The 72,089-nt window shown below is 41.6% G+C and overlaps 1 protein-coding gene across 3 annotated transcripts; it reads left to right on the top strand.

The window, feature by feature from the left end:
• Positions 1-13,632: 13,632 nt before the first annotated feature.
• CD47 (CD47 molecule) lies at positions 13,633-71,018 on the top strand. 3 transcript variants are annotated; one of them, XM_043892602.1, is made up of 11 exons: positions 13,633-13,821; positions 26,342-26,689; positions 37,872-37,961; positions 56,646-56,753; positions 59,715-59,807; positions 60,517-60,609; positions 61,813-61,905; positions 66,556-66,587; positions 68,189-68,213; positions 68,809-68,841; positions 70,770-71,018. In XM_043892602.1, the coding sequence occupies exons 1-11, from the start codon at positions 13,776-13,778 to the stop codon at positions 70,772-70,774; spliced, it is 966 nt and encodes a 321-aa protein (XP_043748537.1). In that variant the 5' UTR covers positions 13,633-13,775; the 3' UTR covers positions 70,775-71,018. The 3 variants fall into 3 exon arrangements, with proteins under 3 accessions (XP_043748537.1, XP_043748538.1, XP_043748539.1); XM_043892603.1 differs by lacking the exon at positions 68,809-68,841; XM_043892604.1 differs by lacking the exons at positions 68,189-68,213; positions 68,809-68,841.
• The last annotated feature ends 1,071 nt before the right edge of the window (positions 71,019-72,089 follow it).

The following is a 72,089-nucleotide window of genomic DNA, read 5'->3' as shown; positions in this document are numbered from 1 at the left end:
GATCTAACTTCACTGCTTCAGCCTGGCCCAATCCACCTCCATCTCTCCTGTGCATCACTGCAACAACACGAGGATCAGTAGGGGCCAAATCTGGCCTGCCACCTGTCCTTGTAAATAGAGTTTTATGGAAACACAGCCACCCTCACTGGTTTCCCTTCTGCTGCGGCGGCATCACCGAGGAGTCACTACAGATACTTGTGACCTGCTAAGGATACCTGCCATCTCTAGGCTTTCCCGGGGGCTCAGTGGTAAAGAATCTGCCTACAGGGCAGCAGACGGGTTCGATCCCTGGGTCGGGAAGATTCCCTGGAGGAGGGCATGGCAACCCACTCCAGTATTCTTGCCTGGAGAATCCTATGGGCAGAGGACCCTGGTGGGCTACAGTCCATGGGGTCACAGCGTCAGACCCAACTGAAGCGATTGAGCAGAGCACGCGGCGTCTTGAGCTGACCCCAGCCATAGCCTATTAAACTGAAGGTTGGATAACGACACCGCCCCTCAAAACTCTCTCACTCAGAGTAAAGTTTGAGTCTTTCAAGGTCCTGTGTGAACTGGACCCCACCCCACCCCCGCCCATGATCTTCTGGCCTTATCCCTGCTATTCTCCCCTATGCTCACTGTTGTCTGACCACCCGCCCACCCCCTGCCCTTCCTCAAATAAGCCAGACAGATTCCTGATGCAGGATTTTGCATTTTTTTACTCTCCCCTCTGCTGGAAATGACCTCCTCATGGACACGTGTGGGGCTTCCTTACTCCTCGCCCACTTTTTACTCAAGTGCCACCTGCAGTGAGCCGTCTCTGACCATCTTATTTAGCATGGCAGTTCTTCCCCAGCCCCTCACTGCCTTCTTCTTCTCCAGAGCTCCGATCAACATTTAACCTACCACGCTTCCCTTAGGCAGTGTGTCTGTTGTCTCTCCCCACACCCCAGACCCCTTCTCACTAAGATGCAAGCTCTTTAAGGCCTCAGTTCTGTCCCATCCGCTGTTCCCATACACTCACAGTGTCTAGGCGTGTACTAGACATTCAATAAATATTTGTGAATAGCTAAATAAATCCTGGGAAATAGTGATGTTACAGCAAAATGTGAAATGTACCAGTGTCTCAGCAAGGGTTTCTACAAACATACCTATCTGGGGAAGAATCTCTAGGAGTAGCTGGCTGCAATGACCCGTGGTCTCCGGGGACCACCTTGTTCCCCACGCTCCCTTTTTTCATCTTGTTTCTTACCATGTAACTAATGTCCTCATGCAACTCCTTGAGCCTATGGCTATGGTTTCTGTAGTATTTTCATTCTCACTCCGTCTTCCTTGGTGGCTCAGATAGTAAAGAATCTGCCTGCAATTCAGGAAACCAGGGTTCAATCCCTGGGTTGGGAAGAGCCCCTAGAGAAGTGAATGGCAACCCACTCCAGTATTCTTACCTGGAGAATCCCATGGACAGAGGAGCCTGGCAGGCTATATAGTCCATGGGGTCGCAGAGTTGGACCTGACTGACAGGCTTTCACTTTCACTGTAGTCTTTTCCACCTATTGTTATTAAAACGTATCTCTCTGGGTTCTATTACTGAAAGACTCTGGCCTGTTCTTTTCTAAGCTGATAAACTCATTAAAGACCAAATATTAATGAATAATAATGTCTCTACCACCTAGAAAATAATTTGCATTTAAACAGCTTTCAGTGCCTGAATCCAAAGACGCCAGTGATGTGGGAATTCCCAGCAGGCAAAAGGCCTGGGCCATCTGGGGTCGTCACGGAGAGGGCTCTAGAGCAAAATCAAATCCCAGCCCGTGGGCAGCTGTCCACTTACCTCTGGGTGAATCCAGCTGTGTATATCCCCACCAGAGTATGTGTGTGTGTGTGTGTGTGTGTGCGCGCGCGCGCACGCACGGATAGGCAGGGCATCAATTAGATGCACTGAGAATATCTTAACTTGCATGGAAACGAGCCTGTCACTTGTGATATATACCCGCACTTACACATATTACTATCGATTCCTTCCCTTCGTGCTTTGATAGCTTTTCATCTAGCTTACAGTTCCACTGGCACAAAGCCACTTCTTGGGGAGGGAAAAGAAGCTGGATGAGCATAGACTTAACTCCCCAAAGAGGGGAGATGGGGAAAGGCGAACTGACTTTTGGAGCACAAACCACAGGCATGTTCAGTTGGCCTTCTGGGGCCACGGCTTCTGGAGCGAATCTACCACGCTCCAAAACAGAGTGCGGGTTCTGAGAGTGGAAGGAGGAAGAGCATGAGAAATGCAATCTTTTCACCAAAAAGTCACAAAAAATAAAATTCCTAGTGCACAAGATTTCAGGCTATGCAAGGAAACCAGTGGAGGGGTGTCTCTGGCATTCCAGTACTGCCAACAAAATTAAGAGAGCTATCCAAACAACTGGAGAGGAACATATCCATTAGCAAACCTGACCGATTCATTTGTCCAGAGCCCTTCTCTTGCCTCCAGAGGCATGCCCCCTGGACAGAGATGTCACTTACCCCTTAGTGATAGAGAAGGTTAAGACACGCCCTGCACCTTAGTTTACCAGAACCTGACCCAGGTGGCCTAGCAGCGTAGCTGTTGAACAGGAAGACCTCATTCTCTTCTGAATTACGATTAGAGTATGATTTTTTTCTCTCCGACTTTACACGCTGGCCTGTGAGTACCTCTGAATTTGTCATCTGGTGTAACGGGTACTGATGTGTCCTTCCTCCAGGGAATCCCCCGGTTTTATTCACTTTGTTTTCTAGACAAAGAAGCACAACAGAAATTTTAACCATATGGAAATTTTCTGCATTTTTATTGAAACGGCATCTTGTATGTGGAGACTCATAAGAGATTAGCACAGATTTCAGGTCCTAAGTACCCTGATGGACACCCAGGAAAGGCCATTGGTAAACTACAACAAAACCAGTTTCTAAATTCACTCAATATAGCACTAGAGAGGTTCTCAAGCTACTTGGAATACACATCTGTCTCTCTCGTGAAGGGGCAGAGGATGAGCTCCTTCACCATGAGATATCAGAGAAAGCCTCCTCCCAAGGTGAGAGACACTTCTCTTGTGGCTGCTGTGATTCTGTCTCCAGGGCACCGCCTTAGCCCAGCTGCACTTGTGACCTAATGTCCGGAGGCCGGGAAATAACCTGGGGCATTTTGAATTTGCTGTAGGCAACCTGCATTAGTGCAGAGGGATTCTCCACGGTACTACATGTGGGCCTTCCCACCAAGTCAAAGGGGAACAGAGGAGCTGGTGATGTTTTCACCAAGATGGATGACCTCCTAGGCAGGCCACCTGACTTCTGAGATCCAGCCCTAGCTGGTGGCTCTCAGATTCTCACATGCACCGGCGCCTCCTTGAGGACACCCTAAAACACAGATTCCTAGGCCTCACACCAGAGTTTCTGGGGTAAGGTCCAAGAATTTGCATTTCAACCAGTTCTCAAGTGCTGCGGCAGCTGCTGATCCAGATACCAAGCTTGGAGAACCGTCCTTGTAAGCACAGTGTTTTGATAACTTTTTCTTTTTCTCCTGCTGTTGGGGTTCATGGAGCCTGTGACTGGGGGAAAGCGATAGAAATTTCAGCTGCAGCAGCAGGGGGCATGTGGTGCCTTCAAGTCCAGGCTGCCATTCAAGGCACACATATAAGTGAGAGTAAAAGCACATGGAATGAGTCAGCCTTTCTCATGATCCCAAATACACACGTCTGTCTCGTCTGGCAGTCTGATCCTAGTTCATCCACGTCACTTTTAAAGCTCATCTGATGATAGCTTGGGTCTCTGATCCATGCCCATAGCAATTAGGCCAGTATTAGAGAAAAACAGGCTGGCATAAAAGTAGAACTCCTGTAGCATCAGTGAGCAAACTTCACCAGGCACAAGAGTCTTGAGTCCTTTTGTGTCCTGGTCGTCGTGGGGCAGGGAGGGGCACACTGGGGGGTCTTGGTTTTGGTGGAGAACAAAGGTTCCTCAGCAGACAGTCCCAGCTGCGGCAGGCGGGGAGCGCTGCTGAAACTGGAGGTGAGACTGTCAGCCTGAAATGTGCACAGTCCCTCTGCAGCTAATTTCAAAGAACACCCATGTGCTCTAGCCTTCATTTCTGTCTTTCTAGAAAACTTGCTCCTCTAAGGATACCAAAGGCTGTAAAATCTTTCTCTTGGGACTTCCCTGGTGGGCCAGCAGTGAAGCATGCACCTTGCAATGCAGGTCGTTTCGATCCCTGGTGGGGAACTAAGAACCCACGTGCTGCAGAGCAATGAAGTCTGAGACTACTGAGCTCCAGAGCCTGCGTGCTGCAACTAGAGAGTCCATGAGCCGGAATGAAGACCCTGTGTGCCGCAACTGAGACACAACGCAGCCAAATACATAAATAAATAAGATAGAAAATAAATAAATAAAATATAAGATAAATAAATTAAAAATAAATAAATATAAGATAAATAAAATATAAAATAAATAAAATAAAACCTTTCTCTTTTTACCCCTTGGCCCCCAAAAGAGGAAGGATAAGCAGTAAAATGTTGCCAGTGGACTTGGGACTAACAGGAACAGTGAGCCTGCAAAGTCCTATTGGGTAATGCCGGTATTCAAGGGTGTTCTTTTTTAGGTAAGGCAGGGAATGGGGGAGGCGCATTAGCTGCTGGAAATACCTGCAAAAGGCTTGACGGTGTCATTAAACCCTTCAGATGTGATCCCTCCAGGAGAGATGACACATTTATTTCTATTCGCGCTGAGCTTCCTTTGTAGATCAGCTGGGGCGCCGCTGTGCTGCCTCTTCACTCCGGGGCCCGGGCTGCAGGAGCACCGCTGTCTGGAGGGCTGCTGACTGCCACGGGGGAGGGGAAGAGAGCGCGGCAAATCCCATGCTCAGATCTGACACGCTTTACTGGCTCTGGTGAGTTGAATCGCGCCTGCATGCATGCTCAATCGTTCAGTCCTGTCCCACTCTTTGGGATCCCATGGTATCCCCTCCCAATTCACGTCCCCTCCGCGTACCTCAGAATGTGCCCTTATTCGGAAGGCAGGCCTTTTCACATGTACTCAGTGAAGAATCTGGAGATGACAGCATACTAAATCTCGGTTGGGCCCTGAATCTAACAATTGGTGTCCTCATAAGAAGAGAGGACACAGGCAGAGCAGAAGACCACGTGAGGATGGAGGCGGAGAGTGACGTGTTGCTGCCCATGCCAAGGAATTCCAAGGACAGTCGGGGTCTACCTGAAGCTTTCCTGGCATCTCAGCTGGTAAAGAATCTGCCTGCAATGCAGGAGACTCTGGTTCAATTCCTGGGTCAGGAAGCTCCAATACTCCAGTGTTCTGGCCTGGAGAATCCAGGACTATACAGTCCATGGGGTCACAAAGAGTCGGACACAACTGAGGACTTTCACTTTCACCAGAAGCTAGGAAGAGGCAAGAGATGACTCTTCTCTAGAGCCATCAGAGGGAGCCTGGCTCTGCTGAAGCTTGGCTTCAGACTTCTAGAATATATTCCTCTTGTTTTAAGCCCCCTCTTAATGGTAATTTCTTAGGGCAGCCCTAGGAAAACTAAGACTCTGGGCAAAGTCAGTCTCAGCCAATTTCAGGGGAATGGAGAGGGGTAGTCCTGCTGTGCTGAATAGTCTCTCTCAGACCAACTCTCCACCTTTTCATACTCTGCAGAGCCTGGAAAACATAACTTCAAGAGCTGCCTACGCAGACCTCTCCCCCTGTGGTTGCTGGCTGAGAACTGCCCATGGCAGGAATTCAGAGGATGGGGGTGAAGACTGACTTACTCTGACACCTTTTTCTCTGCCAGGCTGGTAGTGGCTGTGTTCCCCTATCAAAGGCCACCAGCTCTCGCCCAGAAGCCCTCCCTCAGCTTCTCCTTTCTCTTTCTTGTAATCACTTCCTCCTATTGCCCCTCCAGGACGAGGGACCTGGGAGCAATCGCTCTTGCTGGCTGAGAGCCCCTCTTCTCTGCTCGCATCCCCACATCCTTGTAAACAGTCCTTTAACCAGTCTCTTCTAAGTCACTCATTTGCGTGTGCCACCTGTTTCCTGCTGACGCCCAGTGGATACACCTCCCTGGGACCCAGGAGAAGAACCGAAAACGTGCTGGACACAGTGGTGACTACCTCACTAAGCTGAGAAACAGCACTAGCAAGACAATCATGGGAACCACAGTGAGAGGAAGAGATCACACGATTGCTTTGCTCCCACTGTTCCGTTACCCTAGCCGAGGAAGGGGTGCGAGCTCTGAAGCAAGATCCAAGCTCCAATTCTACCATCTCTTACCTGTGGTATAAACCTCTCTGAGCCTCAGTTTCTACACATACACAATGGGTATAACCATGCTTTCCTTATTGGGCTCTGATGAGGATTGAGGGACATAAATAGCAAATGGCTTGACTGTGATAGGCAGAATCATGCCTCCCAAAGATTTCAGCCCCTAATCGCTGGGAGTCGGCGACTACGTTACTTTACATGGCAAAAGAGACTTTGTGGATGTGATTAAGGTTACAGACCTTAAAATAGGGAGCTTATCCTGGATTACCCGAGGGGCCCAATCTAATCACTTGAGCACTTAAAAGAAGAGGAAGGCAGAAGAGTTAGCCATAGAAATGTGGCAGAAGGTGAGAAGGCAGAAGTAAGAAAACAAAAGGATTTTGGGTACCGTTGCTAGTTCCGACATGTTCTGAGACTACCAACTATTCTCAATGACCCCAAAGAGGCCTAGGTGCTAAGGAGCCCCCCTAGAAGGCAGCAGGCAAAGAAATATGGACATCAGTCCTATAGCTACTGAATTCTGCCAACCGTGGGAGTGATGCTGGAAACGGATTCTCCTATAGTGCCTCCAGGAGTGAAAGGAGCCCAGTCGATACCTTGATCTTGGCCTTGTGAGACCAGAAGCCGAGACATCAGCTGAGCCACTGGACTTCTGATCTACAGAACTGTGAGATAATAAATGGGTGTTGTTTTAAGTCCCGACATTTGTGGTAATTTGTTCTGGCAGCAATACAATCTGCCTGCAATGCAAGAGGCTCAGATGTGGGTTCGATCCCTGAGTTGATGAGATCCCCTGGGGGAGGAAAGGGCAACCCACTCCAGTGCTCTTGCCTGGATAACCCCATGGACAGAGAAGCCTGGTGGGTTACCGTCCGTGGGGTCTCCGCAAAGAGTCAGACACAACTGAGCAGGCACGCATCGCCCTCAGTGACAGGAAATGACACACTGGCATGGAGGCATCTGGTACCCAAGGTGACCCCCGTCTGCATGTTCCCTGCCCTCAAAGAGGGGAGGTAGACAAGATACAAGGGGCCTTCCCAGGACCCCAAAAGTCATGAGCTCTTAAAGAAATGAGCCTGCGGCAATTTTGCAGCCTAATGTGGAGGCTGTCTGTATCTAGCACTTACCAGCTGTCATGAGGATGGGCCTCCGACAGGGGCAACCTCCAGCAGCAGCAGCAGGAAGAGCAGGACGCGCTGCGCTTCCTTGTGACCCAAGCAACACAAGCCTGTGCACGTCTGACACCTGCAGGGAAATTCACACCAGAGCAGGCTGCCATCTCTCTGGTAGGATATCTCTTACCGGAAACCCTCAGTCCTACTACCATCCTCCTCCAGGGAGGCAGCTTCTATTTCCAGTATTCACCTCTAACCGAACCACAGGTGAGGAAGAAGATCATGTTCTGCCGCTGGAGCCTTCCTTCCGTTTCCCTCACCAAATCCATCTCCCCAGCCACACATGGATGCTTTTCAGCTGCCTAACCCAAACCCAGAGAACACAGCTCCTCCTTGCTACCCAGCTTTATTCAAAGACCAGGACTCCTGTGTTCTCCTGGTGGCCCAGCGGGTAAAGAATCTGCCTGCAAAACAGGAGATCCAGGTTTGATCCCTGGGCTGAGAAGATCCCCTAGAGAAGGACATGGTAACCCACTCCAGTATTCTTGCCTGGAGAACCCCATGGACAGAGGAGCCTGGTGGGCTATAGTCCAGGGGTCACATGAGTCGGACATGACTTAGCAACTAAACCACCACCTGTGCTTCAATAACTGGGTCAAATTAAAGTAACATCCTAGGACACTGGGCCCTGAGCTAGGTGAGAGAGACAAGGGATCCTCGGCGTTCAATCGTCAACACAGGGTGCAGAAGAGCAAGAGGATTAAGGACTTCCCACTGGGCACAGACCTGTGCCTCTAGCCTAAACTGTAGATAGTTCACCAACTACAGTGCTTTTTCAAGGCTCCAGATCAGCGGTTGGGGATCCTTCTGAAATACTTTTCACTGCCCTTCTAGGAGACCCATCTCACCATAAGAAGACTGTAATCCTAAGGGCTGATACTGATTGTGGGATTACAGTGTACACAGCTCCATGTAACTATAGAGGTGTTAATTTATTAAATTCTCAAGGCAACTTGAAGGGTTCATTTCTATTATTTGTGTCAGTTTATCATCTAACTTTTAAAATGAGGAGAGAAAGATAGGACTCAGAAAGATTATATAACTTGTCCAAGGTTGGCTGGTGGTACATGGCTATAACGCAAACTTAGGCTAATGTGTTTCAGCGTGCTATGGGGCGTTTCTGTACATACATAGCACACTGAGTTCTCCTGGTTGTTTTAACATACACAGAGCCCTTAGGACTCAACCAGGTACTGTGCCAGACCCTGGAGATACAAATAGACCCAGAAACATTTCCCTTTTCCCATTGATAACATGATAGAAGAGGACAGGTATATAGAAAGAAATATATATGGACACATTTTACTGTGTCACGAACGCAACTATGTAATGCCACGATGTTTATTGAGGCATGTGCAAAATATAATAGAAAAGGTCATTAGACCTTCAAAGTGGTAGAGAGACTTAAGAGAAAAGGGAAAAATAAGGTTGAGAAAGGCTACTCAGAGGAGGTAAAGTTCGATCTTAGTCTTGAAGGATGAGTTGGAATTCTTTGGCTTGAAGAGAGAAGGAAAAAAATGTGGGGGAGGGGACAGCATGACTGAGACACAGAAGCCTGAAAATAGAATAGTCCCGGCAAGGAAAAGTCCACTGTTCCGGGTGTAAAGTGCTTGACCGGGGCATGAAAATTAGCTAGGATCACATTGGCCAGAAGTGTTAAAAATACAAGAATCGTCATTGCAAATAGCCCCCCCTCTCAAGTTATATTCAGAAACACTAAGAGAGATAATATTCATCATATACTGCAGCTAACTTGATGACTGATAAGCCCTCAAATGGAGCTTAGTGGTGATAAAAGCCTCTGATGTGCCAGACAAGCATCAGGATTAGCTCGTTAGTGCAGTTCACCGAGCATCCCCTTACCATGGGTACCTTGCCAGACAATCATGGAAAATAGAGTTCCTGGCCCGGAGAGGTTATTGATCATTCTTTCATTCATCATTTTAACGGCCGATTTTTGATCACCTCTTGTGTGCCAGGCAGTGGGGCTAGCAGAGAGCAAGATTCATGGGGCCTCTCCCCTCATTGGGCTTAGGAAGGAGTTACTACTGAACAGAAAGGCAGCAGCACAAACAGGTATTTTTAATACAACAAAGTAACTGATACGCACCAAACAACAGGAAATACACAGAAGGGGCCCTGAACTCACAGCAGGGGGATCCTGGGCTTTGGTCTACTGTGGGATCATGTGATGTAGCTCACTTACATAAAAAGGTGTATCTAGCCCTCCACAAAGTATAGGCCTTGCACGGTTAGGCAGGTACAGTTCTGAGCTAACTCTCCAGAGTATCAAGGATCATGCATGGCACACCAACGTGGGAACAGAAAACAGTTCTAGTTGAATGAAAAACCGTAGTAAGGTTACAACTGTATCAATACAAATTTTTAGATAACATCCTAACAATATGGCCATGTGGTAGGATGTAGGTATAGTTTGGGGAGGAAGATAAAAGTAGATGTACTGTCAAGATAGAAAGTGAAAGAAAGGGGAGCTGACCATGAATTGAGAAGGGAAGCTTGTGAACATTTTCGCTGGCCTTGGAGTCAGACTAACCACCATCCCCTCCCTGAGCAAAGTTCACCTTCCTTATCTGTAAGGGTAGTGATGATGGGAAAGGGTAGCAATTGTTTGGGCTTGTGAGTTTATTTATCTACGAAGGGGAAACTATAACATATTTGATGTTACAGAGTGAAAAGAAAAAGTAGGAAAAAGAGGGAGAGTGAGTTAGACACAAAGGACTGTAGGCAACGTGCTCATCATCCCTCTTTCCCTTTGATTCTTCGTCACTGAAATGAAGATCATAAAATCCATTCCAAGGTTGTTGTGAAGATTTAGGTAGTATACCTGGTGTGTATTACCTCTGTTCAAAACATTCTATGCATTACTCTCTTGCTTTCTATCCAAGAAAACTCCTTATGTAAAGATAAGATGAGCTCAAAATCCCCCCCCAAAAATGCTTGCAAATGTTAAAAGGGAAACACAGCTATGAGGCACTTAGGTACTTGAGAAAGGAGCCCGAGGTTATCTCAAAGAGAAAATCGTCCAACCTAGGTAGGTTGATTTGGATCGTCTCTTCTGGAACAGACCTCCTCATGCCCCACCATCAAACACATCCTGGTCAGATTCCCAAAGCAAGGGTGCTCACCCAGGTGGCCTCTCATTCACCTGACTTAAGCTATTCCATTTTCTTCACAAACTGCCTTAACACATGACATCAGCGGTTCCCACAATCAGGCAGAGCGTCACTGATCTCCACCCCTGAAGGTTGGGGACAGTCCTCCCCGGTCATTCTTCAGCTCTAGGGGGGTTGGTGGACCTCAGGGACAGCTGACAGCCTTATTTAGCCAACCAGCTGCTCTGTGATACACAATGTCCCGAATGCTCAAAGTCTGATGGATGATTCTTTTGTATCCACAGAAGCAGCAGTTGGAGGAGAATCCATCAGTCCCTTTGGTAGCCTCAGGGTGTCAAAGCTGTCATTCACATCATTACCATCATAATTATTAACCATTGTTTTAGTAAGATATCTGCCAGGCAATTGTTTTTTCTTTCTTTCATTCTTTTTTTAATCATTAAAAAACAATCAAATTTCACTGGAGCAACGCTTGCCTCAAGTCACATCAACACGTTTATTAAAACCCCTTCTGTTTGCCTAGTTCAACAGGAAGTCTTGGAGAAGGGAACACTTAATATACCCTCTCTGACTGTAGAAAATGGATAAAGCTGTGGGGAAGAGATTTACACACACACACACACACACACACACACACACACACACACCCCAATCAAAGGGAAAGTTACGCAGTATGTGTAATACAATGCTACAGACGCTCAGAGAGTGGTAATTTTATTTCCTGGATTTTATTACTATGGGGATGCAGTGAAGGAGACACCATGGGAAGAGGATTTGGAGGACTGGAATATTGTGGTGGGAAGTTCCTTTGTTTTCCACCAGGTGAGTGAAAAACAACCACGGGAGCAGTGGATATGGAGAAATGGAATACTTGCTGCCATGCTGGTGCACAACGATGTCACAGTCATCAGCGATGGCACCCATCCAGTGTGAGCAGCTGAGCCCTACGGGAACTGAGGTAGACGAATACTTGCCATCTAGCAGCCAGCAGACTATGGCCACACTCCACTACGAGCCCCGAGGAAAGGAAGCTCGGGAATGAAAACACAGGATGCTGGCCCCAGATAGCTGCTGCTGCTGCTGCTAAGTCGCGTCAGTCGTGTCCGACTCTGTGAGACCCCATAGACGGCAGTCCACCAGGCTCCCCCGTCCCTGGGATTCTCCAGGCAAGAACACTGGAGTGGGTTGCCATTTCCTTCTCCAATGCGTCAAAGTGAAAAGTGAAAGTGAAGTCGCTCAGTCCTGTCCGACTCTTTGCGACCCAGTGGACTGCAGCCCTCTGTCCATGGGATTTCCCAGGCAAGAGTACTGGAGTGGGTGCCATTGCCTCCTCCCCAGATAGCTGAGGCGCCTATAAAAGGAATGATTTCAGTGAGCCCAGACTTGCATCTTCCCATACACAGTTGTTCTGGTTTAGTCACTAAGTTGTGTCTGACTCTTTGCTACCCAACCCCATGGACTGCAGCCCAGCAGGTTCTTCTGTCCATGGAATTTCCCAGGCAAGAATACTGGGAAACGGTTGCCATTTCCTTCTCCAGGGGATCTTCCCCACCCACTGATCAAACCCACAGATCACACCCCAGTGTCCTGCACTGGCAGGAAGATTGTTACCTCTGAACCACCAGGGAAACCCCTTCCATACATAGAAAAGTACTAAATTCCTTAACTTGGGATATCTGGTTTTCTTTAATTAACAATAACCTTCCCATGTTCAGACTACCTGCCCTTTGTTGCCAAGCTTCTGTGTGACCTGGCTCCTCCTCCCTCGCATGCCTGCCGCAGTTCTCCCCAGATTACTTGAGATGTTCCCTCCCTGGGTTACCTTCTAAAAATTTCCGCTGAGTAAAACCTAATGCTCAACATTCAGATTGCATGTACATTTTAAGTTGACAAGATGCACGCCAATACAGTAGTCACCAAGCATGACTTTTCAGCAAGCATTTTCATCATCTAGGGTAAATGTTAAAGAGAGTTCTAAAAGGGAATTTGCTTCACTATAAACGATGTGGTCTGTGTGATTCAGAGAGCTAATCAAAGACCTTGTCCACAGTGTGGCTTGGAGACACACTTTGAACCCATTTTTTAAGCAAGTTAAACTCAAACAGCATAGACAAGGGACCACTGTGAGGTCACTAACCAGGCCCAGTGACTTTGCAGGAAGGGTCATCGAGGATACTTCTGCTAACCGTTGCGACCACCCCTGATGGCTGCTAGGGTTTCAGCATCAAGACCCAGAGACTGAACAACAGCAAAGTGTTCACCACCACGGATGGAAACTTGGGTGATCCCCTTCAAAGGCTGAAAAACATTCCAGAACTAGGCGAGAAAAAGAACGGAGGATCCGAGAGCGGCCGGGGAAATCCAAAGCAGACTGGACGCGCGGTGAAGCCCGGAGGGCCCGGCAGCCCGCGAGCGGCGAGCAGAAGTTCCCCGCGGACACGCGGCCGCCTGCGACCTGCCCCAGGCGTGGTCCCCGCGGGCTCGCTGCCGGCGGCGGGGGAAGTGTCGAGACGCCCCCGCGCGGTGTGCGCTCCCACTGCAGGCGGCGGAGCTTTGGGGGGAAATGGAGCGAGGCGAGAAGCGTGCAGCCGCCGAGGGCCCACCGCGCGGGAGGACGCGGGATGAAGGGAGGCGAGCGATCGCGGGCTCCAGAGGGGAGGGGGCTCCGAGGTGGCGCCTGGGGAGGGGGTTCCTGAAGCGGGAGGCTGGGTGCGAGCGCAGGGGAGGAGCCGCGGAGATGAGATAGGGGGTGCCCAGGGAGGGAAAAGGGGGACGGCAGACGGGGACGGGTGCAGCGAGGTCCCCGGCGAGCGGGAGAACACGCGCTCAGCCTCCAGCGGGGGTCGGGGGGCCGGTGTGTGGACGCTGACGCGAGCCGAGGCGGCCGGGGGCCGCGGGGCGTGACCGCGAAGCCCCGCGCGCGCCACCGCCAGGGAGCAGGCGGGAGCGGGAGCTGGAAGCTGCGCGTCTGTCTGGAGGGCGCGGCGACAGCAGCCACCGAGGCGGGGCGGAGGCGAGGCCGAGTGCGCGTGTGCGGCCCACGCGGGTGTGGGGCGGCGGGAGCGCGCGTGCGCGCGGCCGGGCAGCCCGGGCAGCGGGTCCTGCGTGTGACGGGAGGTGGCGGCGGGTCCTGCCTGTGTCTGCGGCGGCGCCTGCTCCAGACGCCGGCGGCGGCGGCGGCGGCGGCGACCCGGCGGCGGGCGCGGAGATGTGGCCCCTGGTCGTGCTTCTGCTGCTGGGCTCGCTGCGCAGCGGTGAGTGGTCACCAGCTCTCGGTTCTGCAGCGTGGGTCTCGGCGCCCCAGCGGCGCTCGGGCGGCTGTGTGTGGGCTGCGCCCCGGCTGGCCCCGCGGCTCCCCGGAGAGGGTGGCCGGGGCGCGGGACGAGCGGGCCCCTGCACGCCCCGGGTGCGGACGCGGGGGGGCCGGCGGGTCATCGGCACCCCCTTCCTTTCCCTCCTCTTCCTCTTCGCCCTGGGTGATGAGAGCGGGGCACATCTTCGCCTGTTTGCCACCGCCGAGGAAGACTCCAGCCGTGCACCTCGCACAAAAATTAGCTGTGGAGAGACGGGGCGCGATCGGAGGCGAGGGGTGGGCCGCTGGTAGGGTACCCCTCTTTCGTACCCCTGCGTCTCCCCCTGCTTTAAACGTTTTGGGGGTTGAAGCAAGGAGAGTAGGAGGGCCCGAGCCTCTTGTGATGCAAGTACGCATTTTGGCAAAGTCTGCCAGAAGGGGTTTCCTGCGCTTGCCCTCCCACACGAACAGAGGAGTTAAGGGACGTAAAGGACACAATTAAGTTTAATTTCCAACTCAGCGTTTAATCAGAAGATTCTCTGGCTGCCTTTTTTTTTTTTTCAAACCCTAGAAATAAAGCTTACTGGATGGAACTCTACCCCCACGCCCCACCACCATCAGCCACTTCAATACAGTCTAAATTGCGCGTTCAAGTTTTGCTACTTTATTTAGGGGAACCGTTTTAAAAGTAATCCAGATTTCGCTTCAAGTATGCAGATACTAACCTCTAGTCAAAACACATTTGCGGTAGAGTGGGATTTGGTGTCTTTCAACGCCAAAGGCGTTTTGGCCCCTCAAGCTTTTGGAATCCATTTCGCTTTTTTTGAAACGTGTTCTTCGCCTGTAAAAACTGAGGAAGGGATAGGAATTTTCGTGGCTCTGTAGTGCCTGTCTGGAGAAGGCGATGGCACCCCACTCCAGTACTCTTGCCTGGAAAATCCCACGGACGGAGGAGCCTGGTGGGCTGCAGTCCATGGGGTCGCTGAGAGTCGGACACGACTTCACTTTCACTTTCACTTTCCACTTGCATGCATTGGAGAAGGAAATGGCAACCCACTCCAGTGTTCTTGCCTGGAGAAGCCCAGGGACGGGGGAGCCTGGTGGGCTGCCGTCTCTGGGGTCGCACTGAAGCGCCTTAGCAGCAGCAGCATAGTGCCCGTCACACTTCACATCTGTACATTCTGTTGTGAACTTTTTATAAAATTCAGAATTGAGTTAGAGTAGTAGTACCAGGCAGTTGTTACATTTAATTCTGGAATGCTAAATTAATTAGATTTTAAATGGGTTATTAGGCTACCTCTACCATTCGTGAAGGCTTGTGATTTAAGTTTTGTTTTTTTTTTTTTTTACAAAATACGCTTTGTTTACAAAATGCCCTTATGTCCCGACTTTGCTCCTTCCTGCTCTGTGAAACCTCCTGGGATGTTGGAGCTCTTAATAATCAATCTCTATTATCTAAGGGTTGATATTAGGTAAGGTAGTGTTTTCTGTTATCATCCTTAACGCCTTGTTGCCTGTCACCATCATTATAGCTCAGATAATACTGCTTTCAGAAACCTGTTGTATGATCAGAAAGCCTTATACTGAACCCGGTTATGAATTTGTAATAAAATATTGCTAATTCAGACCGATGGTCTCAAAGCTAGTTTGAAGCATTAAAAAATGTGAATCATGCACTGTTTTAAAAACAAGGGTCCTATTTTCAAGTAGATTAGAAAAAACTGCTAGAATAATACTTTTGAGGATAGAAATGGTTAGGCCTCCTTTAGTAATAGGTATGATAACGTATGATTAGCATTCATTTACATGCAATATTAATGTGCTCAAGTCCCTCCCGAGTCTTAGAATTCAGAATTTATGGTCTTTTATTGTACTTAGCTAATAATGATCTAAAAAAAAAAACCAAAACAGAGGTATTATACATTTGAGTTGTTAAGTGTTGAATATAAAACAGGAAGGGATAATGTTTGTCATAAGCTATACTGTATTTTTGTGTTTAATATGTAGTTTTAAAAGAGCACGTAGGAAGAAATGTTACATTTCAGAACACAAGCAATTATAAACCCAAGTATTTGGAAGGCTGAATTTAGATTCTCGAATGAGTAAGAAAGTCATGGATTTGTACGTTTATTTGTACTCTGGTTTGATTTTGCTGTTGGTTTCACTTATAAATGATTGGTAGTCAAAGGCTATTTCCTGGTAGCCACTACAGATTCAGTTGATCTTTATAGTAAGGGAAGTTATCTAAAATGCCCATTCCTTTTAATTACAGGCAAAATACAGTTTTCTGTTTTGGTTTACAAGATGCAGAATGAATTATTACTATTCTCCTTTCCTCCTCCCTCCCCCACATGCCCAATTATACGTTGTTTGAAAGCACATCATCAGTTTCAGTGATATTCACTAACTGGTAAATGAAAGGTTACTCAGATAATGATACTGATAGGAACCGTCTTTTCAGTGGTTGAATGATTTTTCTTTGTTTAAAGTGATTTTTTAAAATCATGGGTACACATGATTTTAAAACATTTTTGTTGTCTAAGTCTAGTAGTAATTTGACTGGCTTAAACAAAACTGTTTTCTTTTCTTCTAACAGATATATTATTTTGAACCACAATTTGCCGTTTTTAAGGAAGTAAATGCTTCCTTAAATGCACTTATTTCCGGGTCCGCCCAGCAGTTGAGAGGCAGGGTGCTACAGCATTGCACTAGATGCCTACTATTAGGACACCTGCTTGTGCTATCGTTGTATTTTGGCATGTGCTTTATGTTTGCCACTGAGTTGTTAATGAAGATTTGAAAGGCCAGGTTCTAAAGATGAGAAATAGGTGGTTCCCCCCAAATTGATAAACATTCTAAATGCAAAATGCATTATTAAAACTTAAGTTTGCATTCCTTAATATTAAATCAACTCTAGCTAGTATAGGTGTCATTTTTTAAAAATACATTCATCTTCTTTTAGAGACATAGTTTTCATGTAACCATTTTACCCCTCTTTTAGGTTATTTTGCTGTCATATGTATTGATACAAGATAAGAATTTCTGTATTTTTGTACCTGTGGCTCAGCCTAATATAACGCACTCCTGGGTTGTGATAAAGCAAATTTCACTCTGTGTGCTAGTGCTGATATTTCTTCTACGATAAAAGAACAAGAATGATGGTGTAGGATCAGTTTTGCTAAACACATTGTAGTACTAAAGTGAAAAAATGTATAGAGCACTCAGGAAATTTGATTGTGGTATACCTAGACTAAGACAGTAGAATCTGGGTTTTCATTCTCTGTGGTTACATGGAACATTCTCTGTGGTTACATGAAACAGGAATTAGAAGCTGCACTCTGCTCTGAATATTTTATTCCATCTCCATGGTGTGTGTGTGTGCTCGCTTGCTCATTTGAGTCCTGCTCTCTGCGACCCCATGGACTGTGGTCTACCAGGCTCCTCCATCCATGGGATTTTTCAGGCAAGGATACTGGAGTGGTTGCTACTTCCTCCTCCAGAGTATCTTCCCGACCCAGGGATTGAACCCTCATCTCGTGTCTTCTGCATTGCAGGCCGATTACTTAACACTGAGCCACCAGAATCTGGTCAATCCCAGGGTTTGAGATTTAAATTAGGATTTAAATTAGGATTCAACTTAATGGCTCAAATGGTAAAGAATCTGACTGCAATGTGGGAGACCTGGGTTCAGTCCCTGGGTTGGGACGATCCCCTGGAGAAGGGAATGGCAACCCACTCCAGTAATTCTTCCCTGGCGAATTACATGGACAGAGGAGCCTAGTGGGCTGCAGTCCATGGGGTTGCAAAGAGGCAAACACTGAGTGACTCATACACACGCACACACACACAAGTTAAACACCAAGCCAGGAGATTGGGTAAGTGCAGGATTTGTCAACATTGCTTATTCTGTTTCAGGGAAGTATGAACCCGTGTCAGGCTTTAAGCATTTTGTAAGGCCTTCTTGGGCATACAGACAAATTTCAGACTGTATGCCTCTTAATAACTTAAAGTGTAGCTTATAAAGAGAAGGGATTTTTTGTTTTTATACCTCAATAGTACTTAATATATTTGAAATGCTTGAAAAGGCTGTAATTGTGGATCTTACTGCCTTTAAGCTGCCCTGGGCCTTATAACTCTAGCTGGACTACTTCTGTTCTTATGGGGACCATTTAAAACCCCAGGGGGAGATCAGTTTGAGTCAGATGTAGACACCTGTGAACACCTGCCTTTTTACCCGACTTTATTTGGTCTCTGTTTAGGAGAGATCTGACTAAATCCTCGCTTTGACCCTAATTTTAACCTGAGTCAGTTTGAGACTCCAATTCTTCATACCAGAGCCCAAGCCTGATGGCAGAAATTAGATGGATTCATTTCTAAGCAGGTGTCTCAACGCATGAGCTTTGCTTCATTTACCTTAGTGTCTGCTGGGGCTTCTTACCCCATTCCTGATCATCCATCCTGAACAAATAATTAAGTTCCTACTCTGCTGCAGAAAATAGTGATGTGTGGTGTGGACTCTTTCAACTTCCCACCCACCATTACTAAACGTGTCTGTAATATCTTAGGCAACATTTGTCTCATTCTCTTCCTTCACCCAGTGTCAGAAGTGCTCCTTGTCACCTTTCCAAGGAAAGACCCCCCGTCTATAGATCTTTCACTTCCACCATCTCAGAGACCTGCCTAATCACCTTAATCCTTCAGGCTTGTACCTTAGATCTTTCCCTCTTCCTGGGTTCCTTCATCTCAGTTTGCAGACATGCTCAAGTCTGACTCCATATTAAAGACAAGCGAGAAGAGCGGCTCCATGCGCTTTCCATCATTGCCTCTTTCTCTTGTGTGTGTTAGTCACTCAGTCATGTCCAACTCTGCAACCCCACGGACTATAGCCCACCAGGCTCCTCTGTCCATGGCATTCTCCAGGCAGGAATACTGGAGTGGGTTGCCATTCCCTTCTCCAGGGGATCGTCTCGATCCAGGGATTGAACCTGGATGTCCCGCATTGCAGGCAGATTCTTTACCATCTGAGCCAGCAGGGAAGCACACAAAAGTGAAAGTGAAAGTTGTTCAGTCATGTCAGACTCTTTGCGACCCCATGATTTAGTCCATGGAGTCCTCCAGGCCAGAATATTGGAGTGGGTAGCCTTTCCCTTCTCCAGGGGTCTTCCCAACCCAGGTCTCCCGCATTGCAGGCAGATTCTTTACCAGCTGAGCCACGAAGGAAGCCTGCTTTCTTATACTGACAAATTTATTCATAGAGAATCACTGCCTCTTCTTTCTCCCCTCCCCTTCACTTCCAAAATTCAGTCTGACTCCAGTCCCTCGTCTGCTGACATTGCTGCAGATAAAGAAGCTAAGGATGAAATTTTAAATCTAGAGGCTTTTTTGTTTAAACTCATCCTGCTTAACATCTATTTTGTCCATAGTTAAGACCCTTCCATTGTGTCTGCAGTGGTGTTCTTTGCTGCCTCTTTTTCTTCACCTCTTTCTCTCGCATCCTTAGTTTGTTCCTCTTTAACTATTTGCTCCATAAATATTGATATTCCCCAGCATTTTATTCTCTGGTACCTGCTCTGTTTGCAGGAACTGTCTGAGTGATCTTGTTTATGCTCACAATTTCAGTTACCAGATATATTCTTGGTAATTCCCAAGTCTTTGTAGCTCAGACCTTTCTCTTTAAATCCACATTGACATATCCTAGGATCTACTGGACACCTCCATTTCAGTGTACCACCGGTACTTTTAATACTCAGCCTATTAAATACTGAAAGAATATTTACTGCTGAATCTCTTAAGTATCTTTACTCTATAGTTAATCCACAATCTAACTAGTTATGCATACTATTTTAGTTAAAAACTAATTCTTCTCACTTCTCCTACTTTACCTCTCACATTTGACTTACATCCATTTGCTTTTTTTGTTCTTTCTCTATTATTTTTGGCCTTCTCTTCACTTGTCATTTCCCTGGATTATTGCAGTCATCTCTTAATGAATCTCCTTTCCCAAAGCTCTTCCTGTCCTCAATTCACCCTTCATACTGCTGTATTATTATTATTTTTTAAATGTAATTAAGTCTGAGTGGTTTGCCATTACTTAGGTTATCAGCTCCAGACTTCCCACAGTGACATTCAAGGAAGCCTTTACAATAAGTTTTAACCATCTTTTCCGGCCACTTTTCCTGGAGCTCTGTCAAATAATCATTGGCCTTTGGGTATTCTTTCTTTATTCCTCTGTACTTGTTATGACCTAAAAAGCCCTTCCTTTTCTAGGACATTACAACTCATCCAGTTTAAACACCACCCAGTAGGAGAAGCATTCTTAGAGATGTCAAGTAATTTTAAAGGCACTGTTCCATCCAATCTGCATCTGACTTGGTTTAGATTTTTCATTAAAATATGTAGCTTCATGATACCATAATTAGGGCTATAGAAGTAAGAAACAGTGGAGGAGTCTCTTGAAATATGGAAGAAGAGTGAATCTTCCCTGATAGGATATTTAGGTTTTCCTTTCATGGGATTCACACTTTAAATTTTTACATTCAGAAGGAATGTATTGAGCCCTGCTGGCTGGACCCTGAATTAGATCCATAAGATATCAAATGAATACATTGTCCTTGTGTTTCTACCTTTTTATCCTAATGGAGAAATCAGTAGAGTGAAACAGTAGTTACAAGATTTGGTACTGAGCAACAGCGCTTGAACGGTGGGGGCGGGGGCAGAAATAGGAGCAGTAAGGAGGGATGAACAGAGTTGGGTAATGAGTAGGGTTGAGGAGCAACGACGGGGGACAGGATTGAACATCTCAGCCGTGCCTTCAGGAAGAGCCAAAGTCAGTGAATTGTGGCTGCCCTTTATTGAACGTTCGCTGTGTAAGTGAAAGGCGCTGCAGTAGGAACTCCATGCTCATTATCTCGTTAAATCTCAACAAAATCCCTATGAGGTGCACATGATCACTGGCCACATCTTATAGGTGAGGAAGCTGAGATACAGAAGTTAAGTAACTTGCCTAAGGTTATGCACCTAGGAAGTGTAAGTCTTGAGCCAAGTGTGTGCGCTACCTGTACCTCCAGTGGAAGGTATGGGCCTCCTGAGGCTGGGTCACAGCTTGTGTGAGTGGGGGACTGCCTGGAAATGAGAGTACTTCTGCATATCCAGGGAATTGCTAGAAGGTCATTACGATTGAAGCTTACTTGGGAAATAAGAGTGTAGGAGGTGAGGACCGACAGGATCCGGAAGGACCTGGTTTGTATTCCATGCTGAAGCTCTTGAATTTAGCCTGAAAGTGGGGGAAGGAGTGCTGTTAAAGTATATTAGGCATAGGAGTGCACATTTGTGTTTGGAACAGTTATTTTGGGAACTGTGCAAAATGCATGACTGGGATGGGGAAACTTTGAGGCTGGAGACAGGGAGCTAGTGAGGGGTTGCAGCAATAGTTCAAGGCAGAAATGATGCATGTCTAGTTAATTCATATAGCAGACCTTGGATTTAGGAACAGTTACATAGGTCGAGCCCACCCAGAACTCGCCTGGCTGAGGAGAGGGCGGAATCTAGCATGATTGTTAGGTCTAGGTCTGGTCGACTGGTAGATAATGAAAAGCACTTTAGGGAGGTGAGAATCTGGGATGAACGTAGGCAGAAGGTAGACAGATTTTTGTTCATGTTGATTCTGAAGTAGCTGTAGTACATCCAAGGGGAAACGCATAGCACATCGTTGGCTTCCCAAGCTCTGCAGCTAAGGTGAAAGGTGGAACCTAGTTAAATAAGATGTGTGGGTAGTTAATACCTGGGGTAAGGGAGAATACTGGAGTAGGGAGGGGTGGGGGTCAGGGTAGGAAGTCCTTAGCAACCTAATGTGTATTGCGAGTCAAGGAATAGGTTTCAGTAAAGCAAGCAATCTGTGATGAGTTGGAGAAAGCACTAGCAGGAAATTCAGAGATACAGAAGCCAGGAGACAAGAAAAGGGCTCCCCACAGACTCAAGAACTGTAGAGAAGTCAAGATGGAGAGTGAGCCACATGCATTCCATGTTCACGGGATGCTTGGCAACTTTGGCAAGAGCCGTTGCAGTGAAGAGGGCAAGGTAGAGGCCAGGTAGCAGGGATGTAGGAGGTAAGAGGTGAAGAAATGCATTCAGATTATCTTTCTAGATGCTAGGAAAGAGAGAGACAAGTACAAGGGATTTTTTTCCCCCCAGTTGGATAATATTCAAATATTAAAAAAAAATTTTTTTAAACCTATTGTAAATGAACTTGGGGGATGTCAGAGGATGGCAAGCAACTATGGGAAGCCCTTGATATTGATAAGTGTGGAGATGGACACAGAAACTAGCTCTCAAGTGAAGGAGTTCATTTCTGAAGAGGAAGCAGTGAGGGGAAGAGAGGTGTGGATAGGTGGGGCAGCAGGAGAATGTCTCGGGGGAAGTGTTGGAAGCTTCTGGTTTCTTATCTGGAGGACTCAGTTTGAAGTAATAGGAAGGGAGGGCTCCTTTGGAGAGTATTGGGTAAGCTCTTACAAAAGGAGAGTATTTTCAGAGTTGTTCTAAAGGAGAGAAATTTTTCATGGAACATGTGAAAAGGTAAGAGTGAAGGCCTAAATAAATGGGCAGAGTCTGTGATAGTCTTCTGTTTTTCCTGTAGTAGCAACAAACATTTTCCTAGATGTCTGAAGACTGATCACTCTCTTGCCCATCCACAGCACGTTGTTCATATAGGAAAGAAAGCACTTGCGACCTTGGGTTATAAAAAGTGTGTGTCAGTCTCCCAGGGCTTCCCTTGTGGCTAAGCTGTTAAAGAATCCGCCTGCAATGCGGGAGACCTGGGTTCCATCCTTGTGCTGGGAAGATCCCCTGGAAAAGGGAACGGCTACCCACTCCAGTATTCGGGCCTGGAGAATTCCATGGTCTGTATAGTCCATGGGGTCTCAAAGGGTCGGACATGACTGAGCGACTGTCACTTTCACTTTCATCAGTCCCCCAGGTGAGAATTTTTAAGATTTTTAAAGAGGATTCCTACATTTTTTCCATTATTGTATCCACACCTCCTGCTAAGTGTTTCAGATCAGGTGAGACGGTTTGAGCTGGTAGTCTGTATTCACAAAAGTTGTAAGGTCCAATATTTTTGGCATTTGATATAAGTTAATTTTTCCATTTCATTTGTTAATTTATCTGGGACTCCGGCATCATGGATGGTTATACTTATCAATTCCTATCTGATTAGACTGCTGTAGGCATTTCTTGATAATTCAGAATTTACTTATTCATGATAATTATCTATGTGATCCTTTATTTGCTCTGTATATTTTAGATCCTTTCTTCACTTTGCTGTTTCATCAGAAGGCAGTAGGCAAAATAGAGAAAAACCAAATCAAATAATTTTACTGCTTAATAGCTGTCTAACAAATGTTGATAGAGGGTGAAGTTGTAGTTAACAGCTGATGAAGCAACATTTTTGGACTGTATTTATTCATTGTTAGTGCAAGGGTTAGTCAAGTTACAGGTGATCCAGGTCAATTTCACTTTGAATTTTGTTGACAGCATTTATTTAACTCAAATTGCTTCCGCTATAAAAATGGCTGTGTTAACATTACAACAAATACTGCCGTGGAATCAACGCTTTTTCTGTATTCTTTAGAAAATTCATTTTCTAAACACAAGTTATAAAGTCACTGAGTGCTTGCTGACCACTTTGTACTCACTTGGAGGCTTCTAAAAAAGTCTGCTGAGGTAACTTAGCTCTTCACTTGTATCTCTTTAATTAAAGGATAATTTTTAGGAGTTTGACTCAAACAAATACGAAATGCTCACGTGTCAAGGTTTTTATTTCACACATTAATTAACAAGCAAACCAACAAGATGGTACAACCATCTTGGTTTTAAAAGAGAACTGGAGGGGACTCCCCTGGTGGTCCAATGGCTAAGACTCTGCGCTCCCCGTGCAGGGGGCCCAGGTTTGATCTCTGGTCGGGAAACTAGATCCCATATGCCACAACTGGGAATTTGCATGCCACAATTAGAGATCCTGCATGCTGTGGCTAAGGACCCAATGCAGCCAAATAAATGTTAATTTAAAAAAAGAGAAAATTGGAAGAATAGACACATGTACATATAGGCAGTCAGGAATGGTGAAATGAATCTGTGGATAGATGCAAAGTTGGTCAGTGTCCTCAGGGCAATAAAATCTTTTTCTGTTTTTTGGCCGTGCTGTGAGGCATGTAGGGTCTCAGTTCTCCAACCAGGGATCAAACCCATACCGACTGCAGTGGAAGCGCTGTCTTAACCGCTGGACTGCCAGGGAAGTCCCTAAAATGTAATTATTTTAAAAATTCCTCTTTTCCAACAGGTCCAAATCAACTGCAGAACAAAGTTTGTTTGTATCTCTATGGCTATGAATCGGTTGCATTACCATCAGTTTTCTACATCTTACAAAACTATAAAAACAGCCTAGTCTTGGCAAGAGGCCCAGGCTGCTATAGAGTTATTCCAAACGGATCTGTCCGATAAGGCCCAGCACCCCGTTGAAAGGACTCCCGGTAATCTTTTAGTCCATTTCAAAATTGTTGACCATAGTTTCTGACACTTTCCTTCCTTTCTAACTCCAGCATCATAACCACCACCCAGTGGAGACTATATTTCTCAGGGGAAGTAATTCATAACTCCAGCGTTTTGAAGAATGCAGTTGGAAGTCCAGGTTTTGCCTGGAGCTTCCTGATATTTAGGTGGCTAGAAATGGAGAGAACTGGGGGAAGGTGAGCTGTGGATGACCACAGGGTTGGTTTAGACTGCAGTTCCCAGAAATGTAACAGTTTAGACCTGCCAGTCAGAGAAGGTTCAGAGCATTCCATTAAGATGCTGGAGTGCCTAGTTTTTATGGTATGACCTTACATATTTATAGCATAGTATAGAGCACTTAGCAGTATGCTCTCTCCATTGATGCCAACCACAATTCTGTGAGGGGCTTCCCAGGTGGCGCTAGTAGTAAAGAACCTGCGTGCCATTGCAGGAGACGCACGAGATGCAGGTTCGATCCCTGAGTCAGGAAGATCCCCTGGAGAAGGGCGTGGCAACCCACTCCAGGATTCTTGCCTGGAGAATCCCATGGACATAGGAGCCTGGCAAGCTACAGTCCATAGGGTCTCAGAGAGTCGGACATGACTGAAGCGACTTAGCATGCACAATTCTGTTCATTTTTTGATCCTCTTACTTATAGAGAGTAAACCAAGGTGTAGAAAGTTAAGCGAATTGCTTAAGCTTGCACCCTGAAAAGTGACAGACAGGGGCAGGATTTGTTCTCAGGCTTCTGAACTTTGTTCAGTTCATATTCCATGCTGCAACCCAGCATTCAATTCAGTGGGCATTTACTGAAGAGTAATTATGTCCCTAGAGTGATAACACCCTGTGACCCTGATAAAGGGTCATCTTAAAGATGAGTGATTAGACCTAAGGTTTTGTTTATATCTGTCAATCCTTTTTTTAAAGGAAACACCAGCTCACTGCTTACATGAAAGAAGTGATAAATGGCTGAAGAATATGGAGGACAACTACAGTTTGTCCACATTTTTGCACATTCCACATGAAAGAGGACCCGTTTCTCAACCTCTTTTATAAGGCAACAACCAGTAGCTTATACTATGGAAAAGAGTTGATTGGATACATGCAACTTAGTAGTAGTATCTGCTCTTGGTTTCAGCTTGCACCTTAGCATTGTTTTCGGTGGTTTATGGTTTCTAGAAGGAGGGGATGCCTGTAATATATATTTGGAAGTTGTTCCTTAGTTTCAGTGAAATGTGGGAGTGGGAAAGTGCCATTCAATTGTGTATAATCCTTTTATGGTACTTGCATACCGAATGTCTGTTGCTGTCTGTACTTTGCAATGGGAAAATAGCTGTAGAGAATTTTTTTTTTTTTTTAATCCTTAGCATTCTAAGGCTTACCATCCTAGTGGAAAGATGTGATGTGATTCATGTGATTTATTTTTTATATTTAAGTACAGTAGAGCTTGCTACCTTTTTTGGAAATGCAACCTAGGGATAGAAATAAACTTCCTATCAGTTTAGCAAGTTCTATTTGGAGAAAGTGTATAGAAGTTGAGACTGAATATATTATTTGGTTTTACTTTCAATTTAAAAATTTTCTCATAGTAAAGACCGTATTTTTCTTTAAATATCAGAAGACACAAGCTTCAGAGTTTCCAAAGCCAGATACTACATCTGCATGTTCTAACTCAGTTGCTGAGTTTATCCCCAGGATGCATGAGAATGTATATTTTGTGTTAGTGGGAATGAATAAAGAAGAGGTACAGTGTCGTCTGTCAGCTGTGCACATTAATATTAAAATAATTTGTTCTTTTCGCTTCACCCATTTTCTCTATAGTTGCTTGCTTGCTTAAGTGAACAATAGAAGCACTTCTCTTTATCTTAAGAATTTGTAACATACCTAAGATCTCATAGTATTCTGTAATGAAATGTAACAATTTTATTTCTCTTTTCCAGGTTCAGCTCAACTAATATTTAATGTAATCAAATCTGTAGAATATACCGTATGCAATCAAACCGTTGTCATCCCATGTTTTGTTAATAATGTGGAGACGAAGAACGTTACTGAATTGTATGTCAGATGGAAATTCAAAGGAGAAAACATTTTCATCTTTGATGGAAGTCAGCGGATGTCCAAGTCCAGCAGTAACTTTTCTAGTGCAAAAATCACACCATCGGAATTACTGCGTGGCATTGCCTCTTTGAAGATGGATAAGAGTGATGCCGTCTCAGGAAACTACACTTGCGAAGTAACAGAACTGAGCAGAGAAGGGGAAACCATCATAGAACTAAAATATCGTGTTGGTAAGACTTCTGTAAACTTTCCCTGTTATTTCTTCTGCAGCAACATGATCTTGTTAAAGGAGGGTAAAATGGGGCTAGGAACTTCTTTGAATCAAAAAGCATACTATTAATACTAAATGTTGTTGGAGTGTTTAGCAGCATTAAGATCATGAGTTTTATCTTATTTGCTCTTTTGGTTTTCTCAATAAATCTCCTCTGTTGGTTGATAATTTGTGCATTGTGTGGTCCTCAACCTTTAGGTCTGAGGACTGTTACATTTGCAGGGAGCAGTCCAGGGGTCATCTCCTCTGCATTTCTGTTTGCTGCCATCAGAAGTACTTTCTTTCACATGATTAATTTTCAATCCTTTCCCCTAATTACTTCACCTTTTTTTTTAACCTTACACTTTGATCAAGGGTTGCCAAGTCCCAAACATGCTTCCTCTGGAAAAAACAGATTAGGAGGAGAATAAGAATATTAAAAATCATGTTATGATAGCTGATTCCTTGAGATTTCCTGTGTTTAACCTTGTTTTGGTGTTGTCCACCCACCCCCCCAACCTTGGCCAAGATGTGGGAGAGCTAGGGATTCAATTTGATATCTTTAAATTCAGCTTTGATTATAGTCGCATGATCCTGCCCTTTCTGAGTTGCTGAGTTGCATAAAGCAGTAAAGTTAGCTGAGTAAAAAGTTTTCATTTCTTTCCTATTCCTTGCAGTGCCAGCTAAGTTCTTCAGCCACACAGAGGTACATTTCAGCTTACTGTTTTGAAATCTCTATTTAGAATTGCTAGCTATATTACTGATCTCAGGATTAGACCATACTTTGAGAACCTGCTCTTTTTGTGGACTCAGATCGGTTCCATTGGATCCACTATTTGCCTCTGTTCTTCTTGCATTTACCATGAATAAATGTCTGTTACCACACTGGGAATGAGGTGCTTGGGTTGATAGACTACTTTGACATTGCTTTGTATTAGAAAATCAGCAGATCTGGGTTTTATCCCCTGTTCTGCAATTTAACTGTTCATCTTTATGCTATTGAGAAGTTACTTTGCCAAGTCCAGTTACCTCATCTCTCACGTGGGGATGAAGATAGATTCCCGCCTTTCTGTCTTATCCTAACAGTCTGAGGAGCACCAAATGGGGTCCCTGTGCACAAGCACTGTGTGAACTGAAGTGCTTACAGGTGTGAATCGTCTTCTTGGGATGTTCGTTTTATGAGGGATGGTGTCAAGTTGTGAAGCTGGCCTGCGGTTGTGAGAGGGATTCTTGTGCCACGAGGAGAGGCTGAGAGATGGCTTAGAGTAGGCTAGCAGAATCTGGAAGGCTTTTCTGCTCAGAAATCTCGCTTACATTGTAACTTGTATTAATTGGTACTAATTTAGGCTGAAGAGCTTTTTTTTTAATTGTTTTGTTTATTTTAAAGCATACCTTTTGACAGGGGGTCGAATCTGGAATTGCATAATCTAATATCTAGTTGAAGTTTTTTCTGAAGAAATGTACAGTTTCATTGGAATGAAAAAAAAAAAACATAGGGATCAATCGTTTGGTAGTTGTCTAGGCCACTGAGAGGTATTCTCAAGATATGAGACTTGAAGGACCAGAAGATGGAATGAAGATGAATGGGAAAGGAATACCAGCATCTGGAGATGAAGTGAAAATTTATAATTTTGTGTGTCTGTGATTGTTTCATTTTTCTTTATTTTCAAAGTACCCTATAAAAATATGAACTATGTTTACTTTGGGACCATTCAAATGAGGAAGTATTGTTTCATTGTAGAGAATGTAGAAAATTCTACCAGAGGTCTCAGACATTTGGCTTTGCACTCATTTTTTATTTTTTTGAAATAACTATAGATTCACAGGAAGTTCACAGAAATAAAAGATTCACAAAAATAAAACCTAACAGTGCTGAGTGCTGTGTACTCTTTGCTCAGTTACTCCTAATGCTTACATCTTGTGTAACTATAAAAAAACAAAACAGAACTGGGAAGTTGACAGTGGGACAGTGTATGTATATTTCTTTTTCATTTTGTGATATGTGTATTTGGGTAACTGCCACTGCAGTCAGGACGTAGAACTATTTCATTAGCACAAAGCTCTCCCTCACGCTAACCTGGCAAATACTAACTTGTCCCCCTTGTCTGTAGTTTTGTCATTTTAGCACTGTTATGTGAATGGAATCATACAGTATGTGATCTTTTGAGACTGGCTTTTTTCAGTCAGCACAGTACCCTTGAGATCTAACCAAGTTGTTGCCTGTATCAGTAGTTTGTTCTCTTTCTCTGTTTTTTTGGCTGAGTAATATTCCATGGTATGGGTATATCACAGTTTGTTTAACAGTGCACCTGTTTTAGGACATCTTGAGTGTTTCCAGTTTTTTGGCTATTACAACTGGGGTTGCAGTGAATTAATCATGTGCAGGTTTCGTAGGTGGACACAGTGTTCATCTCTCTGAATAAGTAGAGATTATTTGGTTGTTTGCATGTTATGCTTAGTTTTTAAGGGAACTGTTGAACTGTTTTTCAGAGCAGTTGGTCCATTTGATATTCCCATCAGCAGCATATGAGTGATCTCGTTTCTTCACATCCTTGCTGGCATCTGCTGTTGTCATGTCATTGTTTTGCATCCATTTTTTACTGGGGGGAAAAAAAGGACCCTTCTTCCAACAAAAAGTTAGTTGGAGCAGGACTGTTGCAGTGGAATACAAATGTATTGTCATAATGGAACTTGCCCATCATATGGACATCGGAGATTTAGGCAATAGAAACCAATTTTTTAGACATAGATGAGGAACTGAAGTTGTGTCATAGAGAATTCTACTTAGTAGAATGTGAATTAAAGGTGGCTATTCTTTGTGCCATTCTTTTAAGTACAGTATTTTAGAAATACTACCTGTCAAATATATATAAAATCCTTTGTATGTATGTGTGTGTATATTATATGCCTCTGGTGCCTATGTATAGTATGGTACCATGGACAGAGCATAGGACTTGAATTTAGAAAGCTCTTTAAATACATTTTTATTTTCTAGTTTAAGAAAATTTGGATAAGAAAGTCAACCTGTCAGGCCCTCTGTTTTTACCTGCTCGTGGGGACCATTTCATCAAAGTCTTGCTCACTTAACCAGAGATTTATTGAGCACCTACTATGTGCTGGGCCGTGTGCTGGGCACAGTGGACTCAGTGATGACTAAGGCGTAATCCCTGATTTCGGGGAAGTGATCGTACAGTGCCACAGGAAAATAATCTTACATTTATAAGGGCACATACCAAGTAGTTTATGTTTATTGTGTCTTGAATTTGAGAACTCTGGGAGTTAGTTATCAGTCTTACCATTTAACACATGAAGTAAGGGAGATTTAGACTACTTGTTTAAAATCAGTGTCATAGCCAGGATTTTAACCTGGTTTTGTCTTTCTTTAAAACCAGTATGTTTACTACCACTGTATTTGGTTGCTATGAAAACATCTTGTAAACAACCAAATTACTAAATGTAAATAATAATGGTTGTGCAATGTGTTACTCATATTTGTATTTATAGTATAGTGATACAAAAACTTAGAAGCTTAAATTTTTACTTTTTTCTGAGTAAGCTCTTAGGGTTTTGTTTTAAAAGGTCTGTTCAAGTTTAGAAAAGTTGCCATTTCCGTTATCATCAACATGAAATATGTTATGTTCCTAACATTGACGTGAAGGCATTTTGAGATCCTTGTGTTGGTTTTCTAGTGCATGTGCAAACAACCACAAATGCAGCAGCTTTAGACTGCACCCATTTATTAGCTCACCACTTTGTAGATCACAGCTGTGGTCACGGTATAACTAGATTCTCCATTCGGTCTTATGAGGCTAAAATCAGGATGTTTGCAGGCTGTGTTCTCATCAGAAGCTCAGGGTCTTGCTCCAAGCAAATGTGGTTGTGGGAGAATTAATTTCCTTAGAGCTGAGGTCCCTGTTTCTTTGCTGGACATCTGATGAGGGCTTCTCTTAGCTCCTAGAGGTTGCTCTATGCTTGCTCCAGGAGCTCTTCCACATTTAAAGTCGGCTAAGATTAATCTTCTTCTTGCTGATTCCTTTGCACATGTTGATTTTTTTTTTTTTTTGGTGGGGGAGAGGAGAGGCTAGAACAATCCCAGATCCTTTTAAGGTCTTATTAGGTCTGCTTTCTCTCCCTTAAGACTAATCACTCTTTTTCAAAGTCAGCTGATTGAATCCCTTTTGCCATATGACACAACATAATCATGGGAATGAAATCCATCATGTTCACAGGCCCATCCTTCCCTAAAGGGGAAGGAGTTTTTAAAAAAGGCTTGCAGGGGGCAGGTTTTGGGAACCATCTTAGAATTATGGCTTTGATTAAGTAACTAGGGAGTATATCTTAGCCAAGTAAATACATCAAAAACAAAACGAAACAAAAAAAAACCCTTCACAATCCTAAAGCATCAGTAAAAATGTGGCTTGAATTTTGTTAGAAATTTTATTGTGTTCTTCTTTTGTGGAAATGTGTTCTTTGTGCATGGAGGTGTACCTTGTATATATTTGAAGGAGTTGTTGTTGTTTAGTCACTAAGTTTTGTCCAACTCTTTTGCTACCCCATGGACTGTAGCCTGCCAGACTCCTCTCTCCATGGGATTTTCCTGGCAAGAATACTGGAGTGGGTTGCCATTTCCTTCTCCAGGGTTTCTTTCAGATCCATGGATGGAACTCACATCTCCTGCATTGACAGGTGGATTCTTTGCCACTGAGCAACCGGGAAAGTGGTCACATACGTGAGTTCAGTTCAATTCAGTTGCTCAGTCATGTCCGACTCTTTGCGACCCCATGAACCGCAGCATGCCAGGCCTCCCTGTCCATCACCAACTCCCGGAGTTTACTCAAACCCATGTCCATTGAGTCGGTGATGCCATCCAACCATCTCGTTCTCTGTCGTCTCCTTCTCCTCCTGCCCTCAATCTTTCCCAGCATCAGGGTCTTTTCCAATGAGTCAGCTCTTCACATCAGGTGGCCAAAGTATTGGAGCTTCAGCTTCAACATCAGTCCTTCCAATGAACACCCAGGACTGATCTCCTTTAGGATGGACTGGTTGGATCTCCTTGCAGTCCAAGGGACTCTCAAGAGTCTTCTCCAACACCACAGCTCAAAAGCATCAATTCTTCAGTGCTCAGCTTTCTTTATAGTCCAACTCTCACATCCATACATGACTACTGGAAGAACCACAGCCTTGACTAGACGGACCTTTGTTGGCAAAGTAATGTCTCTGCTTTTTAATATGCTGTCTAGGTTGGTCATAACTTTCCTTCCAAGAAGTCAGCGTCTTTTAATTTCATGGCTGCAATCACCATTTGCAGTGATTTTGGAGCCCAGAAAAATAAAGTCAGCCACTGTTTCCACTGTTTCCCCATCTATTTCCCATGAAGTGATGGGACCAGATGCCGTGATCTTAGTTTTCTGAATGTTGAGCTTTAAGCCAACTTTTTCCCTCTCCTCTTTCATCAAGTCTTTTTAGTTCTTCTTCACTTTCTGCCATAAGGATGGTGTCATCTGCATATCTGAGGTTATTGATATTTCTCCTGGCAATCTTGATTCCAGCTTGTGCTTCTTCCAGCCCAGCATTTCTCATGATGTACTCTGCATATAAGTTAAATAAGCAGGGTGACAATATACAGCCTTGACGTACTCTTTTTCCTATTTGGAACCAGTCTGTTGTTCTATGTCCAGTTCTAACTGTTGCTTCCTGACCTGCATACAGGTTTCTCTAGAGGCAGGTTAGGTGGTCTGGTATTCCCATCTCTTTCAGAATTTTCCACAGTTTATTGTGATCCACACAGTCAAAGGCTTTGGCATAGTCAATAAAGCAGAAATAGATGTTTTTCTGGAACTCTCTTGCTATTTTGATGATCCAGTGGATGTTGGCAATTTGATCTCTGGTTCCTCTGCCTTTTCTAAAACCAGCTTGAACATCTGGAAGTTCACGGTTCACGTATTGCTGAAGCCTGGCTTGGAGAACTTTGAGCATTACTTTACTAGCGTGTGAGATGAGTGCAATTGTGCGGTAGTTTGAACACTCTTTGGCATTGCCTTTCTTTGGGATTGGAATGAAAACTGACCTTTTCCAGTCCTGTGGCCACTGCTGAGTTTTCCAAATTTGCTGGCATATTGAGTGCAGCACTTTCACAGCATCATCTTTTAGATCTTATACATAATTTTATATAAAACATTGTTTTTACCCCAGAATCTCATTTTATATTTGGATATCCAATTCAGTGATCATCATACTTTTCCCATCTTACCAGTTAGAGGTACCATGTTTATGTCAATGAGAGAAGGTGAATTACAGTAGTGATTTTAAACTGAGTAAGTTGTGGGCCCCCCTACCCGCATAGCTACACACACACTATTGTTGGAGTAAAAGCTGAGAGGGGAGTGCATGTGAAGTGAAGTGAAATGAAAGTCACTCAGTCGTGTCCAACTCTTTGTGGCCCCATGGACTATACAGTCCATGGAATTCTCCAGGCCAGAATACTGGAGTGGGTAGACTTTCCCTTCTCCAGGAGATCTTCCCAACCCAGGGATTGAACCTAGGTCTCCAGCATTGCAGGTGGATTCTTTACCAGCTGAGCCATAAGGGAAGCCCAAGAATACTAGAGTGAGTAGCATATCCCTTCTCCAGAGATCTTCCCAACCCAGGAATTGAACCGGGGTCTCCTGCATTGGAGGCAGATTCTTTACCAACTGAGCTATGAGGGAAGCCCTAGAGAGTACATGATGTTTGGATAAACCCCAGGTAGTTTTGATAAGTTTCAGTTAAGAATCACTTAGTCAGTAATGTTATTTGTTCATAATCCTACCCCCCATCTTTGAAATAGCTCTTATACTTATTATTTATGCATAGAGGCGTAGAGTCAGCTGTTAGTCATCTACTCTGTCTCTCCATGTAATTCATGATTTCTTTCTACCATACCCTAAGTAGTTGGTCGTTGCAGACTTTTTACATAAATGTTTGACATGAGGAGGCTGTTACTTCCCAAAGGATTTTAGCCAATTATTAGGCAGTTCTAATTCTTCCTGACGTCAAACTAGAGCTTGCAACCCTACAATTTCTCACTCACTAGGAGGGCTGTGGTATTTCTCATCCTAGTTTATTCTTCTCTAGGGTAAAAATCCCCAGTTCTTTCAGCCATTGCTCATAGTTTCAGCATTCTAGTCACTTTCCTTTGTAACCGTTCCCTATTATGTCCTTAAATTTGATGAGTAATCTGAACACAGGACTGGACTGCATTTGGCAAACACCTCCTACCTTTGTGCTCCTAGCTGATTGCTGCATTAACTTTCTGATAGGTCCTGCTTCTCTATCATCCATTCTCCTCATGGCTACCAAGGAAGATTTTAAGTGAATCATTTTTCTGCCCTGTTTGAGGCTTTCCAATAACTTTTCATTGCTTGTAGAATAAAATCCAGACTTTCTTAACAAGCTGATGAGACCCAGCATGATGTTAATCCCAGCACTCTTTCCATCTCATCGTGTATCATTAAATTTTAGTCACACTGGCCATCATGGAGTTGCTCAAACTTGCTGTTCCTTTGGTGTATCTTCTCCCCTGTCTGGAAATGGCAGGCTATATCCAGGCCAAGGTTTGGGGCCAGTTCCTCTCCCCAGAGGCCCTTCCTTACTACCCACAAGAATCTTGCCCCTCAGCCCCTCCCCCTCCTCAAGTCTATGGCTCCACCTAGCTTGTTCACTGCTGAGTCTCAGACGCCTGAAGAAATCCCATCCACACATGCATGCTCAGGTGCTCAGTCGTGTCCAACTCTTTGTGACGCTATGGACTGTAGCCCGCCAGACTCCTCTCTCCATGGGATTTTCCTGGCAAGAATACTGGAGTGGGCTGCCATTCCCTTCTCCAAGAGATCTTCCCAATCAAGGAGCTGATCTCCTTTGTCTCCTGCATTAGAGGCAGATTCTTTACCAGTGAGCCACTGGGGAAACCCACCCTACCCATGGTGGGCTTTTAATAAATGTCTGTGTAATAAATGAAAAATGAGTGGTCAGACCAGGTCAAACATACTTCCTATTTTCACTGGTAGATTTCTGTTAATAAATGCCAAGACTGTTGAATGTTGTTCTGTTGTGTAGGCAGGGAGGCCCATGAAATAACGTTACCTTCTCAGCCCATCTTGAATATGAGATCAGATACTGGCTGTACCTTGAAAGCAGCAACCACAAGCTTTACTATCAGACCAGAAGTAGGGTGTGAGAGAAACCATGGAGTCAAGGATGATTCCAAGGCTTTTAGCTTGAGCAGCTGGAGAAATGGGGAAACTGAGAGGGTAGGTTTGGTGAAGGAGTAGGGGGAACTTGTGTCAGAAGTCAGTGGCTTAATTATCTAGGCCTCAGTTTCCCATATGATAAGAAGAGGTTAATTAATCCTCCTGTAATAATTGTCAGGATTTGGGGAGTTAATGATATACACAACTCAAAATAGTAAAGCAAGTAGAGAAAAATAAGTCAATTAAGAATAATCCTTAAATCATAGAGCTTTTACCAAATCCTTTGGGCATTTAGATGTGAAAACCTAGGGATAATTCATAAAGGTTTCTCTTGGTAGGATTTTAGATTGAATTGAAATGGATTTTCCTTGGTTAAGGAAGATGGTCAGTAATTGTTGGAAATTAAGGTATTAAATCAGAGGACATCTGTCTTTTGGTAGAGGTCTGCAACCATGAAAGCATCCACCCTTCACCCAAAAAAGCTGTCTTTCATTCACTCACTGTTTTTTGACTGTTGGGACCTTCAGCAAGAAACCAATCGAGTCTCTGCATGTATAGGGCAAAATGTTAGACTTTGGAAAGCTAATATCTGTGGTATAGAATTTATAACATTATTATATTCTGTGGATTATTGTTAGCATCTACCAGAGCTTAACATTATAAGCTAACTTGGGAAATGCATAGCTAGCATTACTGTATGGAAGTCCAGTAGTTTCCTTACATACTGATAAAGAGGCAGAACAGTGGAAGATTTGAAAGAGTTAATTTTAGACGAACATGAGTGCTTGCTTTGGACAAAATTAGCGTTTCCCTCGATACAGACAAACTCTGAAATGCTTTCAGTGCATTTGCTTTGCTTTATTGTTAGAGAAGAAATTTCACAGGTAAAATTATGGTCTTAAGAGTTAATAAGATGCAGCTAAACTTAATTTTTTTAAAGTTCTCAATAAACCTTCTTTGAAGACTTAACATCACAATTTCCTTTATGTGGAATGTATCATTTTATATTATCATTCTCTAGGTAACTTGTAACACACTTAATTGCTGTTGTTCAGTCACTAAGTCATATCCAACTCTTTGTGACCCCATGGACTGCAGCATGCAAGGCTTCCCTGTCTTCCACTATCTCCCAGAGTTTGCTCAAGTTCATGTCCATTGAGTCGGTAATGCTGTCTAACCATCTCATCCTCTGCCGTCCTCTTCTTTTGCCTTAATCTTTCCCAGCATCAGGGTCTTTTTAAATGAGTCGGCTCTTGGCACACTTAATAGAAGCTTCCTTAATAGCTCAGTTGGTAAAGAATCTGCCTATAATGCAGGAGACCCATGTTCAATTCCTGGGTCGGGAAGATCCACTGGAGAAGGGATAGGCTACCCACTCCAGTATTCTTGGGCTTCCCTCATGGCTCAACTGGTAAAGAATCTGCCTGCAATGCGAGAGACCTGGGTTTGATCCATGGGTTGGGAAAATCCCTTGGAGAAGGGAAAGCCTACCCATGCCAGTATTCTGGCCTGGAGAATTCCATGGACTGTAAAGTCCACGGGATCGCAAAGAGTCAGACCCAACTGAGTGACTTTCACTTCACTTCACTTAATACCTAAAGCCCCTCATGTTACTTTACACGTAAGCAATCATTTGAGGCCTAATTATCCATAAATGCATCTTCTAATCTAGAGTAAGTTTGAGAAAAGCTAGGGCTCACATCTCTCTTGTTTTTAGTCAGAGTAAGGTGAAGGTACCCAGTAGTACAACTTCCTCATTTTGATACCCTGAGTCAGGCTTTATAAAAAGGCGTCACTGTTGGCTTAAGATAAATTCTTGGCATTTACACATAACAGGTATTCACTGTTCAGTTCAGTCCAGTCGCTCAGTTGTGTCCGACTCTTTGCGACCCCATGAATCGCAGCACGCCAGGCCTCCCTGTCCATCACAAACTCCCGGAGTTTACTCAAACTCATGCCCATCGAGTCGGTGATACCATCCAGCCATCTCATCCTCTGTCGTCCCCTTCTTCTCCTGCCCCCAATCCCTCCCAGCATCAGGGCCTTCTCCAGTGAGTCAACCCTTCGCATGAGGTGGCCAAAGTATTGGAGTTTCAGCTTCAGCATCAGTCCTTCCAATGAACACCCAGGACTTATCTCCTTCAGGATGGACTGGTTGGATCTCCTTGCAGTCCAAGGGACTCTCAAGAGTCTTCTCCAACACCACAGTTCAAAAGCATCAATTTTTCGGCGCTCAGCCTTCTTCACAGTCCAACTCTCACATCCATACATGACCACTGGAAAAACCATAGCCTTGACCAGACGGACCTTTGTTGGCAAAGTAATCTCTCTGCTTTTTAATATGCTATCTGTAGTAGTGCGTAATTATAATTGCAGTTAATGTTTACTGAGCACTTGGTAAGTGCCAAGGTTTTTTATGTATTAACTTTGTTAGCAGTTACAACAGTCCAGTGTAACATCCACCAGTAACAGCCCAACAGCCCAACAGTGTAACAGCCACAATAGTCTAGTATAACAATGCAACAGTGTAACAGTCCAGTGTAACAATGAAGACACTGAAGAACAAGAAGGGTTAAGACTGTTCAAGGTCACAGAGATTGTAAGTTACGGTTGCTTTTCAAAGCCAGACACTGAGGCTTGTTCTAGAGCTAGAGCCTTGTTCTTAATTCCTGTGCCATACTGCCTCCTTCTAGAAGTCATAGGTTAGGAAATGGGTGAAAAGCTCTTACGTAAATAATTTTTCGTTTCATAAGTAAAATTTGTTGTATAAGTAAATGATATGTGTAGTTTGTTACTTATTTTAAAGCTGAAGTTTTAATTCAATTATTTTTATTTTCCATCTCCACAATAATATATATTGTTGACTAGTCACAGTTAGGAGTTAAAGTGATTATAGTGAGTGTTAATTGTGATTTTTGTTTTCTTTCTTCCCAGTTTCATGGTTTTCTCCAAATGAAAATATCCTCATTGTTATTTTCCCAGTTTTGGCTATACTTCTGTTCTGGGGACAGTTTGGTATTGTGAGTAAGTATTTATTTCTGTTTTTCGTTTATGTTTTAGTGGTTAAATTGTCATTTCTGGGAGGCAATGTTGGCAAAATGTTTAATTTAGCTGAATTGTATTAGCAAGTATGATATTGTGATAAGAATGTACAATCAATATTAATATTCTCATTGAAGTCTATATTGTCCTTCATAGTTTACTTTGGTTCACTTTTAATTCCACAGAAGGTTTTCATTTTTTAACTTCTTAAGAATTAACATTGTGAATCCTGATATTAACAGTACCTTTGACTCAGCTGGTTTTAATGTTTACAGAACATTTATACATATACTATTTTCTTTGGTAAAGATATGGTTACAGTCTACATTGGTGATAAGATAGGATATTGTAGAAGAAGGAATGAAGATGGCAGCGTATGAACACCCTGAGCTTACAACCTCCCCTGGCACATCAAAGTTATAATACAACTGTTTTCAGAGCAGCTGTCTCTGAGAATTACCCAAAGACTGATAGAGAACATATTCTACAACTGTAAAGAGAAAACCACAACAAGATGAGTAGGAGGGGCAGAGATGTGGTCTGGTCGGAACCCACACTTGGGGTCCTTAAGTGGGAGGAAAGTCACAGCAGTGGAGATCCTCCCTGAGGGGTCAAGCCCCACATCTGGCTCCCCATCCTGGAGGTCCTAAACCAAGTATATGTATGTGTGTGTGTGTGTGTGTGCGCACGCACGCACATGCATCATTTGGTCATGTCCGACTCTCTGTGACCCCATGGACTGTAGCCCACCAGGCTTCCCTGTCCATAAAATTTTCCAGGCAAGAATAGTTGAGTTCACGTGCCCAAAGTATCTGACCTTGAGTACCGGTGGGGCTTATGTTTGGGAAAACCAGAAGACTGTGGTATACCAAGACTTTGCTCTTAAAGGGTGTGTCCAAAAGCATCCTTGCTTCAAGTCCCAGCACAGAGGCAGCGCTTGATAGCTGTCTGGGTCAGACCCAGTGACTTTTCATGGAGAGCCTTGCTAGGAGACGGTAGGCAGCTGGGATTCCCCCCAGAACTGAGATGCTGGTGGCAGCCATTTTTGGATGCCTGAGCTGGGGGGCACCATGTTGGAATTGCCTCTCTCACATATTAGCACTTGGGGCTGGCACAGCCCACCAGCGGTCATGAGACTTGTAATAGTCTTAGCTTGCCAGGTTTCACAGCCAGCAGTGTTGGGAAGCCTGTCCTGCCTGAGTGCCTGCAGGAAATCAGCCTCACCACAATAGAAGGCCACACATACGAGATACTTCTGGTGCATCTGGCTCTGGTGGTCACAGAGAACCTTGATGCTGGGCCCCATAAGACATCTCCCACATAAGGCCACCTATCTAAGATTAGGAGATGTCATGGACCTACCTAATATCTAGAAATAAACACAGAGAATTAGGCAATATGAGGAGACAGAGGAATATGTTTCAGATGAAAAAACAGGAGAAACTCTCAGAAAAAGAGCTAAATGAAAGCTCAGATAAGCAATTTGACTGATAAAGTGTTTAAGATAATAATCATAAAGATGCTTACTAGTCTGGAGAAGAATGGATGAAAACAGTGAAAACTTCAACAAGGAATTGGAGAATAGAAGAAAAGAATCCATCAGAACTGAAGAATACAGTAACTGAAGTGAAAAGTACAGTCAGTTCAGTCTTTCAGTCATGTCCGTCTCTTTGTGATCCCATGGACTGCAGCATACCAGGTTTCCCTGTCCATCACCATCACCTGGAGCTTGCTCAGACTCATGCCCATTAAGTCAGTGATGCCATTCATCTATCTTGTCCTCGGTCATCTTCTAAGTGGCAAAGGATTGTCACTTAAAAAGTGAAAGTTAAATGACAAAAAATAATTTTTGTAAAATGATTGTAAAATCAAATGTAACTGTATACAGTGAGTGTTATTTGTATGTACAGAATAGAAAGATATAAATGTGACATCAAAAACAAAATATGGTTTGAGAGTAGGGAGGAGTAAAAACATAGTTTCAGAATGTGTTTGAACTTCAGTGACTATCAGCTTAAAATAGTCTGCTGATAGATCCATATATGTAAACTTCATGATAACCACAAACCAAAAGCCTATAATATATACACAAAAAGTAAAGGGGAAGAAGCCCAAACACAAAGCTAAAAATCATCAAACCATGAAGGAAGAAACTAAAAGAACAAAGAAACAGAAAAGAACTACGAAACCAACTGGAAAATAATTAACAAAATGGCAATAAAAGTGCGTACCTATCAGTAATCACTTTAAATGTAAATGGATTAAATGCTCCAACCAAGAGACACAGGATGGCTGATTGGACACGAAAACAAGACCCATCTATGTGCTGCCTGCAAAAGACTCACTTCAAACCCAAAGACATACATGGTCTGGAAGTGAAAGGCTGGGAAAATATGTTTGATGCAAATGGAAACAAAAAGAAAGCTGAATAGCTGTACTCATATCAGCCAAAATAGACTTTAAAGCAAAGACTTTAATAGAAGACAAAAATAGAAAAGGTGTTACATAAGGATAAAGGGCTCAACCCAAGAAGAGGATATAACATTTGAAAGTATTTATGTATCCAACAAAGGAGCACCTAACATATATAAAGCAAGTATTAACAAATAATAGGAAAATTGACAGTAATGCAGTAGTTGGTTACTTTGATACTCCACTTACATCAGTGAATAGATCATCTGCACAGAAAATTACTTGTCAGGCTTGATGTAATTTATATATACATACAGATACACACACAGATACACACACACACACACACACACATATATGAGCATACACACATATATAGGATATTCCATTCAAAACCGACAGAATACACACTCTTTTCAAGTGCACGTGGAATATGCTCCAAGATAGATAATGTGCTGGGCCACAAAACAGTCTCAATAAATTTTATAAGATTTACAGACAAGCAAAAGCTGAGACAATTCAGCACCACCAAACCAGCTCTTCAACAAATGCTAAAGGATCTTCTTTAGACAGGAGACACAGAAAAAGTTTATAAAAACGAACACAAAACAACAAAGTAAATGGCAACGGGATCATATTTATAAATACTTTAAATGTAAATGGGCTAAATGCCCCAACCAAGAGACAAAGACTGGCTGAATGGATATAAAAACAAGACCTGTGTATATGCTGCCTACAAGAGACCTACCTCAAACCTAGGGACACATACAGGCCGAAAGTGAGGGACTGGAAAAAGATATTTCAGGCAAATGGAGACCAAAAGAAAGCAGGAGTAGCAATACTCATATCAGAAAATAGACTTTGAAATAAAGACCATAATAAGAGACAAAGAAGGACAATACATAGTGATCAATGGCTCAATCCAAGAAGAAGATATAACAATTATACATGTGCCCAGCATAGGAGCAACTCAATACATAAGGCAAATGCTAACAAGTATGAGAGGGGAAATTAACAGTAACACAGTAATAGTGGGGGCCTTTAGTACCCCACTCACACCTGTGGATAGATCAACCAAACAGAAAATTAGCAAGGAAACACAAGCTTTAAATGATACAGTGGACCAGTTAGACCTAATTGACATCTTCATTTCACCCAAAAACTGTGGATTTCAACCTTTTCTCAAGTGCATATGGAATAGATAGATCACGTCCTGGGTTATATATCTAGCCTTGGTAAATTTTATAAAATTGAAATAATCTCAGGCATCTTTTCTGATCACAATGCAGTAAGATTACATGTCAGCAACAGCAAAAAAAATACTATTAAAAACACAAACATATGGAGGCTAAACAACACGCTTCTGAATAACCAACAGATCACCATGGAAGAAATCAAAAAGAAATCAAAATATGCATAGAAAGTGAAAATGAAAACATAACAACCCAAAACCTCCTGTATTCAGTAAAAGCAGTGCTTAGAGGGAGATTCATAGCAATACAAGCCTATCTTAGAAACAAGAGAAACATCAAATAAACAACCTAACTTTATACCTAAAGCAACTAGAAAAAGAGCAGTAGAATCCCAAAATTAGTAGAAGGAAAGAAATAAAAAATCAGAGCAGAAATAAATGGAAAAGAAATGAAGGAGACTGTAGCAAAAATCAATGAAACTAAAAGCTGGTTCTTTGAGAAGATAAATAAAATACACAAACCATTAGCTGGACTCATTAAGGGAAAAAGGGAGAAGAATCAAATCAGCAAAATCAGAAATGAAAATGGAGAAATCACAACAGACAACACAGAAATACAAAAGGTCATAAGAGACTACTGTCAGCAACTATATGCCAATAAAATGGACAACTTGGAAGAAATGGACAAATTCTTTGAAAAGTATAGCCCTCCAAAACTTAACCAGGAAGAAAGAGAAAATCTGAACAGACCCATCACAATCATGAAGATTGAAACTATAATCAAAAATCTTCCAACAAACCAAAAAGCCCAGGACCAGATGGCTTCACAGGTGAATTCTACCAAAAGTTAGAGAAGAGCTAACACCTCTCCTACTCAAACTCTTCCAGAAAATTGCAGAGGAAGGTAAACTCCCAAACTCATTCTATGAGACCAGCATCACCCTAATACCAAAACCAGACAAAGATGCCACAAAAAAAGAAAACTACAGGCCAATATCACTGATGAACATAGATGCAAAAATCCTCAACAAAATTCTAGCAAACTGAATCCAACAGTATATTAAAAAGATCATACATCATGACCAAGTGGGTTTTATACCAGGGATGCAAGGATTCTTCAGTGTTCACAAGTCAGTCAATGTGATACACCATATTAACAAGTTGAAAGATAAAAACCATATAATTATCTCAATAGATGCGGAGAAAACTTTTGACAAAATTCATTTTTGTCAACACCCATTTATGATTAAAAAAAAAAAAATCCCACCTCTCCAGAAAGCAGGCATAGAGGGAACATACCTCAGCACACTGAAATCCCTTGCATCCCTATACACTAACAATGAAAAAACAGAAATTAAGGAAACAATCCCATTCACCATTGCAACAAAAAGAATAAAATACCTAGGAATAAATTTGCCTACAGAAACAAAGACCTATATATGGAAAACTATAAAACACTGATGATAGAAATCAAAGATGACACAAAAAGATGGAAAATATACCGTGTTTGTGGATTGGAAGAATCAATATAGTGAAAATGAGTACACCAATCAAAGCAATATGTAGATTCAACACAATCCCTATCAAGCTTCCCATGGTATTTTTCATGGAACTAGAACAAATAATTTCACAATTTTTATGGAAACACAAAAGATTTCGAATAGCCAAAGCAATCTTGAGAAAGAATAATGGGACTGGAGAAATCAATTTGTCTGACTTCAGACTACACTATAAAGATACAGTCATCAAGATAGTATGGTACTGGCAAAAAGACAGAAATACTGATCACTGGAACAAAATAGAAAGCCCAGAGATAAATCCACACACCTATGGACTCCTTATCTTTGACAAAGGAGGCAAAGATATACAATGGAGAAAAGACCATCTCTTTAACAAGTGATGCTGGGAAAACTGGTCAACTACCTGTAAAAGAATAAAACTAGAACAGTTTCTAACACCATACACAAAAATAAACAAAATGGATTAAAGGTCTAAATGTAAGACTAGAAACTGTGAACCTCTTAGAGGAAAACATAGGTAGAACACTCTCTGACATAAATCACAGCAAGATCCTTTATGACCCACCTCCCAGAATAATGGAAATAAAAACAAAAATGAACAAATGGGGCCTAATTAAACTTAAAAGCTTTTGCACAGTGAAGGAAACTATAAGCAAGGTGAAAATGCAGCCTTCAGATTGGGAGAAAATAATAGCAAATGAAACAACTAACAAGGTATTAATCCCCCAAATATACAAGCAGCTCATGAAGCTCAGTGCCAGAAAAAATGAACAATCCAATCAAAAAATTGGCCAGAGAACTAAACAGACATTTCTCCAAAGAAGACATACAGATGGCTAACAAACACATGAAAAGATGCTCAGCATCACTTATTATGAGAAAACACAAATCAAAACCACAACGAGGTACCCATCTCACGCCAGTCAGAATGGCTGCCATCAAAAAGTCTACAAGCAATAAATGCTGGAGAGGGTGTGGAGAAAAGGGAACCCTCTTACACTGTTGTTGGGAATGCAAACTAGTACAAACTAGTACAGCCTCTATGGAGAACAGTGTGGAGATTCCTTAAAAAAACGGTATAGAACTGTCATACGATCCAGTAATCCCAGTGCTGGGCATACACACTGAGGAAATAGAAATGGAAAGAGACACATGTATCTCAGTGTTCACTGCAGCACTGTTTATAATAGCTAGGACATGGAAGCAACCTAGATGTCCATCAGCAGATGAATGGATAAGGAAGCTGTGGTACATATACATCATGGAATACTATTCAACTATTAAAAAAGAACACATTTGAGTCAGTTCTAATGAGGTGGATGAAACTGGAGCCTGTTATAAAGAGTTAAGTAAGTCAGAAAGAGAAACAGCGGTACAGTATATTAAAACATATGTATGGAATTTAGAGAGACGGTAACAATGACCCTATATGCAAAATAGCAAGAGACACAGATGTAAAGAACAGACTTCTGGACTCTGTGGGAGAAGGTGAGGGTGAGATGATTTGAGAGAACAGCACTGAGACATGTATATTACCATATGTGAAACAGATGACCAGTGTAAGTTTGATGCATGAAGCAGGGCATTCAGAGCTGATGCTCTGGGATGACTCAGAGGCCTAGTGTGGGGAGGGTGGTGGCAGCGGATGTGGGGACGCAGGTACACCCATGGCTGATTCATGTTGATATATGGCGAAAACCACCACAATATTGTAAAGTAATTAGCCCCCAATTAAAATAAATTAATTAATTAAAATAAAAGATCTGAATCACAACGAGCATCTTTTCCTATTACAACAGTATCAAACTAGAAATCAGTTACAAGAAGAAAAATGGAAGAAACACAAACAAGTGGAGGCTAAGCAACACGCTACTGAACAAATACTGGGTCACTTGAAGAAATCAAAGAGGAAATTTAAAAATACCTGGGGACAAATGAAAACGGAAGCACAATGATCTAAAACCTTTGCATTGCAGAAAAAGCAGTTCTGAGAGGGAATTTTGGGTGATATAGGCGTATATCAAGAAGTAAGAAAAATCTCAAACAATATAACCTTATATCTAAAGGAACTGGAAAAGAGGACTCAGCAAAGCTCAAAATTAGTAGAAAGAAGAAAATAGTAAAGATCAGAACAAAAATAAATGAAAAAGAGTTAAAAAAAAACAATTAAAAAGATAAGTGAAATTAAGAGCTAGTTTTTTTTTTAAAAGATAAAATTTATGAACCTTTAAGCCAGACTCATCAAGAAAAAGAGAAAGGACCCAAATAGAATAAGACATCAAAGAGGAGAGGTTATAACTGATACCATAAGAATACAAAGGGCCGTAAGAGGTTACTAAGAACAATTATACACCAGCAAATTAGACAACTTGGAAGAGATACGTAAATTCTTAAAAACATACAATCTTCTGAGGCTGGATTAAGAAAAAAAAAAATAGAAAATCTGAACAGTCCAATTACTAGAAATGTAATTGAATTGTATGCTAAGTCGTTTCAGTCATGTCCAACTCTTTGCGACCCCATGGACCATAGCTCACCAGGCTCCTCTGTCCATGGGATCTCTAGGCAAGAATACTGAAGTGGGTTGCCATGCCCTTTTCCAGGGGATCTTCCTGACCCATTGAACCTGGGTCTCCCGCATTGCAGGCAGATTTTTTTTACCATCTGAGCCACCAGGGGAAAAAAACTCTGAACAGAAAGAAGTCTAGGAGCAGATAGCTTCACAGGTGACTCTGCTAACATTTAAAGGAGAGTTATTAGCTATCCTTCTCAAAAAATTCCAAAAAATTGAAGAGGGAACACCCTCAAATTTGTTCTATGAAACTAGATTTATCCTGATACTAAAATGAGACAAACACACTAGAAGAAAAGAAAATTAGAAGCCAATATCCCTGATGAACATAGATGCAAAAGTCCTTAACAAAATAGTAGCAAAATACATTCAACAATACATTAAAAGGATCATGTACCATGATCAAGTGGAATTTACCCCAGAAATGAAAGGATGGTTTAGTATCCACAAATTAATTTAATATGATACACCACATTAGTAGGAGGAAAGATACAAATCATTTGATCATCTCAATTGATGCAGAAAGAGCAGTTGACAAAATCCAACATCCAGTTATGATAAACACTCAACAGAGTGGGTATATCCAACATAATAAAGGCTATGTATAACAAACCCACACCTATTAATAACATCATACTCAGTGAAGAACTGAAGGCTTTTCCTTTAAGATCAGAAATAAGATAGGATGCCCACTCTTACAACTTTTATTCAACATTGTATTGGAATGACTGCCACAGCAGTCAAACAGGAAAAGGAGATAAAAGGCATCCAAATTGAAGAGGAAATAGTAAAATTGTCATATTTACAGATAACATGATACTGAATTTAGAAAACCCTAAAGACAAAGACATTGGTAAAAGAAATTGAAAGCAACACAGAACGCTGAATTTTCACTGGAAGGACTAATGCTGAAGCTGAAGCTCCAATACTTTGGCCACCTGATGTGAAGAACCGGCTCATTGGAAAAGACCCTGATGCTGGGAAAGATTGAGGGCAGGAGGAGAAGGGAGCAATAGAAGACGAGAAGGTTGGATGGCATCACTGACTCGATGGACATGAGTTTGAGCAAACTCTGAGAGATGGTGAAGGACAGGAAAGCCTGGCATGCTGCAGCCCATGGGGTCACAAAGAGTTGGACACGACTGAGCAACTTCACTTTCCTTTTTTTCCAGTCATGTGTATCTAAAGTGATACATAAAAGTAGAAGTAAGATGACTTGATTATATATTCTAAAGACTCTTTTCAATGTATAGCACCCTGGAAATGTTTTGTGATTTCAAAGCTGTTCTCAGCTTTTGCTTAAAAGGCAAAAAAAAAAACAAAGAAAGGGCTAAGAAAGACAACTGTCAAGACATTTCACAACTCTTTCAAAACAATGTCTGAAATTCTTGTGGCAATTTCTGAGAGTTTCAGTAAGCTTTTTATATTAAGAAAATGACTGGTATAGCATCAAGACCTTGTCCACTGACATTAGGGAAAACCTTTAACCCTATTGGCAGACTCAAGTGTTAAGGCCTATGTCTTATGATTTAGGTGGGAAACAGCCCTTTTCTAAGATCATGAAATCACTCAACAGAAGTGTGACTTGTTGCATTTGGATTGATTGAACTGTGCTGATCATGGCATTATCATTAGTTGACTGAACCAGCAGTGTGTTCACTATCAGCCATATTTTTACAAAAATAAGCTTTACCATTGTTTTTCTGAATTAAAAAAGTAATACATACCACTTTAGGATACCTTATGCAACATAGGAAGTGTAAAGAAAAGACAAATATCATCTAGAGTCTCAGAGCCTAGAAATAAACTATTGAGGTATTCTGGTGAATTTCCCACTTCTCTGTCTTTTTTTCTTAAAAAAGGAAAACCCATAAAGGGATTCATATAGCTTATATACTTGCGAATGCTGATTTTCCTCCTGTGTTTTCAGAGATCTTTTTATAGTTGCATATGCTCTACTTCTATGGATGTACTGTAATTTACTTAACTCTCATCTTGATGGATATTAAGGATGTTTCCAAATTTTCTTGATGTTGTGAAAGTAAGTGTGCTAAAGATATGTAACACTTGAAATGGCAGAGAAGGTATTTTAAGGCTCATGATGTTAATACATATTGCCAACATGTTTTCCAGCACCATTTTATCAATTACTACTGCAGGTGAGACACCCATCTTTCACCTCACAAACTTGACATCATTATAATTCTAAAATCTTTGGTAATCCAATGGTTGAAAAACAATCGTCTTAATTTTCATTTTTGTGTTAGTGAGGGTAATTCTTTTTTATATTTATTCTGTTGGTCATATTTTTTTGGGGGCCATGCCTTGTGGGATCTTAGCTCCCTAACCAGGGACCGATCCCCTGCCCCCAGCAGTCAAAGCACAGAGTCCTAACCACTGGACTACCAGGGAATTCCCTTTCATTGGTCATATTTTAACAAATATGATCATAAACCTAAAAAAAGAAAAATTGTGGCAATCTTTATTTAGGCTCATCTTAGAGCAGGTAAATGTGTGTGTGTGTAGTGTTCGTTGCCCAGTCATGTCCAGCTGTTTGTGACCCCATGGACTATAGCCTACCAGGCTCCTCTGTTCATGGGATTTCCCAGGTAAGAATATTGGAGTGGGTTGCCATTTCCTCCTTCAGGGGATCTTCCTGACGCAGGGATCAAACCCAGGTCTCCTGTATTGCAGGAGAATGCTTTACTGTCTTCCCACCAGGGAAGCCCATTTGTGCACACGTGTGTGTGTGTGTGTGTGTGTGTAGGAGGAACCAATACACTTGATTCACCCAGCCTGCACTCACATTTAAAAGTGCTTGTGATAATAGTACCTAAGCTTTGTATGAGGGCACTATGCCAAGTACTCTACACCTGAAATCACATCTGCTTCTTTCGGGAACTCTGTAGGGATAGATACTGGGGTTCTCATTCCCATTTTGTAGATGAGAAATAGAGGGACGGATAGATTAGGCAATTTTCCCACAGTCACCCAACCATTTCTTGGTAGTACTGACATTTGATACAGTGGTATTTTCCACTATATTATACTGCTTCCTTGTCTTGAAATTATTTCAAGAGTGTGTTTTTTGTTTTTTCCCCACCAAGGGTGAACCTGTATCTGGGTACACACACTGAGTAAGTGAAACCATTATTGACAGAATAGAATGTGGGCCCACTTTATTTAATAAATGTCTTTTGACAGGGTGCATACTGATTCTTAGGCACTGGGCTGTGTGCTCGAGATGTGGAAATGAAGTGTACGTTGCCCCTGGCTCTATAGCGTTCACATCTCCATTGTGATATGTAAGTGTACATGCTCTGCGCCATCTGTCACATCTTCATGATAGACATGCATCTAAAATCCCCTTTTCTCTCGGTACTGTTTGTGGGAGACATCCTGCTTCTGGCCTAGGGATTCCACCCAAGGAAAACCCCGCTGTTTTGCACTCACGGCTTGGTTATGCATTTTTTTTTTTTAGAGTGCAGAATCTTACAGCCTCTCCAGTATTAATAGTAACTCAGACCCATGTCTTTCCCTTTCTAGATTTTCAGTTCCTTTTAACTTTTCCTGATTATCATGTATAGTCTGTACTTAACCACACAGGGGACTTCTCTCTGGTTTATCTAGCTCTCTGTGTCATTCTTTTTGGTCACCCAAGATAAAACCTAGACCTTCCATCAGCTAAACATCCAGTAAAGACATCAGATTACGCTTTCACTTTGAGGAGAAAGTTTCTTTATACCAGAACTGTATTTTGGACTGTGTCTCAGGATGCCATTGATCCTCCTGAGAAGGAAACTTTGAGACCTGTAAACCCTGGAAGCCAAGCCAAGGAATCCCAAATATGGTGAGCCCTAGCCCATGTTTCGACCACAAAGGTCTCTCACAGGGAAGTACCTTTGCCTTTAGCTTTAACTTACAAACGTCTAAACAGAATCTTATGGTAAACCAACTGCTCAGAGACTCCTAGAATCAAACACCAAGCCTTCTGCTAACTGAGTTACTTTGGCTAACAAATTAGAGATTTGCTGGCCGAAGTAATGAATCTCTAATAGGATTTTGTTTCAGGCATTTTGTTTTTGTTCTGAAAACTATACCAACTCAGCTTCCCACTGCACTGACAATTATGTTCCTGGCTGATTTTCAGGATTGTTCTTCCTTACTCATTGTCAATGTGATGTATTTTCCATCATTTAGATGTGTAATGAATGATTTCAAGTGCTTCTCACCAAGACATCCAGTTTTTATAGGATTAATGTTTAACTCCATGTTGAGAACTGGATAACATGTTGAAATTCTTTGTGATACAATTGCCTGTTCTTATTTTTTCTTCTTTAGAACTTTTGTTATATTCATTGAATCCCTGCTTTACACAGAACTGCAGGACTATAAACATGATCATGTGAGCCAAAACTCTGCAAAGCAATCTAATAATAAACGCCAAAACTACTGCTGTTCCATGACCTTTAAATTTCTGTCAGAACATTAAACCTCTCTTATTGTCAGTAATAAATGTATTAGGAAATGAAAAAAAGAGTGAAATTAATATTTAGTACATGATAAAGTAAAACCTTAAAAACATTGAGAATTGGTGACTTTTGTCAAGAGCAGTTTGAAAAATGCTTGCCTTTTCTTGTTATATAACTTTGAATACAGAGCATACATCTTGTCTGTGCCTTGGTGAATTGTCACTCTCCTTTCTAAGATCTAATCAGCTCCCAGCACTTTCATGTCTTGAACTGTCCTTTACGCTTCTATTGTCATGAACTGTCTCCAAGAGTTGCTTTCATGTGAAGTTTTTTTGCCAGTCACTTCTTCTGGGACATCTTCATTTTTGTCACAGCTACCTCATTGTCCTCGTGTATGCCAATAAGTTCACTTCTACTAAGTTCTTCTGGCTGTATATCGAGAGTCTCTTGAATGGCAGTAATATTACATTCCATAGTTAGCTATTCTATAATGCCTGTTACCGTCTATTGGAGTTTTGCTTCCAGCATTATCACATCTCGTTTCTTTGCTCCTTCATCTTTATTGCCCAGTTTCCTCTTTTGATTATCCATTGTAAAATGTCACAGTGGTTTATGACTGGGAGACAGGAGGTACCACAACATATGTTTCGCTGTCTGTGTGGGAATCGAATAACAGATGTGCAGTGAGCAGTCACCAGCAGTCTTTGAGAAGGGTGACGTGATTGGTCACTGATGGTGGTGCACATCTCTTATTTATGTAGTGATTTGTGGATTGAAGAGATAACAGTGAGGTTTACACTTTATGCAATTATTCAGTTATTATATTTGGGTAGTGGAAATGTGAACTGTGTTTTGGGAGGACTTGTGTTATTTAACTAAATGATGGTAACTGAAATTGATGCATATCAGAACCAGAGAAGGAGAGAAACAGCTGTAATTTCAAATTTGTTCATTCTAGGCATCTTTCACTTTGTTTTCTAACTTTCTAGTCCTTGCTCAAGATGATTCCACAATGATTTTGGTTACTACTCAGAGGTTTTTGGCTGGAGGCTTTATTGAATTCAAAGAAAAAATTTCTCCATCACAACACCCTTGAGATCCTGCTACGTTTTTGAGTCCAATCTTGAGTACTAGCTTAATTTTGAAAGTGATTAGGCCATGAAACCACATTGAAAAGAAGTCATGGAACAGAATTTCTTTGTAGATTAGAAAAATCATTCTGAGGAAATAGAGACATACGTGGGCTTCCCAGGTGGCACTACAGGTAAAGAATCCAGCTGCCAGTGCAGGAGACACAGGAGACTTGGGCTCAGTCCTCGGGTTGGGAAGATCCCCTGGAGAAGGAAATGGCAGCCTGCTCCAGTGTTCTTGCTGGGAAATTCTGTGGACAGAGGAACCTGGCCGGTTATAGTCTGTGGGACTGCAAAGAGTGGACATGACTGAGCGACTAAGCACGCATGCACACACACAAAGACATACTAACTGTCCTAGAAACTTCTATCCAGGAAGGCAAAACAGCATCATCATAAATATTATCACTAAGGGTCTGTTAAAGAATCCTGAACTCCCATTGCTTTTCCCTGGTCCTGTCCGCATAATTATCAAATTCTGCTTATTAAAACATGTTTTTTTAATACTGATTTTATTGTGGAAGGAACTGAACAAACCTACAGCTTAGCAATATGCTTTTTTGTAGAAATACAGTTGCTGTTACTTTGACTCTTTCCAAATTCAAACGTCCCACCTTCCTGCATCTATTCTGAAGGTGTGGCACGGTCCATAAGACCAGGAATGTTTGGAACCAAGGAAAAGAAGTTAGTATGTTAGGCGTTGCCTTCTTTTATCTTTTATATTCAAAGTACTTCAAAGCCCAGACTTCATGAAACTTGGGCTCTTTTATTTCTCTGTCCTGTAGGAATGTGATTTCTCATCAGTCTTCATTTTGACAAAATTGTTTCATCAAAGAAAGTTGGATAGTGCATGGCATTCATTATAAAATTATTTTACTCGCCTTTTGGCAAGTAATCAGTTTGTTATTGGCATTATTATTCATTTTCATCTAGTACCAGTTTCACAAAGCCTTCTTTTTTTAACGTGTGTTAAATACTTTTAAAATAGTAATTTTAATATAATTAAATAAACATTTTGAAGTTGTAATCTTTTTTAAAAACTTACCAGATGTGCTTTATCCTTCATCAGAGAGAGTACCATTGTGCAGTTCAATTGATACCAAAAACATCCTAAAATTACTTTCTGAGAGTTATCATAAGATAGCACTGTAATAATATAATCAAGTGTATGTCTTCCCTTCATGATTTATTCTTTATTTGATGTGTTGTTTACCTCATTGGTTAACCTTCCTATCTCACCACTAAACTTACTAATCACTTAATTAGTAAGTGGATCATTTAATTGTCATGCAGCTAGAACAGGCATTGAATTCATGAATTTTTGGGTTTTGTTAGCTGGACTTCAGCCTGTGGTGGATCTATATGGGCTTATTGAATCCCCTTTTTGGGATGTCATGAAAACTAAGATGATGGTTTTATTTGATCTCCAGGTTGAACCTGGTAATTTCACTAGACTTCTTCAACCACACCCTGCATTGTTGTATATGTCCTTACATCGGTGATAAAGACACAAAAAAAGCCTTAATGGAGTATCTATCAACAGTATTAGCCACATTTCTTCAGGTGGCTAGAGGGACATGTCATTTCTCTGTTCACCTGAATTTGAAAGCTTAAATACGCCATAGGGCTTGCTTAGGCTAGACCCACATCTTTTACTTAACTGGAGGAGGATATCTGGGAGCAATACTTCCCGTCACTCATTCCCCACCAACACACACACTCATTCATACATTAGAATATGAGGAGCATTGCGGCAGAATTATTGGTTCACTGCCAGCACTTAGAATAGTGATTGTCACATAGTAGGTGCGTGATCAATGATTATTATTGAGTAAAGTAACTGCTACTTGTGCCTCGATTTGGTTGATATGACTTGGGCTAATAAACAGGCCCAGTACATGGTAGGCACACAGTAAAGATAGAACAAATGAATGAACTACCCATCTCATCTCTGAGAAGTAGCTGGCTAGATTTCATTACTTTATAGAAGGTATAAAAGGGGAACTTGGAATTCCTAATGTGTTGAAAAAAACTTGACATTGTCTCCGTGTGTATTTGGTATTCCTGTGTCAGTCAGCACTACGTTTGTAGGTTTTTCTTAAAAACATAAGTTTGACCACACCAAATGTTGGTCAGAGCGTGGAGCAAGAAGAACTCTTCATTCATTGCTAGTGGGAATGCAAAATGGTACAGCTCCTTTGGAATACAGTTTGGTGGTTTCATATAAAGCTAAATGTACTCTTATCATATGATCCAGTAATAGTTGTTTAGTTGCTAAGTTGTGTCCGACTCTTTTGCAACCCCATGGACTTTAGCCCACCAGGCTCCTGAGATTTCCCAAGCAGGAATGCTGGAAGTGGGTTGCCATTTCCTTCTCAAGGGGATCTTCCCACCCCAGGGACCAAAGCCTCATTTCCTTCATTGCAGATGAATTCTTTACCACTGAGCCACCAGGGAAGCCCAACTCCTTGGTATTTACCCAGATGGAGTTGAAAACTGAAGTCCAGAAATCTACACATGGATGTTTATAGCAGCTTTGTTCATCATTGCCAAAATTTGGAAGCAACCTAGATATTCTTCAATAGGAGAATGGATAAACTGTGGTACATCCAGACCATGGAATATTATTCAGCACTGAAAACAAATCAGCTGTCAATCATTAAAAGATATGAAAGAACCTTAAATACATATTCCTAAGTGAAAGAAGTCAATCTGAGAAGGCTGCATGCCATGTGATTCCAACTATAAAACAAAAGAGCCTAACAAAAAGATGCTCTACAGACTTGCTATGGGACCTGCTAAAACGTGGCCATCATAAGCAAAGAAAATGAGTCAAAAGAAACCCTTTTTAAGGTTTACTAAAGAAAACATGGACATAATCTTTCATTGCCTGTGATTACTTAAGTAGACTCCACTAATTATATTTGTTGAACATTGCTGCTTAAATTTGAGGATAGTTTAGGTGGCCTTGAAAATTAGTAGTTGAACCAATCAGCAGGAATGAAAGCTACATCCAAAAGGTTTTAAAAAGACCTTTCTATGGCAAAACACTGTCAGTAATAGCATTTTGTGGCATTTTATTTTTGTTTTTATTGTTGACGTTATTTTTCTCCTGTAGCTCTGCTAAGCCTGAAGAAATTGAATTTTATATGAGGTTCAAACTCTTATTTTTCTTAAGAATGGTATAAATCAGCCATTTTTCATGTACTTATACTGGACTCTGGGCTTCCCTTGTGGCTCAGCTGGTAAAGAATCCACCTGCAATGCCAGAGACCTGGGTTCGATCCCTGGGTTGGGGAGATCCTCTAGAGAAGGGAAAGGCTACCCACTCCAGTATTCTGGCCTGGAGAGTTCCGTGGACTGTATAGTCCATGGGGTCTCAAAGAGTCAGACACAACTGAGCAACTTTCACATACTGGACTCTAGGGTGAAGTCTGGCTGCTTGATCTTTGTAGCTCTTTTATGTGCTGAGTTAAACCTAGGAGTGTATCTTGTGAATATTTGTTTGATGGTGAGGTAATCTGAAACAGCTTCTATTTTAGAAGCCTTTTGCAGAAATTTCAAGCTCTTTTTAGTTAATAGTATACATGGGATTGGGACTTCTCAGGTGGCACAGTGGTAAAGAATCTGCCTGCCGATACAGGAGACGTGGGTTTGATCCCTGGGTTGGGAAGATCACCTGGAGGAGGGTATGGAAACCCACTCCAATATTCTTGCCTGGGAAACCCTGTGGACAGAGGAGCCTGGCAGGCTATAGACCGTGGGGTCGCAGAGAATTAGACGCAACTGAGTGACTGAGCACACATACATGGGATTAAAATGAAAACCCTGCCGTGTGTCCAATATTGTAAAGCATTTATCCTCCAATTAAAAGTAAATTTTGAAAAAAAATTCAAAAAGAGAAGGTTTCTTTTTCTGTCTTTATCTGTGCCTTTTGTAACATATGCACTGAATTTTTATCATCATAGCCAGGGTTTGAGACTAGAAAGTAGGCTTATAGGGAAAAATCTGTGCCCTATAAGAAGGCAGGGACATGACTGAGTCATAGTCACATAAGTTCCAAGGCTGGATAGATCGAATGAAGGCTTGGCAAGCTTATCGTTTCTTACTTTTTTCTGATTAATGTGAATTTCACTTTTCAGCTTCAGGATTAATTACAGTTAGCCCTCCATCCCCCTAAAGAGGACAAAGTTGAGGTTACAGTCTAAAGTATGAGTAGAGATTTTAAATACCTTTTAAATGCTTAGCTATAGGTTATAGTCTAATTCTAGGTTATAATACCTTAAACATAGATTTTATCATGTTCATTTTTGAGTTTATTAGTTGTTCTTACTGTAATTTATCTGTCATTTTACTAGATGAAAATTAAAAGCTAAATATAAAATTATTGAAAAAATTCTCCTCAAGACAACTGCCTGTTGGTAAATAACATGGAGAAAATCGTGCATGGATGAAATAGCTGAATTTCAATCACACACTCTTTCTTTCTGATAGTCAGTGTATCTTTTAGCAACTTTCTTGGTAAAACATTAATTTCAACCAAAACAAAACTGGAAGGGTAAATACATGATAAAAAAAATAACATTTTTAGGTTTATGCATTACATCATTCTTTTACGGAAGCTGGATTCTTGACAACAGAGTTAGTATCAGAAGTGTAACATATATATTAAAACCTGTGGAGTATTGGTAGTTTATTTGTATGAAATTATTTTAATTGAACAATGTAAGCACTTACCCCCCACCTCAGGATTTCAAGAGGGTGTGATTTGTCCAATGTATACTTTTTCAAAACAAAATATCTGGATTTCCAGACGTGCTACTAATTTTATATAAGGTATTACAAATTTCTCTTTTTCTCGATAAAACTGATTAGCCAGTTATTTCTCCTCAGCAGTGTGTCTATTAGTCATAAATGGACACAGCGGTTCTGTTCCTCAGGGAACAATGTCTGGAGATATTCTCAATTGACACAGTTTGGGGGTTATTGCTGGTATGAGGTGTGCAGAGGTCAGGGATGATACTAAACATTCTGTTGTGTGTGGAGCAGTGCCTAATGGCGGCAACTTACTGACCTAAAATACTAATAATGCTATGATTGAGAAAGCCTGGTATATATAACTTCATTTTAGGGGAATAAAGTATCACCTATAAAGTCAGCGTCCATATTTATATTGCCATGATACCATTTAACCAATGACTCATTATGAAAGAGATTTGAGGTGGCTTGACGTGATGTGGAGTTTTGTTATTCAAAGGTTATTCAATTATCGTAAGTTACCAGTTTAATCTTTGCACCTTGTAAGTTACATAAATGGCTTTATTTCTTGTGATTGAGTTCGTGTAATTCTTTGTGTGTTTTTTTTAAGCACTTAAATATAAATCCAATTATACGAAGGAGAAAGCCATTTTTCTATTAGTTGCTGGACTACTGCTCACTGTTCTTGTCATTGTTGGAGCCTTTCTTTTAATCCCAGGTAAGATATACAGTTATTAGAGGGAAGGAGGGATTGATAAGGTCGAGGACATTTCTGAAGAGGTGCATGTTAGTTTCCTAGGGCTGTTGTTAACAAACTACCACACACTGGGTATCTTCAGACCATAGAAATTCTCTCACCATTCTGGAGGTCATAAATCTGAAATGAAGGTGTAATCAGGGCCTTACACCCTCCTGACACTCTAGGGGAGAATCTACTCCATGCTCTGGTGTTTGCTGGCCATCTGTGCGTCTCTCTGGCTTGTGGAAGCTCCCAACGTCTTGCATGGCCACGCGGTCTCCTCCCCTCTGTGTCTCCACTTAATTTCCTGCGCTTCTCTGTTACAAAGCTACCTGTCACTGGATTCAGGGCCCACTGCGAAATCCAGGAGACAGCCCTTCTTTCAGACCCTTAACCTCATCATGTATTTTACTATATAAGTTAACATTTACAGAGCTGGGATATCTGGGAGGTGGACATCCCTGTAGAGCAGCCATCAGGCCGCTGCAGAGGCACACGTCATTAGCCACGACTTGGAAGGAGGGATGAATGTGGGAACCCAGATGGGTCTGAGTTTGCAGTTGCCCATGAAGGACGGCAGTGTGAGTTGGGGGGAAGGGTCTGCAGCACGTGAATGAGCAGCAGAGACATGCTGGGACTCACAAGTGCAAACTGGAGGAAGCCTTGTTTTTTGAGCAAAATACAGTATAGGCATAATGTTTAGGAATATCAATTTGGTAGCTCTGTTTGCAGTTGGAGTTAGAAAAGACAGGGCATGTTAGTAAAGACTGGAAAACTCAGTAAAGACTGGAAAACTCAGCAGTGGCCACAGGACTGGAAAAGGTCAGTTTTCATTCTAGTCCCAAAGAAAGGCAATGCCAAAGAATGTTCAAACTACCACACAATTGCACTCATCTCACACACTAGTAAAGTAATGCTCAAAATTCTCCAAGCCAGGCTTCAGCAACATGTGAACCGTGAACTTCCAGATGTTCAAGCTGGTTTTAGAAAAGGCAGAGGAACCAGAAACCAAATTGCCAACATGTGCTGGATCATCGAAAAAGCAAGAGAGTTCCAGAAAAACATCTATTTCTGCTTAATTGACAATGCCAAAGCCTTTGACTGTGGATCACAATAAACTGTGGAAAATTCTGAAAGAGATGGGAATACCAGACCACCTGACCTGCCTCTTGAGAAACCTGTATGCAGGTCAAGAAGCAACAGTTAGAACTGGACGTGGAACAACAGACTGTTTCCAAATAGGAAAAGGAGTACATCAAGGCTGTATATTGTCACCTTGCTTATTTAACTTATATGCAGAGTACATCATGAGAAACGCTGGGCTGGAAGAAGCACAAGCTTGAATCAAGACTGCCGGGAGAAATATCAATAACCTCAGATATGCAGATGACAGCACCCTTATGGCAGAAAGTGAAGAGGAACTAAAAAGCTTCTTGATGAAAGTGAAAGAGGAGAGTGAAAAAGTTGGCTTAAAGCTGAACATTCAGAAAACTAAGATCATGGCATCCAGTCCCATTGCTTCATGGGAAATAGATGGGGAAACAGTGGAAACACTGAGAGACTTTATTTTTCTGGGCTCCAAAATCACTGCAGATGGTGACTGCAGCCATGAAATTAAAAGATGCTTACTCCTTGGAAGGAAAGTTATGACCAACCTAGACAGCATATTAAAAAGCAGAGACATTACTTTGCCAACAAAGGTCCGTCTAGTCAAGGCTGTGGTTTTTCCAGTAATCATATATGGATGTGAGAGTTGGACTATAAAGAAAGCTGAGCACCGAAGAATCGACACTTTTGAACTGTGGTGTTGGAGAAGTCTCTTGAGAGTCCCTTGGACTGCAACGAGATCCAACCAGTCCATCCTGAAGGAGATCAGTCCTGGGTGTTCATTGGCAGGACTGATGTTGAAGCTGAAACTCCAGTACTTTCGCCACCTGATGCGGAGAGCTGACTCATTTGAAAAGACCCTGATGCTGCGAAAGATTGAGGGCAGGAGGAGAAGGGGACGACAGAGGATGAGATGGTTGGATGGCATCACCGACTCAATGGACATGGGTTTGGGTAGACTCCGGGAGTTGGTGATGGACAGGGAGGGCTCGTGTGCTACGGTCCATGAGGTCGCAAAGAGTCTGACATAACTGAGCAACTGAACTGAACTCTGCCTATAAGTTGAATAATCAGGGTGACAATATTTAGCCTTGATGTAATCTTTTCCTAATTTGGAACCAGGCTGTTGTTCCATGTCCAGTTTTAACTGTTGCTCCTTGATCTACGTACAGATTTCTCCGGAGGCAGGTCAGATGGTCTGGTATTCCCATTTCTTGAAGAATTTTCCACAGTTTATTGTGATCCACACAGTCAAAGGCTTTGGTATAATCACTAAAGCAGAAGTAGATGTTTTTCTGGAATTCTCTTGCTTTTTCGATGATCCAACAGATGTTGGCAATTTGATCTCTGGTTCCTCTGCCTTTTCTAAATCCAGCTTAAACATCTGAAAGTTCATGGTTCATGTACTGTTAAAGCCTGACTTGTAGAATTTTGAGCGCTACTTTGACAGGGGGAGGAAGGAGAGTAATTCAGAAGACAACTTAAAGAACAATTGCTTTGACTTTGGGACAGGTTGACTATAGCAAGTGAAGGGAATGGTAAGAGATCCCAGAGTTTCTCATTGGAATAATGAGAAGTAGTTAAGAAGGAGGCAGAACCAACTCAAGATTTGGCATCATCAGACTTATGAATCGATATTTACATGTCTTAAATTTGGTCTAGAATAATAAAAAAGTCATTTGTTTTGTGTGAAGTTTTGGAGGAAATATTTTTAAACCTTTTGTAGTTTGTAAGAGTGGTATAGAGATTAATACATTTAATACATTAAGTAATGTTTTGTAAGAGTAGGAGGTTTGCAGGAAAATATTAACTATTATGTTTAATTATTAACAGGTGAATATTCAACGAAGAATGCTTCGGGACTTGGTTTAATTGTACTTCCTACAGTAATATTAATATTACTTCATTACTGTGTGTTTATGATAGGTGAGTATTTGTTGTTATGGAATGATTTTGTCCACCATTTTCATTTAAAGAACAGCATTTTTGGTTAAAATATTGTTGTATGATTTTTTTAACAACTCAATAGAAGTTGCTTTGTTAAAAGATTTCCCAGGCTATTCTTAGTGATATTTTACCCATATGGAATTATTTTAAAGTTGGCTTGGGTTTTCAAGGCATTCAGTTATCTTGTAAAAAATTATTTTTATGTATATTTGATATCAGTGTATTTTTAAAGTTATGCTATATAATTTCCTAATGATTATCATCATATTTTTATTTCAGGTTTTAACTAGTTCTAGAAAATAGAATTATAAATAAGAAAGAGTAGCTTTTTTTTTAGTTATGGCAAATCTTAACGTGTAGATATCCAACCTGTAATTGGTATCATTTTAACTGCATTTTAGGAGTAAATCACTAACATTTTTGTTAATGTTAGAATCTATTTTTTTCTAGTTACCCATGTGACTCTCAGCCTTAGAGCCTATCTCTGGCCTGCTATACATTGGAAAAGTATTGATTTGTTATAAATTTACAGATCTAGACATAGGAGATAGGTCACTGGGAAAGAATTTACCATCTGACAAGAAATCCAGAGGTAGTCTTTGGTCACAGGCTATTATTCTTGATTGCACAAAATACAAGTAGGAGTGATTGCTTTTTAAATACTCTGAACCCACTTCTGCTCCCCCAGCTATGGGGATGTCCTCCATCACCATCAGCATACTGATCCTTCAGATTCTGGGCTATGTGCTATCTGTGGTCGGATTCAGCCTCTGTGTCTCAGGTAAGAGTCCCGGCCGTCTGGTCTCCCTTTGTCTTAGTAGGGCTTTCTCTTGGACGGAGTCCTCTTTCTTTTCCTTCTTTCTTTTATTCTGTAGACTTCATTTTTTTTAGAGTAGCTTCAGGTTCACAGAAAACTTGAGTAGAAAGTACTGAGTTCCCACATACCCCCCTAGCAACCTCTTCCACGATCAACATCCCGCATTCAGAGTGGTAAATGCGTTATAGTCATTGAACCAACACTGACATGTTATAACCCCAAATGCATAGTTTACATGAGGGTTCATTCTTAGTGTTGTATATGCTATGATTTTGATATATGTATAATGATATGGATCATAGTCATAGATATTATATCATTCAGCTAAGTTTCACTGCCCTAAAAATTACCCTAGCAGCCACCAGTGTTTTTAATGTGTCCATAGTATGTTGCCTTTTCAAATTAGCTTCTTTTACTTAGTAATATTCATTTAAGATTTCTCTGTCTTTTTGTGGTTTGATAGCTCATTTCTTTCCAGCACTGAATAACATTCCATTATATTGCATACTACGGTTTGTTTATCCATTCACTTATTGAAGGACATCTTGGTTGCATCCAGTTTGGGGCAATTAAGAATAAAGTTGCTCTACACATCCATGCACAGGTCTTTGTGTGGACATAAGTATCAACTCCAGTGGAGTGCCGTTGTTGGGTTGTATGTTAAGAACATATTTAGTTTTTCAGCAAACTGCCACACTGTCTTCGAAGCTGGCTATACCATTTTGCATTACCACCAGCAATGGATGAAAGTTCCTGTTGCTCCACATCCTTGCATACGACTTTCCACATCACCATGAGTATACTGGCTGTGTATGGCTTGGGGGTCGATTCTTTCAGCAGCCAGACTGCTCTGCCTCTATCTGTGAGAGAGCTTTTCAAATAACTAGGCTCCATCCAGTGGGTTGGGGCCTTAGGCTTTACACACTATTTCCCATTAGTCTTGATGTGATAAGGTACATATTATACAGACAAAGGATTTTTTCTTTTAATAATTTGAAGTCATTTCATTGACTGACTTAATAGTGATGAACAAATGTAGATAATTTTTGTTTCTTAATAAAAGATTAACTTCTTAAAACTCAATATTATTACTGTCATTGCTAGTTCTTTTAAAAAATCAGTTATTTCATATGAACTTCTAATATAGAACTTCATTTGTTTTTACAGAATGTGTCCCAGTGCATGGTCCTCTTCTGATTTCAGGTTTGGGTATTATAGCTCTAGCAGAATTACTTGGATTAGTTTATATGAAATGTGTTGGTAAGTCAGCCTTACTTTTGTTAGCCTATGCCGGGAATTTCCAGTGTCTAGTCTGGATAATGCTTCTGGTTGATTCTTACTGTCTAGAACCAAAGAAATGCATGAGTAGTTCCAAAAATGAGAAAACACAGCAAATGCCGCTGTATTTTTTAAATAATTAATTTGAAATCATTTGTGCTATGTCTTGTGCCTAGTCATTCGGTTGTGTCCAACTCTTTGTGACCTTGTGGACCGCAGCCCTCCAGGTTCCTCTGTCCATGGGCATTCTCCAGGCAAGAATATTGGAGTGGGTTGTCATTTCCTTTTCCAGGGGCTCTTCCTGACCCAGGGATCGAACCTGTGTCTCCTGCAATGGCAGGCGGGTACTTTCCCACTGGGCCACTAGGGAAGTCCCTGGTTTATATCAGTCTCCCTTTAAGCTTCCCTGGTGGCTCAGAGAGTAAAGCGTCTGCCTGCAAGGTAGAAGACCTGGGTTTGATCCCTGAGACCTGGTTCAATCCCTGAGTCAGGAAGATCCCCTGGAGAAGGAAATGGCAACCCACTCCAGTACTCTTGCCTGGAAAATCCCATGGATGGAGAAGCCTGGTGCAGGCTACAGTCCATGGGGTCGCAAAGAGTCAGACATGACTGAGCGACTTCACTTTCACTTTTTGCTTTAAATAAAAGATTTCTGTTTTTTAAGGCAAACTTTTAAACATTTGTCAAGAAATCAAAAGTTAGAAATTAATGGAGGAAAAACATCACTTTTTTTGCTTTGCTTTAGGTGAACTCTGTATGTTTCTAAAAATTAACATAAATTTGAATTGTCAAATAATTTCCCACATGACTTGAATAGTACTTTCAAAGAAATTTTGCCTTTATTTATGAACTTCAACTTTCACTGACTAGTCACTGAATTCATTTCTGTTGCATATGTTTTGCCCCCCCTTTAATTAATGCTTATTAAACAGTTAAAATACTTAACTAAAATTTCCCTATCTTTATGTATTCATAAGTCAGAGTTGTTTCCTTAATGACATTTTCTTAGTTCAAACCATAAAACACAAGACTTCTACAGCAGAGTGGCATCCATTTGGTAGCCGTCATGGGCATCACATTATGAATGTTGATACAGATTCTATTTTTGTTGGGTCTTTTAGTCACCATTTGTCTGGTTCTTGAAGATGACTCTGCTAATGATGTTGCTCCCTGTCAATACTTGAGAACAGCATGTGACCTGCAGCACCCCTGCAGCCGATGTAGCGTTAGGTGCCTTTGACTGGTGGTCAGCTCTCTGTTCTTTTTTTCCCCTCATTATCTGGATTCCTCTCCCTTTTATTCCCATGCTCCCTCTTGCCTTCCCTGTCTGACGACCAGCAGGCCTGGAGATGCTGACTCAGTGGAAATAGGCATCTGCTAGCTGCTGCCCACTTGACATTGCTCTCACCCCTGAGAAGCCTGAGGACCATTATCATTACAAGCGTATTATTCTCACATTAAATTCAAAGTGAAACTGAATTCCTAGGAAGTTCCTCAAACTGTTTTTTTCTTTATGGTAGTTTTGTAAGTATATGTAAGTGAAGAATTAAGTTAGGTTTTATTTACATTTTGAGACTTTTCTAAATTAACTTTTCAAATCAACTTGTCTGATACCACAGTTCAGAGAAATGCCTTTGGTCAGTTGAAGGGCAAGAAGAGAAAAGGTACAGGAAAGTAGCTCTTTAGATAATGTGGTAGACTAGAAAAGTTGATGTGTTTTTCATATATAACTGGATGTGTAAATATGAGTATATATAACATTTAAGGTTGCAAATTTGAGCATTTTTATCAGGAAGTAAAAATTGTAAATGCTTTCAGTGTAACTTTTACTTGTTGTTGATGCTCTATTTTGGAATAGTCTAAAGAATGTGTCTTGACTTTTAAATCCAAGCTGTTTATGTCCCTGTGAGAGATTTAACTTTCATTATTTTCATTATTTTATTATTTCCCAATTTAAATTTGTAGCCTTAAATATTAGGGTTTTAAATTTCATTTTCTATGTTATTTTTTAACTGTGTTGGAGTTTGTTTACTGAAACATTTGTTTCGTAAAATGAAATCAAGGGTTGAGAACAATAACAATATGAGAAAATATAGAAGATTAAAAAGAACTAACTAAACTCAGTGAAGTTGGGTGTATCACCTATGTAGGGTGCTTATGTTCATTCTTAATAAGGGTCATTACTTGTTCATTTTCTTAAGCCATTACTATTTAGTTCTGTATAAGGGAATATAGTCATATTTTGATACAAATCAACCTCCTAACAGTCAGGAACCATATTGACCACATCTCACATATTTTAGAAAGACACAGAATAGATATGTAAAATTCAGTGATATTTTCTTGCCCATCGTTGGGGAGAGGTGAATCTGGTATCAAAAGATAAAGTTGTTCCTGAAAATCCAAAACCTGGAAATATATTTACTTCTTGTGTCAAGTGTTTTTGATAGAGAAGAAGCATTGCAAGTGAGCTTACATGAAATGCTTAAGGCTTGTGATTTATACACACACACACACTCACATATATACATACATACATGGCTGTCATGCCTTAGGCCCATAGCAACGGCAGACAAATCACAATCATTCCTTAGTCACATAGGTCATATGCCTATTAGAGAGGATTAACTCAAGCGAAAGTCACTTCTGCGTTGTTTGGTCTTATATTAGAGGGATCACAGCTGACTGCTGCCCTTTGAATCAATGTTCTTTATAGAGCTCTTTGTTTCAGAATGGGCTAGCCAAATGTGATGCTCCTTGGACCTGAGAATTAGAACTCAGAAACTTCTTCACACTTTTTTAAGACTATTGAGAGAGTGGCTTGGCAGTTCTTAATACTAATTCTAACAATTTATGAGCTCAAAAATATACCTTTAAAATCTTACTTCTGACCCTTTACATTACGTGGCTGTTAAGTTCTCTTTTCCTTGATAGAACATAGACACGGGGCATGGTTTAGTTGAAGTAAGTTGTATATACATTTGACTACCATGATTGTCCCAAATAAAGTTCTGTAATTCTGCTTGGTTTATTTCAGAGGTTGCTCATTGTGATTACCCATATTCCCAACACATTTTATTCCATAATACTTTAAAAAGAGATTTCTTCTAGTTTGGTCTCAAGGACCAAACCACTTTCAAATGCCTCCAGTAAAGGAGATTTACTTTAAAACCACACATGGCACTAACAGAGATTGGAATCTCGTGACAGCAGATACATAACTGATCCTCACAGAGAGTGGAACAACTACGCGGTTTAGGAATTGGAAGAATCCAACACATCTCTAAAGTCTATGAGTCATGGCTGGCCCTCTCAGTAGCAAGAGTTAGCGGATGCCCTCCTGCCAGTGTACTTACATTCTCTCTCTTCCGGTCTTTACCTGCTAGCCAGATAGCTCATCCTCTCCTTAACGTTTTGTTTTTGTTTTTTTGAGCCTATTCATGTCTTCTCACTGGTCTGTTTTCTTACCTTTGGCTCTAAGCTTTGAGCTTCTCCTTGCTTACGTTCTGTCTCCTTTTTGCCTTTCTTGCCCTTCACCAGCTTTCTCATCTTCTTTCTTCTCCTCTCCAGGTTCCAGTGGGAAAGAAACTCTGCAGGCCAGTCAGTTGCCCTTTTCCCTTTTTGGAGCAGGTCTTACCAAGCTCCTGACTTGTCTGTAGATGGGCTTCCCTTGGCTCAGGCCTCACCCCCATTTCCCATCAGCTTTGGAAGCTTGGTAGAGGAGGCATAGAGAAGCGCAGAAGACCAGAGTCGTTCTAGGGGCCTGCCTCAGTGTGCTCATAAGTAAATCCAGGGCCATCATCCAGTCAGAGATCAGTGGAATGGACCATCCAGTAGCATCCTCTTCCTCCAGAATGACCCACACGGTGTTGCCCCTTGATGCTTTTGTGTCTGTAGGACTCTGATTCTGTATTTAAGACCAGTTTTAGCTGCTCCTGGGTCTTCTCACTTGGTATTTTTAAGGAACGTTTCTCTTCTTCCCCTTGCAGTGAGAGCCATTCTCCTGTCACTTTCTTCATGCCCTTATTTCTTCATCTTCATTAACCAAGCCACTGAGAGGCAGTGAAGGGTGACCTGAAAAGCTAAGAAGGAATACAGACAGAGAAGGGCTTGATTGTAGCTAAAACTAGCTGGCCTCAAATAAGTCTCTAAACTCAGAGGGCTCTGATATTTTCTTTAGTTTGTGAGCTAGCTGGAGCTTTGAAAACTGGAAAGATGGAAGAAGAAAAAAAGGGGACGGGCTCCAGGAGCAACAGCAGTGAGCTGAGGGTGGGCAATTCCCCGTTCCAGCGGGGTTGAGTAGGGAGGGGTGCAAAGCCTACAGCGGGGGTGAGTAGATGATGCTACCACGAAGTGTAACAAGTGACTGATTTCGAGGGACATGTGGCATGTACAAATGAGAGTGTGTATGTGTTTATTATGTGATTGGGGTGGGTTATTTGCATCATTGTTTTCTGTCAGTACATATGATTAAGAGTGTTCTGCCCTTAGTCTATCAAAGCCAAACTCTTTCAGTGGAGTTTCTGACACGTTTAGTTTTAGCACTGAATGTTTTATCTTAAAATTAAACATAATATTGCCTTAATTTATTTCATTTACTAAATTAATCTTCTTATTTTTTAATGTCATCAGCTTCCAATCATAGGACTATACAACCTCCTAAGGTAAGTTAAAATTTCTTAAATGAATTGGGTGTGATGCTTGATGGTTTAGTCTGAGGAATGGTAATTGAGATATTGAACCCCATGGCTCACCATTCACCACGACATCAAATTAAGAGAACACTGGAGTTATTTCAGGGTTTCCCCAGTGGCACTGGTGGTAAAGAACCCACCTGCCAATGAAGGAGACATAAGAGACGCGGGTTTGATTCCTGGGTCAGGAAGATCCCCTGGAAGAGGGCATGGCAAGCCACTCCAGCATTCTTGCCTGGAGAATCCCATGGACGGAGGAGCCTGGCGGGCTGCAGTCCACAGGGTCGCAAATAGTCGAACATGACTGAAGCGACTTAGCACACACGTACAAAGTCACTTTGTGACCTTTGCATGGATAGATCCAATCTAGTTTAAAACTTGGTCGTTTACTAGCAATGGGTTAGAATAAATGATTCCTTAAGATTATGCTGTTTTCTCATGCCCAGAACTGGAAAGTTTGTATGTATGAATAGTGGTCATTATCTGCTGAAAGAAGCCAGTTCCAATATATTGCCTCACCTGTTGTACACATTTGAAGTGCACATACAGAATGATATTTCAGGCTTAAAAATGAGGGAGAGAAGTTCGTATTAAATTGATTTCATTAAAAACAATAATCTATAAAATAAATGGAAATGTGGCCCCAAAACAGCTGTTCTGAATTGATTCATTTCCCTTTTCCCCCCATTTTATAAGCATTATTCTTCCTCCAAATTGCACTGTAGTTTTTCTGTATCATAAGCTACCTGAGAAAGTTCCAAGAAAAGGAGCAATTTAGGAGGTAAACTGAAAGGGATAAATGGTGGGGGGTGGAAAAAGCCATTTTTTCATCATGGTGACAGGGACAGGTACTACTTTATGGAAATAAGATCTGGAAAGGACTATATTGTATCCATCTTCCTAAAAAGGATTAAGGATTAGTAATAGCTCTGTCTGAGATGCCAAAAGCGAGACTGTCCTGTCTGTGGCGGGAACGGGTGACTAAACATGCCCGTAAAGCTGATAAGCCTCCACAGACATTCCGGAGAGGCGAGGGAAGGGGGGTGCGCCTCACCCACGTGTTCACTCTGAAAAGATTGGTACCACAGCCACACAGGTCCCAAACAGCTAGAACTTTTCAGAGTGCCTCTGTTAAAGATAATTTGGCCATTAGACCCTTCAGTCCTAACACTTGTCTTTCCTGTGACCCAGTTCTATTTGCATGACTTGAAAATGATTGCTCTCCTGTCTGGCTTAACTGTATTGTTTATTATGTTGCTATCTGTGTTGGTGTTGCTATAGTTAGGATTTCTTTCTTTTTTTTTTTTTTAGTTAGGATTTCTTGAACAGAGAGAGGTAGGGTGGGCTGGGAAGTTCTGCACGGAAAGTATTAAGAGAATGATTGTGTTATTATCAGACTATTAGCTAAACTTGGCAAGCTTTGTCTTCCTAACCTTTATTGCCTTACTTTGTCTTTTGGCTATAGGATTCACTGTTTATATACAGTTTAAATGTTAGCATATATAAATTATAGTATGAAAGAACATGAAATAAATTCTATTTTATGTAAATATATTTTAAATATTTTCCAGAAAGCTGTAGAGGAACCTCTTAATGGTATGTGGTTATTACGAATTTATATGTTCTTCTTGATCTATTACCAGATCATCATAAATTGAATTAGCCCCCAAAGCAGTTAGAGTGCTCTCTGTGCCTTGAGAAGAATCTAGGTGTTTGCCTTTTTTTTAATTGCCTAACCACTCTTTTCTTGATTATCCATCAAGAATTAAGAGTATTGCTATTGTAGTGCTGTCTCCTCTGAGAGAAAAATGCCCTGTTCTGTGTCTCTCGAGCCACGTGATTTTGGGTGGGGGGACTCTCTTGCCTTTTTAATTGGCCAAGATGAAATGTAACACCCCCAGTAGAGAAGGATCTCAGTTCGTTTCCATTGTTAATCATAAATTTCAGGCAGATGCAGGCTGTCATCATGGAGTGAGACCGAAGTACCTCACTTCTCCTCAGATCTAGGTCTCTATTCCCAATGATTATGTGTCCTTTGTGGAGCCTGTGGGTGTGACCCCCAGGAAGGCTTTTGTAATCAAATGGTAATCTTAAAATTAACTTGGCATGCTATTACTGCATATTTGTTTGTTTAGAAATGATTTCTAATTGTGGAATCTTACTAACTGCTTGGCTTGTTACTAATTCTTAGCATTTAAAGAATCAAAAGGGATGATGAACGATGGTAAGTATAAAATGCACCTGCAATTATAGCTTGGTTAAAAATATGGACATTGAAAAGAAGTAAAATTGCTTCTTGAAAGTGTGGTTTTTTGTTTGTTTTTTTTTAAGGGACACTGTCAAATCATAAAGGCCTACATTTCTCAGTTTATAAAACTTATTTACTCTGTTACAAGTTGCAAAACTAACAATATAAAAGCTATAGGGTATCACTAATCAGACTTTCCAGTCATATTGCTCATAACAAAGAGAAATAACTGCTTTAAAAAATAAACATTTTTCAGATGCAGTGTCTGATGACTGAAACTTTAAATGCTCTTTGTAAGGCACTTAGATAATTTGGCCCAAATCTTTATCATCTTGACAGGGTTTCTTTTGTGCTCCTGTTTGGTGATTTTGTTGCATTTAGCCCGTGGAGACTTAATATCTCTGCTTTTCCAAACAAGAATTGGGTTCTAACCTTTTGGGAGAGGATTGAAAAAGAGGGAGATGTTTAGTTACTCCAGCCTTTTGAAGGGGGTCTCTGGGCTAATAATTTTTAATTTTCAATGACTGTTTCAAAGACCTATATTTATTAGTTCTTAAAGCTAATTAAGTATGAGATATTGAGTACTGTGAGCATTCGTTTTAATTTTACCTTAGCATATTCTGATATTTGAGTTCTGTTAACATTTGAATAATTATGTTTTCATTTTATCGAAACTTTCTTCATACCTTTGATATTTATAGTCATTCCTTGATCATGTAAATAGTCTGCTTTCAGTTTTACTGTTCTAAAGTCTGTGACCTACGTGCTCACCTCTACAGCAAAATGCAGCATTTAACTCAAGAGGCTATATCCCCCTGAGTGCAATTAATTTTTGCATAAGATTAAAAACACGCCAGTTGTTTTTGGCGAACTAAGTTTAAAACAGTGCTGGGACTGTGTTCAGTAAGCAGTCACAGAATGATCCCACTTCTGTAAATTTGTGTCACAGCCTTTATTACAAAGAATGCATGCTCTGCTAACCACTGCACTCCTAAAAAAACAGGATTAGAAGGAAAACATTAAATGACATTTAAAAAAGAACTGATACCTGAGAGTATGGCATGGTTTGTCCGTGTTTGCCTTCTCATGTTCTGTTGTTGGTTTTTTGTGTTTCTTTTTTTTTTAAACTTCATTGTTTTTCTCCTTTTCCTACTGTGGTATCATTCTTCTGTAGTTGTATGAAGAAACTAAACTCTTCCCCATTTTCAGAAAACCAGAAGAGCCTTGAGTGCCTCTTCCTTGATTAATTTCCCTTAATATATGACTGTTTGGGCACCATTGTACAGACAGCAGATTTTGTATTTTCACAGCACATGAAAACGATAGCAAGCTTTGAATTCCCTTAATTTTGCTCATTTTAGCATTCAGAGTTTGTTGGGTTTTTTCCCAAATGTCTGTGTGGTGAGCTTTTCCTACTGACAGGTCACAATGCCCGTGGTGTGTCTGCCCTTTTGGTGAGTGAGGTACCAGGTGCCCTCTTGGGACCACAGTCCCATCTCCTCTTTCACTGAACACCTGATCACGTATTTAATTTTCTTACATTAAATGAATGGTGTCAATCTAAAATAAAAGTGATAGCTTGTTATTCTAGGATCAGTGTCTTTTGCTTTGGAAAAATCAACATCTCTTGACTTCTTCTCAGCTAACCCAGCAAGCGGAGATTATCAGATTTTGTTGATTTACATTTCCATTTGGCATCGGCCTTTTGCTTACTACAGCTAAAAAGGCTAATGGATTGTCTAGTTTATGTCTGTGACCTTTGCAAATCTAAAATTAAATAATTTTTCTTTATTTTTAGATACCATATATCTGAAACAATTTTCAATTTTTAAAATGCATCAACTTGTTAAGGCATAGAAAATAGACATGCATAGCAATTATATATTCATTTTTCAATTTTCCAGAGTAACTGAAGTGGAGTGATGGACTCTGATTTGGAGAGTAGTATGACATGAAAGAAATACACTTGTGTTTAAGCACCATGGCCTTGATTCATTGTCCTGGAGAAGAAAACAAGAAAAGTAACTGGTTTCCATCTATTGGAGAAAGTAAATAATTGACCTTTAAATGATTGTTACTGTTAAGTTTTTATTCAAAGCATTTTTAAATTTAATTAATAAATGAATTATGATCTGTGTTGTGTGCCCAATTGATATCCAGTTTTTTGTTGTTATTTTTATTCAATTAGGGGCAAAAGTAGAGTGGGCAACTTCCAAGAATGATGCCTTCCAGGGGCCTCTTAACTCTAGGTCACCAACTTAAATTGGTTCAAGGTGAGAATTTCCTGGTACTACCCTGGTTACCCAGAGCTATCGATGAGAACAGAGGCTTCCATCAAACCTCAGCAAACTTTGGCACAGCCTCTTTGGCCGTTACGGTGTTAACCACAGTAGTGTCTGCCCCTTCTGGGTCAGGGGCATAATATCAAGTCCAGACTAGAAATTCATTGAGGAACATCTTGTCGGCTGCCTCCGTGGGGTGTGATGCTGCTGAGGACCATGGTCTTCATTCTTGGGGGTTGCCACTCACATGTTATTCCCTCAACATGCAGTGTACCAGACCCTTTCCAGACCGAGGGTAATTTTGTTGGTGGATGTTTTCTTCCTTTTTTCACATGACTCTTTACATGCTGTCTTGTCCTCCTGTTATTTGCTTCTGCCGTACGAGGTGTAGCGCTTTTTCTCCTCTTTGAACATGGTCCAGTGACAGAGTAGCATCACTTCAGAAAGGAGCCAGACTTATTCTCAAAGAACTATGTTCACACTTTTCAGCAGAAATAGCGATGGTGGTAACATATGTATTCCCTTCCTCGGATTTGAAGGCACAATCTACAGTATTTCTTCGCTTCTTTTCTGATCTGGGGCATGAAAAACCACGACTGAGATTTGGACTATGAGTCTCCTGCATGGCAACATAACGTGCGTCTCCGTCAGGCCAACAGGCCAGCCCTGAATGGGTGGTTTTATTCCTGTTGTATCTGTGTTGCATGATAAACACTCATCATCTCCTCCTGTAGTCCTGCCTCGTATTCACTTTACCCTAAGATTGAAAAGTAAAACAAACCCCCCCGCGTTTCCTGCCCGCCATTAGAAGAAGATTAACATTCTGACAGTTGTGATCGCCTGGAGTACTTTTAGATTATTAGATTTTCTTCCCTTGCGGGTGTGTGTTTGTATGTGCACATGTGTAAGATAGGCACGTGCCTCTTCTGTATGGACAACAGT

Source organism: Cervus elaphus, chromosome 31, assembly GCF_910594005.1.
Source record: "Cervus elaphus chromosome 31, mCerEla1.1, whole genome shotgun sequence".
Lineage (NCBI taxonomy): Eukaryota > Metazoa > Chordata > Mammalia > Artiodactyla > Cervidae > Cervus > Cervus elaphus.
Note: the sequence above shows the minus strand (reverse complement) of the source record. Positions and strands in the feature narration are given on the sequence as shown.

Coding starts and splice junctions, on each gene's coding strand:
- CD47 (XM_043892602.1), top strand. CDS start 13,776: ATGTGGCCCCTGGTCGTGCTTCTGCTGCTGGGCTCGCTGCGCAGCG. Junction 37,962..56,645: donor GGGACAGTTTGGTATTGTGA/GTAAGTATTTAT, acceptor GTTTTTTTTAAG/CACTTAAATATAAATCCAAT. Junction 66,588..68,188: donor GGACTATACAACCTCCTAAG/GTAAGTTAAAAT, acceptor AATATTTTCCAG/AAAGCTGTAGAGGAACCTCT.